This window comes from Cannabis sativa, chromosome 1 (assembly GCF_029168945.1).
Source record: "Cannabis sativa cultivar Pink pepper isolate KNU-18-1 chromosome 1, ASM2916894v1, whole genome shotgun sequence".
Taxonomy (NCBI): Eukaryota; Viridiplantae; Streptophyta; class Magnoliopsida; order Rosales; family Cannabaceae; genus Cannabis; species Cannabis sativa.
In genome coordinates this window covers 61,866,869-61,938,957 of record NC_083601.1, presented here as the reverse complement: position 1 = coordinate 61,938,957, position 72,089 = coordinate 61,866,869, and the positions used below count along the sequence as shown (strand labels likewise).

The 72,089-nt window shown below is 47.6% G+C and overlaps 3 protein-coding genes across 3 annotated transcripts; 2 read left to right on the top strand and 1 right to left on the bottom strand.

The window, feature by feature from the left end:
- Positions 1-8,187: 8,187 nt before the first annotated feature.
- Positions 8,188-8,499, bottom strand: LOC133035463 (uncharacterized). Its single transcript, XM_061111316.1, has one exon. It carries the CDS (start codon positions 8,497-8,499, stop codon positions 8,188-8,190), a length of 312 nt encoding a protein of 103 aa, XP_060967299.1.
- A 16,277-nt stretch (positions 8,500-24,776) lies between these two features.
- On the top strand, positions 24,777-26,621 carry LOC133035459 (uncharacterized). The gene has a single exon (XM_061111312.1). The coding sequence runs from the start codon at positions 24,777-24,779 to the stop codon at positions 26,619-26,621; it is 1,845 nt and encodes a 614-aa protein (XP_060967295.1).
- Positions 26,622-50,584: 23,963 nt separating this feature from the next.
- Positions 50,585-52,120, top strand: LOC133035451 (uncharacterized). Its single transcript, XM_061111307.1, has one exon. The coding sequence runs from the start codon at positions 50,585-50,587 to the stop codon at positions 52,118-52,120; it is 1,536 nt and encodes a 511-aa protein (XP_060967290.1).
- Positions 52,121-72,089: the final 19,969 nt, after the last annotated feature.

Sequence of the window (72,089 nt, the reverse complement as noted above, 5' to 3'; positions counted from 1 at the left end):
AGTCCCGAGTTCGAGTTCGGGTTCAGGTTTGAGTCTCAATCCTAGTCTAAGTCTGGGACCGGGTCTGGGACTAGGTCCGAGCCCGAGTTCCGGGGGTGGGTTCTGGTCTAGTTCCGGGTCCCTGTCCAGGTCTAGGTTCTGGTCACGGTCCTAGTCCTGTTCTAGGGTCTTGGTCACGTTCTGGTTCATGTTTCGGTTTCGGGTCCCAGGTCTTGGTCTGGGTCTGGTTCCAGGTCCTGGTCCAGCTCTGGGTGCTTCTCTGAGTCCCTGATCAAGACACTGACTATGGGTGTTGTCCAAGCCCGTGTTCCCGAATCTCAGGACAAGATCTGGATCCCAATCACGGGTCCCAGTTTGGTTTAGGTTCATGTACCATGTCCCGGTCTTGGTTTCGGTCTAGGTCTGGGACCGAGAAATGGGTGCAGTTCTGGGTCTCGATCCTAATTTTGGGTCCGAGTACTGTTCCATGTTCTGGTCTGAGTTCAGGTCTTGGTTCAGGTCCTGAGTCCCGGTTCGGGTTTGGATTCAGGTTTGGGAACCAATCCCAAGGTGGGTCCATGTTCGAGTTCGGAACCTGGTCTGGTTACAGTTTTGGTCTGGGTCTAGGTCATGGTCGTGGTCCTGTTCTTAGGTGTAGATCAGCTTCTAGTTTTGGTTCCAGTTTCAAGTCACGGGGTACGGGTTCGGGTCGAGTTTGGGTCTGAGTTTGGGTTCGGGTCCTAATTTTTTTTCCATGGCGAGGTTTAGGTCCGGGTTTCGGTCTCATTTAGGGTTCGAGGTTGGGTCCGATTCCGAGTTTGGGTCCGAGTCCAGGTCCCGGTCTCGTTCTAAGATCCCAGTCCGGTTCCAGTTCAAGTTTCAGTTTTTTTCCCGAGTTTGGGTTCGGGTCTAGGTATGTATCTGGGTCCTGATTTGAGTTTGAGTTTGGGTTTGGGTTCTGGTCTAAGTCCCAAATCCAGACACCGACTACTGGTTCAATCCAAGCCTGGGTCCAGATCCGGATCTCGATCTCGGGTCCTGGTCTTATTCCATTTTGGGTGCCAGGTGACGAGCTAGGTCCTAGGTTCAAGTCCGAGTCTGGGGTCGGGTACTAGGTCCCAGTCCTAGTTTTGTTGCCTAGGTCCCTATCCCGTTTCTAGGTCCAGGTCCTGGTTCTTGTCTAGGTATGGATCCCAATCTAGGTTCGAGTTTGAGTCATTTTCTTTGTTCGGGTCTAGGTCTCAGTCTTGGTTTTTACCTAGCCTCGAGTTCGAGTTTAGGTCCTTGTCCTGGTCCTACTCCAAGTCCGGTTCCAGGTCCAGTTGTGATTCCGAATTCGAGTTTGGGTTCGATTTCGGGTCGGTGTTCGAGTCTTGGTCCGAGTTTGGGTTCAAGCTCGGATTTCGGTCTAGGTCGAGATCAAGCTCTGAGTTTGGGTTAGGGTCCTGGGTCTGGGTCTAGATGCGGGTCCGAGTCCCATGTTTCGATCCCGATCAGAGTCCGAGTTTAGTTCCGGGTCTGAGTCCTGGGTTTCGATCCCGATCTGGGTTTGAGTTCTTGTCTGGGTCCAAGTCTAGGCTTGGGTCTAATGGGTATGGGTTTTTCGAATCCCGGGCTGGGTCCAAGTCTGCGTTCGGGTAAAAGGTTCAGGTCTGGGTCTGCGTCTGGGTCTGAGTCCTCGTCTCGTGTTTCGATCCCAATCTAGGTCTGGGTCAGTATTTAGTTTCGGGTCTGGGTCCGAATCCTAGTCTCAGTCAAGGGCTTGGTCTGGGTCCAGGATCGAGTTCTGGATTTGGGTTTGGGTTCGAGTTCGTGTCTCAGTCCTAGTGTGGGTCCAGGATCGCGTTCGAGACTTGGTCCGAGCTCGAGTTTTTAGGCTTGGTTATGGTCTAGTTTTGGGTGGCGGTCTAGGTCCAGGTCCTTGTCACGGTCTCGGTCCTATTCCAGGGTCCTGGTCACGGTCTCAGTCCTAGTCCAGGGTCCTGGTCACTATCTGGTTCAAGTTTCAGTTTCGGGTCCCATGTCTGGGTCTGGGTACAGGTCTTGGTCCAGCTTCGGGTCCTTGTCCGACTCCTAGATCAAGACACGGACTACGGGTCTTTTCGGAGCCCCAGTTCCCGAATCCCAGAACAAGATCTGGATCCCAATCACGGGTCCTAGTCTTGTCTCGGTTCATGTCCCAGGTCCCGGTTTGGGTCTCGACCTAGGTCCAAGACCGACACTAGGGTGCAGTTCTGGGTCTCGATCCCTATTCTAGGTCCCGAGTCCAATTCCATGTTCGGGTGTGAGTTTAGGTGTTAGTTCGGGTCCCGAGTCACGATTCGGGTTGGGATTCAAGTTTGGGTCCCAATCCCAGGGTGGGTTTGTTTCTGAGTCCGAGCCCTGGTCCAGTTACAGTTTTGGGTTTAGGTCGAGGTCCTAGTTCGGGGTCCCGATCCGCTTCTGGTTCTGGTTCCAGTTTCAAGTCACGGGGTACGGGTTCTTGTTAAGTTTGGGTCCGAGTCTGGCTTCGGGTCCGAGGCGAGGTTCAGGTCCGAGTTCCGGGTTCAGGTTTGGGTCCAGGTCCCGGTCCCGTTCCAAGATCCAGGTCCAGTTTCATTTCAAGTTTCTGTTTTGGTTCCCGATTGTGGGTCTGGGTCTGGGTATGTATCCGGGTCCTGGTTTGAGTTCGAGTTTGGGTTCGCGTTCTAGTCTAAGTCCTAGATCTAGACACCGACTATAGGTCAGGTCCAAGTATCGACTCCCAGATCCTAGGTCCCGTGGTGGGTCGTAAGTCCAAGTTTGGGTCTAGCTCAGGTCCCGAATACCGATAAAAGTTCCAAGGCCCAAGTTCTTGTCCTTGTTTAGGGGCCCGACTCTCGGGTCTGGGTGCCCCATTTATGTTCAGATCCTAGCACCCGGCCTGGATCCAAGTTCATGTTTTGGTTCGGTTTCGGGTTCGGGTCTCGAGTCCCAATCTGAGTCCAAGTCCCAGTTTGGGTTCAGCTCCGAGTTTAGGTCCCAGTCCCAGTGTGGGTCCAAGTCTCGGGTCTCAGGTCCGAGTCTGGTTCTTAGGTCCTGGGTCCGGCCCCAGTTTTTGGGTCTGGGTCCAGGTCCTGGTCTTGGTTTAGGACACAAGTCAAAGGTCCCGGTCCGGGTCCAAGTCCCGGTATGGTCTGAGTTTGGGTTTAGGTTTGGGTCCCTTTACTGTCCCAGGTCTGGGTTCTAGTCCCAGACCTGGTTTGATTCTGATTCAGGGTCTGGATCCCAGTCTGGGTCCGGTTCCAGGTCTGGGTACGCATCCGGGTCCTGGTCCTGGATTCAAACACTGACTACCGGTCAGGTCGAAGCCTTAGGTCCAGATTCAGATCTCGGTCTTGTTCCAGTTCGGGTCCCGGGTCTTGGGTTGGGTCCTAAGTTTGGGCTTGGGTCCGGGTTCGGGGTTGTGTCCCGCTAGTTAGGTCCTCGGTTTTAGGTCCAGGGTCGGGTCCCGTGTCTCGAGTCTGGAGTTGAGTTTTGGGTCTCGGTCCCAAATCTGGGGCTTAGTTTCGGGTCCAAGTCCCCCATATAGGTCTGCATCCTTGGTCCAGGTCTGGGTTTAGGTTTTGGTTTGGGGCCCAGGTCCCCCATCTAGGTCTGGATCCTCGGTCCCAGTCTAAGTCCAAGTTTAGGTTTGGGTTTGGATCCCGAGTTTGGGTCCGAGTTTAGGTCCCAGTACGGGTTCAGGTTTGAGTCTGGATTCTGGTCCCAGTCTTAGTCCAGGTCCTTGTGTTGGGTCTGGGTTGGGGTCACGATTCGGGTCCTAGTCAAGGTCTAGGTCCCGGACGAGGTTCTGGTCTGGGTTTGGGTCCGAGTTCAGGTCCCGAGTTTGGGTCTAGGTCCTGGGTTCCGATCTCGGTATCGGTATGGGCTGGGCCCGTGTCAAGGTTAGGGTATAGGGTTTAGGGTTTTGGGTTTATTGTTTAGGGATTTAGGGTTTAGGGTTTAGAGGTAAGTGTGAAGAGTTTAGGATTTAGGGTTTCAGGTTTAGGGTTTAGGGTTTATGGGTCTGCTTCCAGTTCCAGTTTCAATTTTGGGTCACAAGGTACGATTTAAACTCGGTCCGTGTCTGGATTTGGGTTCGCGTCCCAAGTCCCATTCTGAGTTTTGATTCGGGTTCACATCCCGGTCTTGGTCGGGGTCTGGTTCCTTGTCAGATTCCAGTTTCGGAACTGAGATCGGGTTTTAGTCCCCTGGTCTTGTTCTCAGGTCCCAGTCTGCTTCCGGTTCTGCTTCAAGTTTTGGGTCTGGGTCAGGGTTTGGGTCTGAGTTTGGGTCTCAGTTTGAGTCCAGGTATGGGTCCCAAACATCGACAATGGGTCAGGTCCAAGCCCCGAGTATAGCTCAAGATCCTAGTCTCGGGTCCCAGTCTAGTTCCACTTTGGGTCCCAGGTCCTGGTCTGTGTCCAAGTTCAGGTCTGGGTCTCGGGTCAGGTCCTGGGTCTCGGTATCAATTCCGAAGCTCGGGTCCCGGGTCTAGGTCCTCCATCCTGGTCTGGGTCCTAGGTCCTGGTCCAAGTCTAGGACCTGGTTGGGGTTCAAGTCCTAGTCCGAGTTCGGGTTCGGGTTTTTGATCCCAGTCATGGTCAAGATCTGGGTTCGAGTCTCGGGTTTGAGTCTAGATCTAGGTCCAGGTCTGAGTCTCGAATTCCGATCCAGGTCTAGGTACCGAGGCCCGGGTCCAGGTCCCCCATCCAGGTTCGGGTCCTAGGTCCCAGTCTGAGTCCATGTTTGGGTTCGGGTCCTAGTCCCAGTTCTGATTTCGATTCTGTGTCCGTGTTCTTGTCCAGGTCTGGGTCGGGGTTTGAGTCCTAGTCCGAGTCCAGGGTTGGGTATGGGTTTTTGTCCAAGCCCGAGTCCAAGTCTTGGGTACAGGTCCAGGTTTGGGTCTGGGTCTCGGTCCGGATCCAGGTCCTAAGTTTCGATCCCGGTCTTGGTATGGGTCCGGGTCTTGGTTCGAGTCCAGGTTCTTATCCAAATCCATGTCTAGGTTTGAGTCTAGGTTTGGGATCGGGTCCCACATTCAGGTCCGACCCGATCCCAGACCCAGAACTGGAATCAGACTAGGACTGAGACTAGAACCCAGACATGGGACTATAACAGGACCCAAACCTAAACCCAAACTCAGACCAGAACCCATACCGGGACTTGGACCCAGACCGAGACCTGTGACCTGGGACCTAAACCAAGACCGGGACCTGGACCCAGATCGGGACCCGGACCCAGACTCAGACCCAAAAATTGGGGGCGAACCCAGGACTCAAGAACCAGACTCGAACTTGGGACCTAAAACTCGGACACAGACTTGGACTGGGACCCAAACTCGGACCTGAACCCAAACTGGGACCTAGGACCCGAACATAGATGGGGGACCCAGACCTACGAATTGGGGCCCCGAACTAGGACTAGAACTTGGATCGGGATATGGGACCCGACCCCAAATCCAAACCTCGACCTAGGACCCACCTCTAGACCTGAGATCCGGGACTTGATGCTTGGAACCGACCCGTAGTCGGTGTCTGGATCTAGGACTTAGACCTGAACCAGAACCAAAACTCGAACTCAAACTAAGACCCGGACACATACCAAGACCCAGACCCACACTCGGGAACCAAAACCGAAACTTGAACTGGAATTCGACCGGGATCTTTGAATGGGACCGGGACTTTGACCTAGACCAAAGCCGGAACCGGACCCACCCTCGAACCCTAACCGAGACCGAAACCCAGACTTGAACCTCTCCCCAAACCCAAATCAAGATTCGAACCCAAACTTGGACCCAAACTCGACCCGAACTTGTACCCCGTGACTAGAAACTGGAACCGAAACTAGAAGCAGATCGGGACCCAGGAACAGGACCAGGACAAGGAATTTAAAAACCTTGTCGCTCTGATACCAAACTATAACGCCCTAAGAAATAGGCACACTACCCAAGGTTATTAAGAAACCCTAATCCCCTAAATTGGATTAATAGAAAGATAAGCGCGGGTAATTTAAAATTTAATTGAAAACAGAATAAAAATAAAAGTTGTAATAAACTTAACTTTACGATATAAAATCACATGTCTCAGGATCTCAAAAATATTTTACAAAATATTACAAGCCTTTTCACTAGCTGACCTAAGCGGCAAAATCATAGTTTCAAAAGTTCATCACTGGTAGACCCCAATCTGCTTGGTCTAATGTGGCTCGAACATGTCAATACATCGCACAACTCTCGCACTCATGGATGATCTGAGACAGACTTATCCTTTCCTGCACAATACAGCACCCGTGAGCCAAGCCCAGCAAGACAGTATAAAATATCAATAATCATAATTATCACATCACATAAACATCAATGCAATTTCACATTTGTCTGTATGAACGCATCTAAATCTCAATATTCACTTATATATAACTATGCATAACACATTCACATTAATCATCACTAGGGTAATAACCCTAGACCATTAAACCGTTCATGTTAGGGTGATAACCCTAGTCCCGGTTCCCAATTACTCACATATATCATTTTTCAATGTAAGCGCCACTGTGCATACTCTACGTGCTAAATACTATCTTACCAATTGTCCCGTAAAAGCGGACATTCCAAATCCCCCAGTGCCCCTGACCTAGTGTCGGTAATCCTAGTCACAATTACTGGGATTCACAAGTATAGGGTTAATCCCTAAATCAACTTTCACATAATATTAAATTGGCATTCAAAATATAGATAAACATATAAAGCTCCGAACGAGCTTTCCAACAATAGAAAGAACGACCCAAACAGAGTCCCGAGTCAAAAGTTATGAACAAAACAAGTTCAACATGCAATCTGTCCACGCGAGCGGGCCGCGGTGCCCAAAAGCTGGGCCGCGGCGCTTGGGTTTAAAACCCAGAAACTCCATTCTAGCAGCTCCAAAAATGCATCAAAAATCACCCAATCTCACCCCAAACATGCATATATCTCAAAATCATTTCCCACACAATATAACTAACATAACAGAGAGCTAATACACACATTTAGAGCTCAAAATCAAAGCTCGCATGCATCAAAATCAGATTTAAACAATATACAATATAGGCTCCAAACTTGAGTAAAATATCAACAAATTCAAGCTCAAACCTTGAATCTTTAAACCCAAAACACAAGCTCAAGCTCAACAATAAAATCAGAGCTGTATAAAAGAATTAAAGCACCAACTTAACCTCAAAAATTATCTAAAAAGCAAAACACAAAGCATCCTACATCAATCTTTCACACAATCAAGCATAGAGTATCAAAATTAAACTAATTCCAACACACATGCATCACAAGGATCTCTACAATAAAATCATGCTTAAATCAACTTCAATTTCAGCAACCTATTCAAATTAAGACAGTAAAAAAATTACCTCCAAATCCTCAACAACTCAAGCTTCAAAGATTCCCACAAAATAAGCTTGAAATCCAAGCAATTCTCTACAAATTCAAAGATTGGAGTAAATGAGTTTAGAGAGAGAGAGAAGGGGGCGGTTTGGGTAAAGCGAAATACAGAAAGTTCTTTTCATTAATCAACATTCACTTGTCACAAAATAGTCAAAAACCCTAAATTGCCCCTAGGGCCATATATAACACACAATTAAGCATTCAAGGGCATTTAAGTCATTTCCATTTAATATCAAATATTCAAATAATTTTCAAATTAATCACATATTAATAAAATGCCAACAAATAATCCCAAAATTGTATTTTGGCCCTGAACCCAATTCAGCCCGACATACCCAGTTGTGAATATATTATAATATAGTCCATAAGCACATCATAATATAAATTCCATAGTTTTACCCTTCTCGTGTCAAAATTGCAGAATTGCCCATGGCTCACCAACGGGGTCTTAACATATCATATATCAAATTAATTCACTTATAATAAATTTTATAATAATATAATTCTACAATAATACACATTTAACTAGTTAGGGTTTGGTAATCCATTTTCTTAGTCTTAGGGTATTACAATTACCCCCTCCTTATAGAAATTTCATCCCGAAATTTACCTAAACAACTCCGGATATTTTTTTGCATATGCGTCTCGAGTTCCCAGGTTGCCTCTTCCACTTTAATGTTTTTCCATAATACCTTCACCAGTGCAATTTTCTTGTTTCTCAAGACTTTCTCTCTTCTATCAAGTACTTGCACCGGTTGTTCCTCATATGATAAATCTAACTATAGTTCCAATGCTTCATAACTCAAGATATGGGATGAATCTGAGACATACTTCTGAAGCATCAAAACATGGAACACATCATGTACAGCTGCCAGCGCTGGGGTCTTAGCCAATCTGTACCCTACTTGCCCTATCCTCTCAAGGATTTCAAAAGGTCCAATGAACCTTTGGCTAAGCTTCCCTTTCTTACCAAAGCGTTTCATGCCTTTCATTGGCGATACCCGGAGGAATACCATATCTCTAATCTGAAAATCAATCTCCTGTCGCTTTGGATCAACATAACTCTTTTTTCTACTTTCAGCCGCGAGCATTCGCGCTCTAATTTTACCAATTACCTCACTTGTTCTCTGAACAGCCTCGGGGACTACGAACTTTATTTCACCTACTTTATCCCAGTGAATCAGTGATCTACACTTTCTTCCATATAAAATTTCATAAGGGGCCGTCCCGATTGTTCGAGGGTCCTGGTCACGGTCTTAGTCTTGTTCGAGGGTCCTGGTCTGGCTGTTCTTCTTCAATTGTTAATTTTGGGTCCCAGGTCTGGGTCAGGGTCCGGGTTTGGGTCCTAGTCTGGGTTCGGGTCCTGGCCTGAGTCCCAGATCTGGATCCTTATCACGTGTCTCGATCTGGTTCTGGTTCAGGTCCCGGGTCTGAGGTCCGAGTTTTTGTTCGGGACTGAGGGTGGGGGTGGGGTTTTAGGTCATGGCCCCAGTTCTTTGTCCCGAGTCTTGTTCCATGTTTGGGTCTAAGTTCGGGTCTAGGTTTGGGTACCGTGTCCAAGTCTTGGTTGGGATTCGGGTCTGGGTCCCAGTTCGGGTCTAGGTCTGGGTTGGAGTCTGGGTCCTAGTCTCGTTACGGTTCCAGGTCTCGGTCTAGGTCCAGTTACGGTTCTAGGTCTAGGTCCAAGTCCTGGTTCAATTCCCGTTCCCGAGTCCCCGTCTACTTCCGGTTTCGGTTCCATTTTCAAGTCATAGGGTATGGGTTCGGGTCCAGGTTTAGGTCAAGGACTGGGTTCAGGTTCGGGTCTGGGTTTGGGTCCTGGTCAGGGTTCAAGTCCGGGGCTGGGTCCCAGATCCAAACATCGAGTATGGGTTCGATCCAAGCCTCGGGTCCAGATCCACATCTCGATCTTGGGTCCTGTTCTGGTTCCATTTCAGGTGTCGGGTCACGAGCTGGGTCTAGGTTCATATCCAGGTATGGGGTCGGGTCTTGGGTCCCGGTTCTAGTTCCATTGCCCAGGTCCCTATCTTGATTCTGGGTCCAAGTCACGATTTTGGTTTTGGTTTGGGTCCCGGTCTAGGTTCGGGTTTGGGTCCTTGTCGCAGTTTGGGTTTGTGTCTCAATTTGGGTTATTATTTGGGTTTGGGTTCGGGTTCGGGTCTGGGTCCTTGTCCTGGTCCTAGTCCTAGTCTAGTTACAGTTCCAATTGCAATTCCGAGTTCGAGTTTGTGTTTGAGTTCGGGTCGGGGTTCGAGTCCTAATCTGAGTTTTGGTTTGGGTCTGGATCTCAGTCTAGGTTCGGATCTGGCTCTGAGTGCGGGTTAGGGTCCTTGGGTCTGGGTTGAGGTTCAGGTCCGAGTCCCAAGTTTTGATCTCAATCTGAGCCCTGGTTTAGTTTCGAGTCTATTTCCTCGGTTTCGATCTCGGTCTGGGTTCGAGTTTGGGTCCGGGTGCAGGCCTAGGTTTGGTCTTGTTCTGGGTATGGGCTTGAGTTCGGGTATCGGGTTTGGGTTTGATTTTGGGTTCGAGTGTGGGTTCGAGTTTTGTCCTGGTATGGCTTCGTGTCTAGGTTCCTGTCCTGGTTTGGGTCCGGGGTAGGTTTCGGGTCCGGGTCTGCGTGTGACTTCGGATTCCCGGGTCAAGGACAGGTCCTGGTTCAGGTACGAGTCCCGAATTTTGATCTAGATCTGGGTTACAGGGCTTAGGTCCCTTGTCTAGGTCCCCCATAAAAGTCCGGTTCCTAGGTCCTGGAATGGGTCCAGGTTCGGGTTCGGGTCCTGATTCTTGGTATTAGTTTAGGTCCCGGGGAAGGTTTGGGTCTAGGTCTCGGTCCCAATCTTGTTTCGAGTTAAGGTTTGGGTCCTTGTCAGGGTCTGGATCCTTGTCTGGCTCGCGAGTCTTAGGACCCGGCGAGGGTTTAGGACCAGGTCCCAGTTCGGGTCTCGGTCCAGGTTCGGGTCCCAGGTGTCAGGTCCCTGCCCTAGTCAAGCTCTCGGTCCAGGTTCTGGTCCTAGTGTTGGTTATTGTTTGGGTTCAGTTCTTGTCTCAAGTTTAGGTCCTAGTCACAGTTCTAATTCTGATTCTGGGTCCGGGTTTGGTTCCGGGTCTGGGTATGGGTCCAGGTTAGGGTCGGGGTCCAAGTCTTAGTCCGAGTTTGGGTATGGGTTTTTTTGATCCCGGTCTGGATCTAAGTCTGAGTTCGGGTCCCGATTTGGGTCTTGGGTCTGGAACCTAGGTTCGGGTTTGGGTTTGCGTCTGGGTCCAGGTCCAGGTCTCGTGTTTCGATCCTATTCTGGGTCTTGGTCGGTATTCGGGTCCAGGTCTCGGGTTCGTGTCCATGTTCAGGTCCGAATCATAGTTTAGGTTAGGGGATTTGTCTGGGTCTGGGATCGAGTCCCAAGTTTCTGTTCAGGTTCAGGTTTGAGTCTCAATCCTAGTTTCGGTGCGGGACCGGGTCTAGGACCAGGTCCGAGCCCTAGTTCCAGGGCTATGTTGTGGTCTAGTTCTAGGTCTCGGTCCAGGTCCAAGTCGTGTTCACGGTCCCAGTCCTATTCTAGGGTCCTAGTCACGTTCTGTTTCATTTTTTGGTTTCGGGTCCCAGGTCTGGGTCTGGGTCTAGGTCCTGGTCCAGCTTTTTGTCCTTCTCGAGTTCCACTTCAAGACACCGACTATGTGTCTTGTCCAAGCCCCAGTTCCGGGATCCTGGTCCTGGTCTTGGATCCGAGTCTGAGTCCAAGTCCTTGTCTGGGTTCGGGTTCGTGTCCCGAGTCCCGATCCGAGTACTGATTTGGGTCGGCATCCCACTCCGGGTCTAGGTCTGGGTCTGGGTCTTAGCTAGATTCCAGTTCCTAGACTCAAACCAAGACTCGGACTCGGACCCAGGTCTGGGGTACGGGTCTGGGTTTGGGTCAAGGTCTCGCTCTGAGTTCGAGTCTTGGTTTGAGAGTCCAGGTATGGATCCCAGATCCAAACACTGACTACGAGTCAGGTCCAAGCCCTGGGTCCAGATCTGGTTCACGATCTTGAGTCCCAGTCTAGTTGCACTTCGGGTCCCAGGTCCCAATCTGGATCCTAGGTCAAGGTCTGGGTCAAGGACCCGGTCGGGGTTCGAGTTCGGGTTTGGGTTCTGATATTGGTCTGGGTCCAGATCTAGGTTCGAGTCTAGGTCGGGTCCAAGTCCCGAGTTCCGTTCTGGGTCTTGGTTCTGAGGCTCAAGTCCACGTCCCCCATCCAGGTTCGAGTCTAAGGTCCCTATCTTGGTCCATGTTCAGGTTTGGGTCCAAGTCCCAGTTTTGATTTTGATTCAGTGTAGGGGTTCGAGTTTGGGTCTAGGTCTGGGTTCGGGTTTGATTCCTTGTCTAAGTCTAGGTTCGGGTCTGGGTCCAGGTTTGGATCTCGGTCTGGGTCTTGGTTTGGGTCTAGGTCTGAGTTCGGGTCTCGGGTCTGGGTTTGAGTCCTAGTCCGAGTTTGGGTTCGGGTCAAGATCTTGGTCTAGGTCCGGATCAGGCTCTAGGTGTGGGTTAGGGTCCTGGGTCTGGGTCCAGGTTCGGGTCTGAGTCCAAGGTTTTGATCTCGATTTGAGTCCACGTTCAGTTCTGGGTCTAAGTCTTGGGTTCCGATCCCTATCTGGGTTCGAGTTCGGGTCCGGGTGCAGGTCCATGTTTGGGTTTGATTCTGGGTCTGGGTCTAAGTTCGGGTCCCAGGTTCGAGTTTGGTTCTCACATGGGTTCGAGTCAGGTTCCTGTCGTGGTTTGGGTCCGGGGCAGGTTTCTGGTCCGAGTTTGGGTCTGAATTCGGTTTCCTAGGTCAAGGTCAGGTCCAGGTTCAGTTTTGAGTCTCGGATTTGGATCTGGGTCTGGGTTTTAGCGCCTAGCTCTTGTGTCTAGGTACCCCATCCATGTTCGATTCCTATGTCCTTGTCTGGGTCCAGGTTCGGGTTCGATTCCCGAGTCTTGCTTTTAGTCCAGGTCCCGGTCGGTGTTCAAGTCTAGGTCTCGATCCCAGTCTTGGTCCCGGTTGAGGTTCGGGTCCTTGTCAGGGTTTGGATCCTAGTTTGGGTTGCGGGTCTCAGGACTTGGTGAGGGTTTAAGACCAGGTCAGGTCCAGGTTCAGGTCCCACGTATCAGGTCCCAGTCCTAGTCAAGGTCTCGGTCTATAATCTAGTCTGAGTTTGGGTTATGGTTTGGGTTCGGTTCTGGTCTCAAGTCCGGGTCCTAGTCACAGTTCCAGTTCTAATTCTGGGTCCAGGTTTGGTTCTAGGTCCGGGTTTGGGTCCAGGTTGGGGTCGGGGTCCAAGTCTTCTTCCAAGTCTAGGTACGGGTCTTCCAGATCTCGATCTTGGTCCAGCTCTGAGTCAAGGTCCAAGTTTGGGTCCTTGGTCTAGGTCCCAGGTTCAGGTGTGGGTTTGCATTTGAGTTTGGGTCTAGGTCCCGTGTCTTGATCCCGGTTTGGGTCTGGGTCGGTATTCGGGTCCGGGTCTGGGTTCGTGTCCATGTCAAGGTCGGAATTCCAATTTAGGTCAAGGGCTCGGTCTGGGATCAAGTCTCGAGTTCGGGTTCAAATCTCAGTCCTTGTCTAGGTCCGGGATCGTGTTCGGGTCTAGGTCCGAGCTCAAGTTTCTGGGATGTGTTCGGTCTAGTTCTGAGTCCCGGTTAAGGTCCTAGTCACTGTCCCAGTCCTATTCTAGGGTCCTGGTCATGTCTTAGTTCAAGTTTCGGTTTCATGTCCCAAGTTTGGGTCTGGGTGCAGGTCCTTGTCTAGGTTTGGGTCCTTGTCGGAGTCTCAGATCAAGACATCGACTATGGGTATTGTCCAAGCCCCGGTTCTCTAATCCCGGGACAATATCTGGATCCAAATCACGGGTCCCAGACTTGTTTCAGTTCATGTCTCAGGTCCCAGACTGGGTTTGGGTCTAGGTATAGGACCGAGACTGGGGTTCAGTTCTAAGTCTCGATCCGAGTTCTGGGTCCCGAGTCATGTTCAATGTTCGTGTCTGACTTTAGGTCTGGGTTCGGGTCTCGAGTACCGGTTTGGGTTTGGATTCAGGTTTTGGACCCAATCCCAAGGTAGGTTTGTGTCCGAGTCCAGGTCCTGGTCCGGTCACAGTTTTGGGTCTGGGTCCATGTCCTAGTCCTGGTCCTTTTCGTGGGTCCCGATTTGCTTCTAGTTTCAGTTCTAGTTTCAAGTCACGAGGTATGGGTTCGCGTCGAGTTTGGGTCCGAGTCTGGGTTCGGGTCCTGATTTGGGTCAGTGGCGATGTTTAGGTTTGGGTTTCGGTCTCGGGTAGGGTTCGAGGTTTGGTCCGGTTCCGGGTTTGGGTCCGGGTCAAGGTCTCGATCCCTCTCAAAGATCCAGTCTGGTTCAAGTTATAGTTTTGGTTTTGGTTCCCGAGTGTGGTTCTGGGTCTTGGTATGTGTCCGGGTCCTGGTTTGAGTTTGAGTTTGGGTTCGGTTTTTGGTCTAAGAACTAGATCCAAACACCGACTACAGGTCGGGTCCAAGCATTGAGTCCCAGATCAAAGGTCCTGAGGTGGGTCCTACGTCCAGGTTTGGGTCTAGGGTCGAGTCCCCGATCCAGATCCAAGTTCTATGGCCCATGTTTTGGTCCTAGTTCGAGGGCTAAATTCCTAGGTCTGGGTCCCCCATCTATGTTCGGGTCCTAGGTCCCAGTCCGGGTCCAAGTTCGTGTTCTGGTTCCGGTTCGGGTCCGGTTCGAGTCCAGGTCCCAGTTTAGGTTCTTGTCCGAGTTCGGGTGCTAGTCCAAGTCTTTGTCTGGGTTTCGGACTTAGACATGGATCTAGATACAAACCTAGACTCGAACCCAGACGCAGACCCATACCCAGTTAAGGTCTAGGTTGCGGACCAGGTTCTGGTCTGGCTTAAGGTCCCGGTCTCTTGAGTTTGGTTCTAGGTTCGGGTCTTGATTCGGGTTCGGGTCTCAGTCCTAGTTCTCGGTCTGCGTTAGGGTCCTAGTCTGATTGCAGGTCTCGGTCTGTGTTTGGTACTTGTCCTTGTCTTGGGTCTTGGCCTGGTCTGGTCTTGCTCACAGTTAAGTTCTCAAGTCCTAGGTCCGAGTATCGGGTCCTGGGTCCTCGTCTCGGTCTCGGTCTCGGTCCCAATCTAGGTTCTAGTTCCAGTCCATGTTCACCTCTCGGTCCTAGTCCAGGTCTGGGTCCTAGTCTGATTGCAGGTCCCGGTCTGTGTTTGGTACTTGTCCTTGTCTTGGGTCTTGGCCTGGTCTTGGTCTTGCTCACAGTTCAGTTCTCAAGTCCTAGGTCCGAGTATTGGGTCTCGGGTCCTAGTCTCGGTCCCGGTCCCGGTCCCAATCTAGGTTCTAATTCCAGTCCATGTTCAGCTCTCGGTCCTAGTCCAGGTCTGGGTCTTAGTCCTGATCTTAGTCTGGGTTCGAGTCCCGAGTTTGAGTTCGAGTTCTGGTATGTGTCCGGGTCTGTGTCAAATTCTGGGTCTAGGTCTGGGTCTGGGTCTGGGTTTCAGTCTGTGTCTGGGTAGAGGTCTTGGTCTTGTTCTGGGTTTGGATCTGGCTTCTGGTCTAGTTGTCGTGTCACGGGTCCTGGGTTCAGGTTTTGGGTCGTAGGTCCTTGCACAAGTCTAGGTCTGGGTTCGAGTCGGGGTCCGGGTATCGATCCCGGCCTGGGTCCGGGTCCGTGTTCGGTTCTGCATCTAGATCCAGCTTTTGGTTGAGGTCCAATTCCTATTCTAGGGTCCTGATTTCGGTTCTTGTTCTAATTTTAGGTTTCGGGTCTGAGTTAGTGTTTGGGTCCTGGTTTGGAAAAAGTTCCAGGTTCGGGTCTTGCTATGATTGCATGATCTAGACACCGACAACGGGTTAGGTCAAGATCCAGATGCAAATCTTGGGTCCCAGTCTCGTTTTAATTCAGATCTTGGGTCCCAGTCCGTGTCCGTGTTCGAGTCTGGGTCTAAGACCGAGACTGGGGTCGGGTCTTGGGTCCCAGTCCTTGTCATGGGTCCCGATTCTTGTTCTAATTTTGAGTTTGGGTCCCCAATCTAGGTTTGGGTCCTAGGTCCAGATCGTAGTCTCCAATCCCGGTCTGGGTCCTGTGTTTGGGTCTGGGTCCAAGTCCGTGTTTGGGTTCAGATTCGTGTCCCGAGTCTCGATCCAACTTTTGATTCGGGTCCACGTCTCGGTCCGGGTCTGGGTTTGGGTCCTAGTTAGATTGTAGTTCCCGGATTCAAACCCAAACTCGGACTTGGAACCAAGTTAGGGGTACAGGTCTTGGTCTAGGTCAGGGTTGGGGCCAAGTCCGCGTCTGGGTTTGAGTCGGGGTCTGTGTTTGAGTCCGGGTATGGGTCCCAAATCCAAACACTGACTACGGGTCAGGTCCAAGCCCTGGGTCCAGATTTTGATCACGGTCTCGGGTCCCAGTCTAGTTTCACTTCGCTTTCCAGGTCCCGGTCTGGGTCCTATGTCAGGGTCTAGGTCCGGGGTCAGGTCTTGGGTCTCGATCCCAGTTTTAATGCCCGTGTCATGGGTCGAGGTCCGAGTCCTAGGTCCCTGTCAAAGTCCAGGACCCGGTCAGGGTTCAAGTCTTGGTCCATGTTCGGGTTCGGGTTTCGATCTCAAACTGCGTCCAGATCAAGGTTCTAGTCTAAGTCGAGGTTTTTGGTCCGAGTCTTGAGTTCCAATCTAGGTCTGGGTTCTGAGGCCCACCTCTAGGTTCCCCATCCATGTCTCAAGCCTTGGTCCCGGTCTGGGTCCATGTTCGGGTTTGGGTCCTAGTCCTAGTTTCAATTTCGATTCAGTTTCTAAATTCGGGTTTGGGTCGGGGTCTGGGTCGGGGTCTGAGTCCTGGTCGGAGTTTGGGTCCGGGTCTGGGTTCACGGTCGAACCCCAGTCTGGGTATTTGTTCGAGTCTAGCTACGAGTTCGGTCCCGGGTGCGTGTCCAAGTCAGGGTCTGGGTCAGGGTCTCGGTCCAGGTCCAGGCCCTAAGTTTCGATCCCGGTGTGGGTCTAGGTCTAGGTTCGAGTCTAGGTTCGAAGTCGGATCCCTATCTAGGTTTGAGTCTGGGTTTGCGATCGGGTCCCAAGTCTAGGTCCGGGTTTGGGTCTTGGTTTTGGGTCCGGGTCCTGGTCCGGGTAAACGACCGTGTCTGAGCCCGAGTTCCTGTCTCGATTTGGGTCTGGGGCTAGGTCCGAGTTCGGTTCTAGGGCTTGGTCTAGTTAGGCAGTTCTTGTTTAGGTTCCAGTTTCGGGTCCCGGGTCTATGTCAGGGTCTCAGTTTGGGTCTTGTTCCGGGTTCGGGTCCTGGTCTGAGTCACAGATCGGGATCCCTATCACGTGTCCCGATCTGGTTCTGGTTTAGGTCTCGGGTCCCAAGTTCAAGTTTGGGTTTGGGACCGAGATTGTGGTGCAGTTCCTGGTCACGGTCCCAATTTTGTGTCCCGAGTCTGGTTCCATGTTTAGGTCTGAGTTTGGGTCCCGAGTCCAGGTCTAGGTTGGGAGTACAGGTCCTGGTCTAGTTACGTTTTCGGGTCTAGAGTCAAGGTCTAGTTATGGTTTGAGGTCCAGGTCCAAGTCTTTGTTTCTTACCCGTTCTCGAGTCCCAGTCTACATCCGGTTTCGATTCCAATTTTAGGTCACAGGGTACGGGTTCGGGTCTAGGTTTGGGTGTGGGACTAGGTTCAGGTCCGGTTCTGGGTTCGGCTCTGGGGCTGGGTCCCACATCTAGACACCGACTGCGGGTTCAGTCCATGCCCTAGGTCCAGATCTGGATCCCTATCTCGAGTGCCGATTTGGTTCCATTTCGGGTGCTGGGTCACAAGCTGGGTCCTAGGTTCATGTCAGGGTCTAGAGTCGGGTCTTAGGTCTCGATCCTAGTTTCGTTGCCTAGGTCCTTATCCTGATTCTAGGTCTAGTTCTTAGTTCGGGTCTTAGTTTTGGTTGGGATCTAGGTTCGGGTTTAGGTCCTAGCCGCGGTTCGGGTTTGGGTCTCGCTCTTGGTTTTTATTTGGGTTTGGGTTCGGGTCTGGGTCCTTGTCGTGGTCCTGGTCCTAGTCCTAGTCTGGTTCTAGTTCCAGTCGCGATTCCGAGTTCGAGTTTGGGTTCGAGTTCGAGTCGGGGTTCAAGTCCTGGTCCGAGTTTGGGTTTGGGTTCGAATCTCGGTCTAGGTCTGGATCGGGCTTTCGGGGTGGATTAGGGTCCTGGGTTTGGGTCCAGGTTCAGGTTCGGGTCTGAGTCCTAGGTTTCGATCTCGATCTGAGTCTGGGTTTAGTTCCGGGTCTACGTCTTAGGTTCTGATCTTGGTCTAGGTCCGAGTTCGAGTCCAAGTGGAGGTTTAGGTTTAGGTCTGATTCTGGGTCTGGGTTTGAGTTCGGGTTTGATTTTGGGTTCAGGTCCGGGTTCGGGTTCGGTCCTAGTATGGGTTCGTGTCCAGGCTACTTTCCTAGTTTGGGTCCTGGGCAGGTTTCGGGTTCGGGTATAGGTTCGACTTCGGATTCCTGGGTCTAGGTTAAGTCCTCGTTTGGGTTCGAGTCCCGGATTTAGATCGGGGTTTGGGTTTCGGGACCTAGGTCCCTGGTCTAGGTCCCCCATCCAAGTCCGGTTCCTAGGTCATGGTCTGGGTCTAGGTTCGGCTTCGGATCCCGAGTCTTGGTTTTAGTCTAGGTCCCAATCGGGGTTCGGGTCAAGGTCTCGGTCCCAATCTTGGTCCAAGTTCAAGTTTGGGTCCTTGTCAGGGTCGGTAAACTGGTCTGGTTCACAGGTCTCAGGTCCCAGCGAGGGTTTAGGACCAAGTCAAGTCCAGGTCTCGGTCCAGGTCCAGGTCCTAGGTCTCAAGTCCCAGTCCTATTCAAGGTCTTGGTCCAGGTTCTTGTCTGAGTTTGGGTTGTGGTTTGGGTTTGGTTCTGGTCTCAGGTCCGACTCCTAGTCACAGTTCCAGTTCTGATTCCGGGCCCAAGTTTGGTTTCGGGTCCAGGTCAGGGTCTGGGTCCAGCTTGGGGTCGGGGTTTGATTCTTAGTCCAAGTCCGGGTACAGGTTTTTTGGATCCTGGTTTGGGTCCAGGTCTGAGTCCAGTCCTGGTTCGGGTCCTGGGTCTGGGACCCATACGCATACTCAAACCCAAACTCGGACTGAGACCTAAACCCAGACCCAGACCCGGACCTGTACCCCGTGACTCAAAACTGGAAGCGGACCGGGATCTGGGAACAAGACCAGAGGACTAGAACCCGATCTCGGTCCCGGAACTGGAATTTGTCTAGGACCCAGACCCAAACACAGACCGGGATGCGGACTCAAATCAATAATTGGATCGGGACTCGGGTCACGAACCCGAACCAAGACACGAACTTGGGTCTAGACTCGGACGCATGACCTGGACTGGGATTGGAGACTCAGACCTAGACCCAGGTCCCAGACCTCGATTGGGGACCCAAACCCAAAATTAGAACTAGAATCAGGACCCAGGACTTGGAATCGGATCCAAGACCCAACCCCGGTCTCTGTCCCAAACCCGGACACGGACATGGACAGGGACTGAGACCCAGGATCCGAATCGGAACGAGACCAGGACCCAAGATTGGGATCCGCATCTTGACCCATGACCCGGTGCTTGGACCCAACCCGTAGTCGGTGTCTGGATCTTGGAATCGTACCAAGACCCAAACTTGGAACCATTTCCAAACTAGGACCCAAAACCAAGACTCAGACCCAGGACCCGAAATCAGAGCAAGAACCGGAATCAGGACCTTGGAACATGAGTTGGACTTGGACCGAGAACTGGATCTAGACGCGGAACCGAATAAGGACCCGGACCTAGATTGGGATCAATACTCGAACCGAAACCTAAACTCAAACCTAGACTTGTGCCACGACCTGCGACCCAAAACATGGAACCCAACACCTGTGACCCAAGACCTGGATAAGAACCCATACCTGTATAAGAACCCGGACCCAAACCTAGACCCAGACCAAGACCCAAACCAAAACCTAAGACCCCGACTTGAACTAGAACTCAAACTCGTACTAGAACTCAAACTCGAACTCCGGACTCGAACTTGGACCGAGATTAGGACTATGACCTAGACCCGAACTAGGATATGGCCCTGAACCTAGACTGGGACTAGAACCCATATTGGGACTGGGACTTGGAACTTGAGACTCGGACTTGGGTCCTGAGAACCGAACTGTGACCTAAATGGGGGACCTGGGCCCCAAACCCGAACCTGGACCCAGACCTGGACCAAGGATCCGGACATAGATGGGGGACTTGGACCAAAACCTAAGCCCGAAACCTGGACTGAGACCCAAAACTTGACCCCAAACTCGAGAAACAAGACCAGACCTTGGACTCAAAACCCAGGAACTGACTACCGGGACACAACTCTGAACCCAAACCCAAACCAAAACTTAGGACTCGGCCCAAGACTCAGGGCCCAAATTGGAATTAGACCGAGATCCAAGACCGAGATCCGAATCTAGACCTAAGGCTTTATCCTGACTCGTAGTCAGTGTTTGAATCTAGGACCCAGACCCAGATCCGTACCAAGACCCGGAATTAACATCGGACATGGACGGGGATGAAAACCCAGACCTGGGACTGTAACAGGACCCAAATCTAAACCCACACTTAGACCAAAATCCATACCGGGACTTCGACCCGGACCGAGACCTGGGACCTAAACCAAGACTAGGAATTGGACCCAGACCCAGACCTAAGAATCAAGGCCAGACCCAGGACCCAAGAACCAAACTCAGACTAGGGACCCGAAACCCGGACCCAGACTAGGATTGGGACCCGAACTCGGACCCGAACCCACACTTGGACCTGAGACTCGAACCCAAACTGAAACACGAACTTGGACCAAGATCGGGACCTAGGACCAAAACATAATGGGGGACCCAGACCCAAGAATTGGGCCACCAAACTAGGACTAGAACTTGGGCCTTAGAACTTGGATCAGGATTAAAGACCTGACCCCAGATCCAAACTTGGACCTAAGACCCACCTCGGGACTTGGGATCAGGGACTCGATGCTTGGACTCGACCCGTACCGCGTCACTTGAAACTGGAACCGAAATTAGAAGCGGAGCGGGACCCAGGAACAGGACAAGGAGCAGGACCAGGACCTATACCCAAAATTGTAACCGGACTAACACCCGGACTCAAACACAGACCCACACTCGGATTCTGTGTCTGGGATCGGGTTTAGGATCGGGTTTGGGTCTGGGTCAGGGTCTCAGTCCTTGTCCAAGTCTGGGTAGGGTCTAGGTCCAAGTTAGGGTCCTTAGTCCGAGTCCAGGTTTGGGTCTGGGTCAGGATCTCAATTCAAATCTAGGTCTCGGGTTTCAATCTCGGTGTGGGTCTTTGTCTGACTTAGAGTTCGTATCTGGATCCCAATCTAGGTCTTGGTCTCGATCTCTATTCTGGGTCCCGAGTCCTGTTCCATGTTCGGGTATGAGTTCAGGCGTGGCTTGGAATCCAAAGTCCCGATTCAGGTTTGGATTCAAGTTTGGGACCCAATCCCAGGGTGGGTTTGTGTTCGAATCCAGGTTATGGTTCGGTTAAAGTTTTGGGTCTAGGTCGAGGTTCTTGTCCTGGTCCTGTTCCTGGGTCCCGATCCGCTTCTGTTTTCGATTCCAGTTTCAAGTCACGGGGTACGGGTTCGAGTGAGTCTGGGTTCAGGTCTGGATTTGGGTCTTGGGCGAGGTTCAGGTCTGGGTTTCTGTCTCGGTTAGGGTCCGAGGTTGGGTCTTGTTTCGAATTTGAGTCTAGATCCAGGTCTTAGTCCCGTTCCAAGATCACAATCCGGTTGCATTTCAAGTTTCGGTTTTGGTACCCGAGTGTGGGTCTCGGTGTGGGTATGTGATCGGGTCATGGTTTGAGTTCGAGTTTGGGTGCGGGTTCTGGTCTAAGATCCAGATCCAGACACTGACTATGGGTCAGGTGTAAGCATCGAGTCCCAGATCCTAGGTCCCGTGGTGGGTCTTAGGTCCAAATTTGGGTCTGGGGTCGGGTCTCGGATCCCGATCCAAGTTCCAAGGCCCAAGTTTTGGTCCCGGTTTGGGGGCCCAATTCCTTGGTCTGAGTTCCCCATCTATGTTTAGGTCCTAGGTCTCGGTCTAGGTCCAAGTTCGGGTTTCGATTCGAATTCGGGTCTCGAGTACCGGTTTGAGTCCAAGTCCTAGTTTGGGTTTGGGTCCGAGTTCGTGTCCCAGTCCTAGTGTGGGTCCGAGTTTTGGGTCCCTGGTCTGAGTCTGGTTCTTAGATACTGGGTCCAACCTCGGTTTTTGGGTGTGGGTTTGGGTCTGGGTCTGGGTCTGAGTCCCGGTTTGGGACCAGGTCCTGGTCTTGGTTTAGGTCCCAAGTCACCGATCCCAGTCTGGGTCCAAGTCTTGGTATGGGTTCTGGTATGAGTTGGGGTTAAGTTTTGGGTCCTGTTACTATCTCGGGTTTGGGTTCTAGTCCTAGACCTGGTCCGATTCTGATTCTGGGTCCGGGATCTGAGCTGGATCCTAGTCTGGGTCCAGGTCAAGGTCTGGGTACGAATTCGGTTCCGGGTCCTGGATTCAAACACTAACTACGAGTCAGGTCAAAGCCTCAAGTCCAGATTCAGATCTCAGTCTTGTTCAAGTTTGGGTCTCGGGTCTTGGGTCGAGTCCAATGTTTGAGTTTGGGTATGGGTTCGGGGTTTTGTACCGGTAGCCAGGTCTTGGGTTCTAGGTCCTGGGTCGGGTCCTGTGTCTCGTGTCTGGAGTCGAGTTTTGGGTCGCGGTCCCGATTCTGGGGCATAGTTTCGGGTCCAAGTCCCCCATCTAGGTCTGCATCGTTTGTGCAGGTCTGGGTCTAAGTTTGGGTTTGGGGCCCAGGTCCCCCATCTAGGTCCGGATCCTAGGTCTCAGTTAGGTTCAAGTTTAGGTTCGGGTTTGGATCCCGAGTTTGGGTCCTAGTCTAGGTCCTAGTATGGGTTCAGGTTTGAGTCTGGCTCTGAGTTCCAGTTTGAGTCCAGGCCCCTATTCGGGTCTGGGTCGGGGTCACGATCTGGGTCCCAGTCAAGGTCTAGGTCCCCGACGAGGTTCTTGTCTAGATTTTGGTTCGGGTTCAGGTCCTGGGTCTGGGTCTAGGTTCGGGTCTAGATTCGGGTCCAGGTCTGGGTCCTAGGTTCCGATCTCAGTATGGATATGAGTCTAGGCCCGTGTCATGGATAGGGTTTAAGGTTTAGGGTTTTGGGTTTAGTATTTAGGGATTTAGGGTTTAGGGTTTAGGGCTTAGGGTTTAGGGGTAAGTGTAAAGAGTTTAGGGTTGAGGGTTTAGGGTTTAAGGGTCCGCTTATAGTTCTGGTTCCAACTTGGGGTCACAGGGTACGATTTAAGGTTCGGGTGTGGGTTTGGGTTCGACTCCTGGTATAGGTCTAGGTCCGTGTTTGGGTTCAGGTCCGATTCGGATCTTGGGTCTTGGTCCGTGTCCGCGTCTGGGTCCGGGTCTTGGACCGAGACCGGTTTCGAGTTTGGGTCCCCAATCTAGGTCAAGGACCTGGGTCTAGGTTTGAGTCTCCAATCCCGGTCTGGGACATGCGTTCGGGTCTGGGTCCAAGTCCGTGTCTGGGTTTGGGTTAGTGTCCTGAGTCCCGATCCGAGTTTTGATTTGGGTTGGCATCTCGGTCCGGGTCTGGGTCTGGTTCCTAGTTAGATTCCAGTTCCGAGACCGAGATCGGGTCCTAGTCCCCTGGTCTCGTTCCCAGGTCCCGGTTCTTTTCTCGTTCCGCTTCCAGTTTGGGGTCACGAAGTACAGGTTATGGTCTGTGTCCAGGTTTGGGTCCGAGTCCAGGTCTCGGTTTGAGTTTGGGTATGGGTCCTGATGAGGACATCAAGGACCAAGTATCAAGTCCAATTCCAGTGGGTCCAGTGACTAGGGCACGAGCTAAGAGATTCAAGGAAGAGCTTAACAGCCTAGTACACAAAGTCTTAAATCAAGAAGAGACCGTGGTCAACACGGAAGGAGAACAAAGATTGGTCATACTCATCAAAGTGGACTGAATTTTGAAGCTTCATTATATGTGTCACGTTTTATTTAATTTTATGTGTCACGTTTTTATCATATGGTCATAGTTGTCACATTTATATGTATCAAGTTCTTTTGTGTGGGAGTTACAAGAGTGGAGGCAAAAGGTCTTCATTATGGAGCTTTCATTATGAAGACCTAGAGTCTTATTTAGTATGCTTTTATTGGAAAGACCAAAGGTCTTAGGTGTGTTAATGTTGAAGTCCAAAGGTCTTGTAGGTGTCATTTTCGTCCTATAAAAGGGACTACCTTTCCATTGTAAAAACCAGATTATGATATATGCAAATTGTGAGTTTTATCTTCTAGAGTTCTTGAAGAAACTTGTGAACTTATCAAGGAGGTATCCTTGTGGCGTTCAACTTGACTTATCAAACGGATTTCCATCCCCGTTTGTGGCGTCTTCCTTATACCAAGGTTCGTGCTTCGCTAAGCATTGGGTCGAGGTTCCATTCCAACATCGTTTGTTCTTGGTGGCTGTTCCATATTTGGTGTCGGGTTTCATCACAAGTTGGTGTGGTTCATATCAGTTGGTATCAGAGCAAAGGTTCATCCGGTTTGGCTTATCCTTTTTATTCTTTTAGTGTCTCAATATTTCAAAAAAAAAAAAACTCTATTCGTGTTCTTTATTATTTTTTTTGTTGTTAGTCTTGTTCTTGTTCTCTTTCTTAAAATCCGTAACCATTGTTGTTAATTTCTTTGTCACACTCGTTTCCTTGTTCAATCTTTTCCTTATTTCTTTTTTTTCTTGTCCTTGTGAAATTCCTTGAAATTCGAATCTGTTTGATATTGCTAAGTCCTAATCTATCTTCATTTCAACTCATTTGTTTTCCCTTGTTCCCATTGTTTACTCTAGTGTCAAAGAGTTTTGGAAGCATTGTTATTGAAGCGTTTTGGTATTAATTCGTACTTGAATTCAGGTTGGCTTTTGGTTTTCAAAAAAAAAAAAAGAGTCTGAAACCCATCTTAAATTTTTTTTGTTATATTCTTGTTCCTTATAGTCTAAAGGCCCTTTTGCCTAAACCCCACTCTAGTGTTCCAAAATCACCAAAAAAAAAAAAATCACCACTTTTCGCCACTTTTTCATCGGTTTTCGTTTGCTTTATTGGGTAGAATTGACTGCTTGAACCTCCATTTCACTAGTTTTCAAAGAGCTTAAAGAAGATAAATAGTGGAAAAAGGCAGAGGTGTGAGCTTATTTGAGGGTAAAAGCCATCATTGAGTGAAACACGAGTGACTTTGAGTGACCACTTTTCTTTGAGTGGAACACGTGAGGGAGTGTAGTGAGGTCCTTTCTATACTTGTCTAACTTTATTGTTTTGCAGAATGTTTTAATCATGTCACAAAACACGGGTGATAACAATCCACAACCTACAGTTCCAAATCTACAACTTCAAGCCATTATGGGGGAGATGAGGAGATTGTTGAGGGAGGAGTGTGAGCAAATACATGAGCGGTTGAATAGGGTGGAAGAAGGAGCACAACGGAGACCAAGGGGGAGAAGAGTACACCAAAGGGGGAATGAAAATGAAGGAGATTTCGAAGGAGTAGTTTCTGATGAAGAGGTTGATAGGATGTCGACGGGTACCAATAGGAGGTATGGTGGGAATAGAGAAGATAGGAACCAAGTAGACAATTATTTGGGGAATATAAAGATGAGAATCCGAGCCTTTCAAGGGAAGAGTGATCCTGAAGCATACCTAGAGTGGGAGAAGAAAATGGAGTTAGTCTTTGATTGTCACAACTATTCAGATATGAAGAAGGTAAAACTTGCTGCCATTGAGTTTACTGATTATGTTATTGTTTGGTGGGATCAGTTGTGCACTAACAGGAGACGGAGTGGAGATCGCCCTATTGAAACATGGGAGGCAATGAAGAGGGTAATGAGGCGACGGTTTGTACCACCTCATTATTATCGTGATCTCTATCTTAAGTTACAAGGCCTTCGTCAAGGCTACAGAAGTGTTGATGAGTATTACAAGGAGATGGAGATGGCTATGATTAGAGCCAATGTTGAAGAGGATCGGGAGGCAACAATGGCGAGGTTTTTAAATGGGTTGAACCGAGAGATTGCTGACCCAATCGAGCTACACCATTATGTGGAGTTAGAAGATTTGGTTCACATGGCAATCAAAGTTGAGAGACAGCTCAAGAAGGGTAGTTCAAGTTCGAGATCAAGGCCGAGCACACACAAGCCAAGTACAACACCTTGGAGGTCGAACTATCCAAAGAAGGATGACCAACCCAGTTCATCATCTACACCAAAACCATCCACTACAGCCACGCCACCTCAAGGTAAAACAACTCAAACTAAGTCTCATTCTAGTGAGATAAGGTGTTTCAAATGCCAGGGGCGGGGACATATAGCCAACCAGTGTCCAAACCAAAGAGTTATGGTGATTCGGGAAAGTGGAGAAATAGATTCTAAAGATGAAGATGATCTTGCTGACATGCCACCATTGGAAGATGCTTCTGACAATGAATATGGCCCAGAATCTAGAGAGATGCTTGCACTAGTTACAAGGCGAGTCCTGAATTTGCAAGCAAAAGAAGAGGCAGAAGAAGTGCAGCGGGAGAACATCTTTCACACTCGATGTCATGTGAGGGACAAGGTATGTAGTGTCATTATTGATGGAGGTAGTTGTACTAACGTTGCAAGTGCTTCTATGGTTAACAAGCTTGGGCTTACAACGCTTAAGCATCCTTGTCCATACAAGTTGCAATGGTTGAATGATAGTGGTGAAGTGAAGGTTACAAAACAAGTACTTGTTTCATTTCGCATTGGCAAGTATGAAGATGAGGTGCTGTGTGACGTCGTTCTAATGCAAGCTGGACACCTCCTTCTAGGAAGGCCTTGGCAATTTGATCGACGAGTACAACATGATGGCTTCACCAACAAGTACTCATTTACTTTCCGTCAGCGGGCAATCACTCTAGCGCCTTTGACACCAAAACAAGTGTATGAAGATCAAGCGAGGTTGCAAAAATTGAGTGACAAAAAGAAACTGAGTGAGCAAAAAGAGAGTGGAAAGATGAGTGAGAGGAAACAGAATGAGAGCAAAAGAGAGAAAAGTGTGGAATCAAGTGAGAGAAAACAACACTTTTATGCAAACAAAAGTGAGATTAAGAGAGCGTTGTGCACAAAACAGCCCATGATTTTACTAGTGTATAAGGAGGCCTAAAAACTTGGATCGGGATTCGGGACCTAACCTCAAACCCAAACCTGGACCTAGGACACACCTCGAGACCTGGGATTCGAGAATCGATGCTTAGACTGGACTCGTAGTCGGTGTCAGGATCTAGGACTTAGACTAGAACCCAAACCCAAACTCGATCTCAAACCAGGTCTCAGACACATACCAAGACCCAGACACACACTTGGGAACTAAAACCGAAACTTAAACTGGAAGCAGACTAGGATCATAGAACGGAACTCGGACCTGGACCCTGACCCGAACCCGGTACCGGACCCACCCTCGGACCCTAACCGAGATCGAACCCCAGACCTGAACCTCATCCCAGACCCAAATCAGGACCCGAACCCAGACTCGGACCCAAACTCGACCCGAACCCGTACCCCGTGACATGAAACTAGAACCGAAACTAGAAGCAGATTGGGACCCAGGAACAGAACCAGGACTAGGACCTGGACCCAGACCCAAAACTATAACCGGACCAGGACCCAAACTCGGACACGATCCCACCCTGGGATTGGGGTCCAAAACCTGAATCCAAACCCGAACCGAGACTCGGGACCCAAACTTGGACCTGAATTCAAAGCAGAGCATTGAGCATGACTTGGGACCTAGAATGGGATCGAGACCTAGAACTAGTCCCTAGTCTCGGTCCCGAACCTAGACCCAGACCCAGACTGGGACCTAGGACCTGGGACATAAGACGAAACTAGACTGGGACCCGTGATTGGGATCCAAATCTTGTCCCAGGATCTGAGAATTGGGGCTTGGACAAGACCCATAGTCAATTTCTTTATTTGGGACTCGGACAAGGTCATAAAGCTGGACCAGGACCTAGACGCAGATCCAGACTTGGGACCCGATACTGAAACTTGAACAAGAACATGACCAGGACCTTAGAACAGGACCGCGATCGTGACCAAGACCTGGACTTGGACCGGGACCCGGAACTAGACCAAAACCCAGGCTCGGAACTCGGGCTCAGACCTAGTCCCGGACCCAGACTAGGATTGAGACTCGAACCTGAACCTGAAATCGAACTCGGGACTCAATCCCAAACCCAGACCAAGTCCCTCAACTAAACTGGGATTTAGACCTAGACATGGACACGAACCCAGACCTAGACCCGAAAACTAACCTAGACCCAAACTGGGATAGAAACAAGAGACCTAGACCCGGACCCGGATGCAGACCCAAACCCGGATGCAGACCCAGACCCGAACTTGGGACCCAGACCTAGACCCGAACCTGGACCCGGACTCAGACTGGGATCCGAAAAACCTGTACCCAAAATCAGAATTGGAACTATGACTAGGACCCAGACCTAAGACCAGAACTTAACCCAAACCATAACTGACTAAGACCAGAACCTAGACCGACACCTTGACTAGGGCTGGGACCTGAGACGTGGGACCCGAACCTCGATCGGGACCCGGACTAGGACCTGGACCTGACCTGGTCCTAAACCCTCACCGGGTTCTGAGACCTACGACCCAGACCAGAATCCAGACCCTGACAAGGACCGAAACCTAAACCCAGACCAAGACGTGGATAGAGACCTGGACCCAAACCCAGACCGGGACCTGACTAAAACCAAGACTCAGGACCCAAACTTGAACCTAGACCCAGACCAGGTCCTAGGAAGCGAACATGGATGGGACACCTAGACAAGGGACTTAGGCCCAAGAACCCAGACCACCCCAACCAGGACCTGACTTGGACTCGTGAATCTGAAGTCGGACCTAGACCCGGACCCAAAACCTGCCCCGAACAAAAACAAGGCTAGGAATCTGGACACGAACCCATACAATGATTAAACATGAACCCAGACCCGAACCAAAAATCGAACTCAAACCCAGGACCCGAACTCAGACCCTGTCCCAAAATAAGACCCAAAACTAGATCTACACCCGGACCCGCACTCGCACCCACACCGGGATCGAAACCCAGGACTTAGACCCGGAACTAAACCTAGACTCAGATCAAGATCGAAACTTGGGACTCAGACCAAAACCTGGACTCAGACCAAGGACCCTAACCCACACCCGAAGCTCGATCCGAACCTAGACCAAGATTTGGACACGAACCCAAACTCGGACCAAGACTCGAACCCCAATCGAAACTCGAACCCAAACTCGAACTCGGAATCGCAATTGGAATTGGAACTAGACTAGGACTAGGACCAGGACCCAGACCCAAACCCAAACCCAAACCTAAATAAAAACGTAAACCGATACCCTAACCCGAATCGTGACTAGGACCAAAACCCGAACCTAGACCGCGACCCAAACACAAAATAGAACTGGAAACTTGGCACATAATCGGGATAGGGACCCTGGCAGGAGCTAGAATCGGGACCCATGACCCGACCCCTGACCTGGACTTAAACCTAGGACCCAGCTCGTGACCTGGCACATGAAAAGTAACCAAACCGCGACCCGAGATCGGGATCAGGATCTGTAACCGGGGCTTGGATCGAACCCGTAGTCAGTGTCTAGATCTTGGACCCAGCCCCAGACGCGAAACCAAACCAGGACCCGAACCAGAATCTAGACCCGGACCCAAACCCAATCCCAGACTAAAACTTGGACCCGAACCCGTACCCTGTGACTTGAAATTGGGACCGAATCGGATGTAGACTGGGACACAGGAACGGGACCGGAACCAGGACTTAGACCTGGACCTAGAACCGTAACCGGAATTGGACCTAGACCAAAAAAACGTAACCAGACCAGGACCCGGACTCCAACCTAGACCGAGACCTGAACTGGGATCTAGACCCGGATCCCAACCCAAACCAGGACTCAGTGCCGAACTTGGACCTGAACTCAGACCAAAACATGGAACCATCCTTGGGACAAAAAACTGGGGGCTGCGACCTAGAACTGCACCCCAGTCTCAGTCCCGAACCCAAACTCGGACCTTGGACCGAAGACCTGAACCAGAACTAGACCAGGACACGTGACAGGGATCCAAATCTAGGACTTAGACCAGGACCCGAACAGGACCGCCAGAACAAGACCCTTAAACAAGAGTACAATCGTGACCAGAACCCGGACGCAGACCTAGAACTAAACTCAAACCTAGATCCAGACACAAACCGAGACCGGAACTCGGGCCCAAACATGGTCGTGTACCTAGACTGGAATCAAGACCCGGACCCGAACCCGGACTGGACCTAGACCAGGGACTTGATCCCAGACATAGACTCGAACCTAGATAGGGATCAAGACTAGGATCCCAGACTAGGATCGAAACTGGGGACCTAGATCTAGACCGAGACCCTGACCAAGACCAAAACATGGACCCGCACCCGGGACCTGTACTCAGACCTGGACCAAAACCCAGACCCAGACCGGAATCCAGACCTTGACCCTGACCCAAACCCAAAGTCGGACAAGGACTCAGACCCCAACCTAGACCCAGACCCAAACCAAAACCCAAACACTGAATCGAAATTGAAACTTGGACTAGGACCCAAACTCAAACATGGACCCAGACCTAGACCGAGATCAAAACTCGGGACTCGGACCCGAACCAGGACCTAGGCTCGAACTCAGATCTCCAGACCGAGATCAAAACCCAAACCTGGACTCGGACCAAGACTTGAACCCCTACCGGGTCCTAGACTCAGATAGGGACCTAGGACTCAAACCTAGATGGGGGACCTGGACCCGGGACATTGGCATCAGAACTGGGACCGAGACCTAAGACCTTATTACCCCAGGCCCGGACCCTGACCTAGGACCCGGACCGAGACCTGGGACCTGAAGTGGAACTAGATTGGGACCCGAGACCGTGATCCAGATCTAGACCCAGGGCTTAGACCTGACCCGTAGTCAGTGTTTCGACGTGGGACCCATACCCAGACTCAAATCTAGACCCAGACTCGGACCTAGACCCAGACCCAGACCCAGACCCGTACCCGAGACCTGGGTTTGAGTGCAAGTCTGGGTTTGGGTCCGGGAACTAGAATCTGACTAGGACCCAGACCTAGACAAAAACCCGAATCAAAACTCGGATCGAGACTAGGGACACGAACCTGAACCCAGACACGGACGTGGATCCAGACTCGGACCCAGGACCCGGACAAGGATTGGAGACTCAAACCTGGACCCAGGACCCAAACCTAGATTAGGGACCGAAACTCAAAATTAGAACCAGATTTGGGACCTAGGACTTGGACTAGGACCCAAGACCCGTCCCCGATCTAGGTCCTAGACCCGGACCCGGACACGAACACGGACTAAGACCCAGGATCCGAATCAAAACAAGACCAAGATCAAAGATTGGGATTTCGATCTTGACCCACGACCCGGAGCTTGGACCCAACTCGTATTCGGTGTCTAGATCTTTGAATCATACCAAGACCCAAACCTGGAACCATTTCAAGACTAGGACAAGAACCCATACTCGAACCCGACCAGAAATCCGAACAAGAACCGGAATTAGGACCCTGGCATAGGAATTGGACCAGGACCCAAAACCGGATCTAGACGTGGAACTGAACATGGACTGGGACCCAGATCGGGATCGATACCCAGACCCAGAGTCGAACCCGGACCTAAACTTGCACCAGGACCTACGACCCAAGACCAGTGACCCGTGACCTGGACAAAAACCTACACCCGTACCAAGACTCGGACCCAAACCCAGACCCAAACCAAGACCCAAACCCAGACACGGACTGAAACCCAAACCCAGACCCAAACCCGGACCTTGGCCCAAACTTGAACCTAGGACTCGAACCCGGATCGAGATTAGGACTGGGACCCAGACCTGGACTAGGATTGAGACCTTAACCTGGACTAGGACTAGAACCTGAACTGGGACTGGGACTAGGACTCGATACTCATACCTGGTACCTGAGAACCGAATCGTGACTTAGACCCAAACCAGGCCAAGACCAGAGACAAAGACCAATATCCAACACGAACCGGGACCTGCACTCACACTGGGACGCAAGGACCCTGACCTGAATCGGGGACCCAGACCCATGAGTCAGGACCCAAGACCCAAACCTTGACTAGAGACCCGAACTAGGACCCAAGACACGAGCTAGAACTAGACTAGGATCTGGATTTGGACCCGGGACCCAGGACCCAAGACCCGAGGCTTAGACCCGACCCATAGTCAGTGTCTAAATTAGGGAATTGGACCTGGACCCGGACCTACACCAGACTAGAACCCGAACCCGTACCAGAACTCGTGCTTGACTCCACATGTGGTTTGTGTTTGGATTTGGGACTAATACTCAGACCTGAACCAAAACATGGACCTAGACATAGACCAGGACTCAGACCCATACGCACATACGAACCTTAAATCGTACCCTATGACTCGAAATTAGAAGCGGACCCTTAAACCCTAAACCCTAAACCTTAAACCCTAAATCCTAAAAAACCTAAGCCCTAAACCCTAAACCGTAAATCCCTAAACACGAAAGCCAAAACCCTAAACCTTAAACCCTAAATCCTAAAAAACCTAAGCCCTAAACCCTAAACCGTAAATCCCTAAACACGAAAGCCAAAACCCTAAACCCTAACCTGGACACGGGCCATGACCCATACACATACCGAGATCGGAACCCAGATCCAAACCTGATCCAAGGCCCAGACTCAGGACCTGAACCCACACCCAAATCCAGTCCAGAACTTCGATCAGGACCTAGACCTTGACTGGGACTCAGATCGGGACCTTGACTCAGACCCGAACAGGGACCTGGACTCAGACCGAGACCCAGACCCAAACTCAAACCTGAACCCATACTGGGACCTAGACTCGGACCTAAACTCAAACCTAAACCCGTACTGGGACCTAGACTTGGACCCAAACTCGGGATCCAAACCCGAACCTGAACATGGACCTAGACCAGGACCTAGGATCTAGACCTAAATGGGCACCTGGGCCCCAAACCCGAACCTAGACCTAGACCTAGACCAAGGATCCGGACCTAGATGGGGGACTTGGACCCGAACTGGGTCCCAAAACGCGACCCCATACTCGAGACACGGGACCCGACCCTGGACCCAGAACCCAGGACCTGACTACCGGTACACAACCCCAAACTCGAACCCAAACCCAAACTTAGGACTCGGCCCAAGACTCGGGACCTGAACTAGAACAAGTCTGAGATCCAAGACCGAGATCCGAATCTGGACCTGATGCTTTGACCTGCTGCTGCTGCAACTAATGATGGACTTTCAGAAACAACAACCTCTGTAGTTAACATTGCAGGAATGGTGTGTTTTTAATTATTATATTTTCACTTCTAATCTATGTGTAAACCTGTTTTGCATTTTGTTTCTCATGGAGAAGTAGAATTTTTCTAGTTACATATTTAATCGTTACATATTATATATATGCCAGAATGGGGATTCCCGTAGCATGGGAGATGTGAAACCTAGAATAACTAAAGAACATGACAAATCAAAGATTTGGAAGCTCCCTGAAATCACTGAACCATCTCAGTGTAGGTCTTTAAGGCTCCAACAAAACATGAGTGTAACCAAAGTATATTTTAGTATTTAAAATCTGTGCTAATATGATGCTGTCAGATACACTCGTGAATCTTGACATCCACTTTCACCTTTGTCCTGCCATCTGTTTCTGATAATGTTCCTTGTTGTCACAGATATCAAGGTTAATTTATACAAATTCTGGTAATGCTGTTTTAGCGTTAGGATCAAATGTTATTCATTTTCTATGGAAATGGCAGTGAAGTGATCGTTATACTAGTGGCAGAGTAAGTAGATGCAGGGCTCCTTGGATTGAAACATAGATTTGGCATTTTGAAGAATTTTATAGTTACCTTACTATTTTTGTTTTTATTTTCTTTTATTATTTCAAAAGACAACCAATGTATCACCTCAACTGTGGCAACCAACAAGTGGTATTTTTATGACCAATGATGTCGCTGACACTAATCTTGAAGAGGTTGTTCCTTGCTTTTAGTTGTGAGCATAAAATTCAAAAAACTAAAAAAAATCGTTAAAACTTTCCTACCGAACACCGTTGGGACCGAACTCGATGAAACCGAAAACTGAAAAAACCTCTAACAGTTAAAATCGCCATTGAACGATTGATTTTTTTTCGGTAATTAACCGACCAAAAAAACTGAAACCGAGCGTTATACATATATATATATTTATTTATTAAGTTTTTTTTTGCATGTATTATAGTTACTAATAATATATAAAAATATTATATTTTTTTAATTAATATTAAAGTTAAAAGAATACGATAATTAGTTTTTGAACAATTAATTTGTTTGTTTGTAGTTGTAAAATGTAGAATAATGTATTTACAGAATAAATTGGATTATTTTTTTTTTTTAAAAAAAAGTTCAGTTTAGGCAGTTTAAACTGATCAAACCAAGGTTTAAAACGGCCGGTTTTAAGATAGGTTTTGGATTGGTTGGTCGGTTTTTGGATTGCACCAATCCAGACCGAAAACTAAATTTTGGAATTTTATATAGAAAAAAACTGACAAAATCGACCGATGCTCAACTCTACTTGCTTTCCTCTGTCCAAGAATGAATCCTATGTAATGTTAGCATCTGGTGGGAAGATATCCCTTTTCAATATGATGATGTTTCATGTAACGTTTGACCCATAGTCGATGTCTTGATCATGGACTCGGACAAGGACCTAAAGCTACACCAGGACCTGGACCCAGACCAAGACCTGGGACCCGAAACCGAAACTTGAACCAGACTGTGACCAGACCCTAGAATTGGGCCCCCAAACTGGGACAAGAACTTGGGCCTCGGAACTTGGATTGAGATCCCGGACCCGACCCCAGACCCAAACTTTGACCTAGGACCCACATCGGGAACTGGGATATAAGACTCGATGCTTGGACCCGACCCGTAGTCGGTATCTGGATCTGGGACTTAGATTAGAACCCGAACCCAAACTCAAACTCAAACTAGGATCCAGACACATACCCAGACAAAGACCCACACTCGGGAACAGAAACTGAAACTTGAACAAGAACCAGACTAGGATCTTAGAACAGGACCAGAACCTAATCAATCCCAGACATTGACTCGGACCTAGATAGGGATCCAGATACGAACTTGGACTCGACACTAGACCCAGACCGGGATCAAAACTCAAGACCATGATCCAGACCCAGATCTTTACCCAGAACAAATCTTGGACCGCACCTGAGACCCAAACTCGAACCTGGACCCGAACCCAGACCCAGACTGGGATCCAGACCTGGATCCAAACTCGGACCAGGACTCAGACCCCAACCCAGACCTAGACTCGATCCCGAACCCTAACCCAGAATCTGCGTGTGGGTCTGTGTTCGAGTCCAGGTCCTGGTCCTAGTTCGGTTACAGTTTTGGGTCTGGGTCCAGGTCCTGGTCTTGGTCGTGTTCTTGGGTCCCGATATGCTTCTGGTTTCTATTCTAGTTTCAAGTCATGGGTTACGAGTCCAGTCCAAGCATCGAGTCCCAGATCCCAAGTCCCGAGGTGGGTCCTAGGTCCAGGTTTTTGTCTAGGGTCGGGTCGTGGATCTCTATCCAAGTTCTGAGACCCAAGTTTGTGTCCCGGTTTGGGGCCTAATTCCTAGGTATGGGTCTGCCATCTATGTTTGGGTCCTAGGTCCCAGTTTGAGTCCAAGTTCGTGTTCTAGTTCGGGTTCAGGTCTCGGGTCCCAGTTCGAGTCCAGGTCTCGGTTTGGGTTCGAGTCCGAGTTCGAGTCCCAGTCCCGCTTAGGTCGGGTTTTTGGTTCGGGTCCCGTGCGGGTCCGTGTCTTGGTCTTTGGGTCTGGGTCTGGCCCCATTTTTTGGGTCTGAATCTGGGTCCGGGTCCCGATCTGGGTCAAGGTCCGAGTCTTGGTTTAGGTCCCAGGTCACAGGTCTTGGTCTGGGTCCATGTCCTGGTATGGGTTATGGTTTGAGTTTGGGTCCTGTTACAGTCCCAGGTCTAGGTTCTCGTCCCATTCCTGGTCCGATTCCAATTCCGGGTTTGGGATCGGGTTTGGATCCCGGTTCGGGTCCGGTTCAGGGTACGGATTTGAGTCTGGGTTCTGGATTAAAACACTGACTACGGGTCAGGTTGAATAATCAGGTCAAGATTTGGATCTCGGTCTTGATCAAGTTTGGGTCACGCGTCCTTAGCCGAGTCCCAAGTTTGAGTTTGGGGTTGTGTCCCGATAGTCAGGTCCTGGGTTCCGGGTCCAAGGTCGGGTCCTGTGTCTAGAGTCTGGGGTTAAGTTTTGGGTCTCGGTCACGAATCTAGGGCCCAATTTTGGGTCCAAGTCCCAAGTCTAGGTCCGGATCCTTGGTCGAGGTTTGGGTCCAGGTTCGAGTTTGGGGCCCATGTCCCATAACTAGGTCACGGTTTGCTTCTTAGGTCCCAGGTCTAAGTCTCGGGTCCCGGGTCCCAGTCGCAATCCGTGTTCTCATCCCAGTCCAGGTTAAGGGCTCGGTCCCAATCTAGATCTGGGTCCCAGTCCCAATCCGGGTTCTTGTCCCAGTCCAGGTTAAGGGCTCGGTCCCAATCTAGGCTTGGGTCCCAGTCTTGATCTCGGTCTGGGTCCGAGTCCCCGATTTGAGTCAAAGTCCCAAGTGTGAGTTCGAGTTCTGGTACGAGTCCAGCTCTACGTCCGGGTCTGGATCTTGGTTTGGGTTTGGGTCTGGTCTGGGTTTCGATCTGGGTCTGGGTCCGAGTGTTGGTCTGGGTCTGGGTTTGGGTCTAGGTCCAATTCTGGAAAAGGTCTGGGTTCTGGTCTAGGTTCCGGTCACGGTCCTGGGTTCCAGGTTATGGGTCACAGGTCCTAGCGCAAGTCTGAGTGTGGGTTCGGGTACGGGTCACGGTATCGATCCCGGTTGGGTCCGGGTCCGTGTTCGGTTGCATCTAGATCCGTATCTAGGTCCAGGTCTAATTCTGTTCCAATGTCACGATCCATGTTCTTGTTCGATTTCGGGTCCCGGGTTGGAGTTTAAATTTGCGTCCTAGTCTAGAAATGGTTCCAGGTTCGGGTCTTGGTACGATTCCAAGATGTAGACATCGACTATGGGTCAGGTCCAAGCCCGAGTCATGGGTCAAGATCCAAATCCCAATCTTGGGTCCCAGTCCCAGTCCTGGGTGCCGATTCTCGTTCTAATTTAAGGTTTGGGTCCCAATCCGAGTTTTGATTCGGGTCCGCGTCCCGGTCCGGGTCTAGGTCTGGGTCCTAGTCAAATTCTAGTTCTCGGACCGAGACCGGTTCCTAGTCCCCTAGTCTTTTTCTTGGGTCCGGTCTGCTTCTGGTTCCGCTTCTAGTTTCGGGTTACGGGGTACGGGACTGGGTCCGGGTTTGGGTCTGAGTCCGGTCTCGGGTTCGAGTCCGGGTATGGGTCCCAAATCCAAAAATCGACTATGGGTCGTGTCCAAGCCCCGGGTCCAGATCAGGATCCTGGTCTTGGGTCCCAAACTAGTTCCACTTTGGGTCCTAGGTCCTGGTACGAGTCCTTGTTCAAGGTCGGGGTCCGAGGTCATGTCCTAGGTCTCGGTGCCAGATCCACAGATCGGGTCCCGGGTCCAAATCCCCTATCCAGGTTATTGTCCTTGGTCCCGATCCGAGTCTAGGACCCCATCAGGGTTCAAGTCCTAGTCCGAGTTTAGGTTCGGGTTTCTAATCCTGGCTCGGGTCCAGATCTGGGTTCGAGTCCTGAGTTCGAGTGTAGATCTAAGTTCTGGTCTGAATCTCGGGTTCCAATCTGGGTCTGGTTTCTGCGGTCCGAGTCCAAGTCCCCTATCAATGTCTTGGTCCTAGGTCGCAGTCCGGGTCCATGTTTTGGTTAGGGTTCTTGTCCAAGTTTCGATTTCAATTCCGTGTCCGGGTTCGGGTGCGGGTTCGTTTCTAGGTCAAGGCCTTAGTCCAAGTCTGAGTCCAGGGTTAGGATTGGATCTATGTCCGGATCCCGGTTTGGGTATGGGTTTGGGTCCAGGTCTGACTCCAAGTCTTGGGTACGTGTCCAGGTTTGGGTTTGGGTCTTTGTCCGGATCAAAGTCCCAAGTTTCGATCTGGGTCTGGGTATGGATTTGGGTCTGGGTACGAGTCAAGGTTCGTATCCAAATCCATGTCTTGGTTCGAGTTTGGGTCTAGGATTGGGTCCCTGGTTTAGGTCTGACCCGATCTCTTACTAGAATTGGAATCAGACCAGCATTAGGACTAGAACCCAGACATGGGTCTGAAACAGGACCCAAACCCGAACCCGGACCAGGACTTGGACCCACACTGGGACGTGTTTCCTGGGACTTAAACCAAGATCGGGACCTAGACCCGAACCCGGACCAGGACAAAAACTCGGACCCTAACCCCGGACCCGGGACTTGAAACTCGAACCCGAACTAAAATCGCCGAGACCGGGACCCAAAACCGAACCACGACCTGCACGGACCCAAACCTAGAACCAAACTCGGACCTAGCCCCAGATCCAAACAAATACCGAAACTCGAGCCCAAACACGGTCGTGCACCAAGACCAGGGCTGAGACTCGGACCCGATCCCGAACCCAAACTCGGACCTAGATAGGGATCCGGATACGAACCTGGACTCGAAGCCAGACAGGGAACCAGACTGAGATCAAAATATTGGACTTAGATCCTGATCGAGACCCTAACCCAGACCCAGACTTGGAACCGCACCCGGGACTCGAACTCGAACCTGGACCCGAACCCAGACCCGGACTGGGATTTGGACCTAGACCCAGACCTGGACTAAGACTCGGACCAGGAATCAGACCCCAACCTAGACCGGACCCAAACTCGAACCCAGACACTAAATAAAAATCGAAACTAGGACTTCGACCCAAACCCGAACATGCAGCCAGACTAGGACCTAGGACCTGGACCTGGATGGGGCACCTGGACCTAGTCCTTCGAACCCAGACCCTGATGGGAACTCGGGACTCAGACTCGAACCTGGACCTAGACTCGAACAAAGATCTTGAGCCAGACGAAGATCAAAACCCGAACCTAGACTCAGACCCGGACTTGAACCCCGACCGAGTCCTCGACTCGGACCGGGACCTAGGACTCATACTTGCATGGGAGACCAGTACCTGAGACACGTGCATCAAAACTAGGACCGAGACCCAGGACCCGACCCAGGACCTAGACCTTGACCAAGGACCTGGACCGGGACTTGGGACCCGAAGTGGAACAAGACTGGGACCCAAGGCCGATCCATATCTGGACCTAGGGCTTAAACTTGACCCGTAGTAAATGTTTGGATCTGGGACCCATACCCGGACCCAAACCCAGACTCGGACTCGAACCCAGACCCAAACTTAGACCTAGACCCGTACACCAGATCTAGGTCTGAGTCCGAGTTTGGGTTTAAGTCTGGGAACTAGAATCTGACAAGGACCCAAACTTAGACCCGGATAGGGACGAGGACCCGAATCAAATTTTGGATGGGGACTCGGGACACAAACCCAAACCCAGACACGGACTTGGACCAAAACCCGGACCCAAGACCCAGACCGGGATTGGAGATTCAGACTTGGAACCAGGACCAAGACCTAGATTTGGGACCCAAACTCAAAATTAGAACAAGAATCGGGACCCAGGACTGGGATTGGGACCCAAGACCCGATCCCTGTCTCGGTCCCACACTCAGACCCAGACACGGACACAGACACGGATCGGGACCCAGGATCTGAATCAAAACGAGACCGGGACCCAAGATTGGGATCCAAATCTTGACCCATGACCCGGGGCTTGGACCCAACCCGAAGTCGGTAACTAGATATTGGAATCGTACCTAGACCCCAACCTGGAACCATTTCCAGACCAGGACTCAAACCCGAGACCCGAAATCGGAACGAGAACCGGAATTAGGACCCTAGAATATGAATTGGACCTGGACCCGAAATTGGATCTAGATGCGGAACCGAACACGAACCCAGACCTAGACTAGGATAGATACTTGGACCCAGACCCGAACTTGGACCCAGACTTGCGCCAGGACGTGCGACCCAAGACCCGTGACAAGGGACTTGGACAAGAACCCAGACCCGTACCAAAACCCGGATCTAGACCCAGACCCAAACCCATACCAGGACCCGGACCCAAACACGGACTGAAACCCAGACCCAAACCCAAACCCATACCCAAACTCAGACCCACACCCAGACTCGTACTAGAACTAAGACTCGAACCCATGACTCGGACCCAGACTGCGATTAGGAGTGGGACCCAGACTCGGACTAGGACCGAGACCTAAACGTGGACTGGGAATAGAACCTGGACTGGGACCCGGGACCCGATACTCATACATGGGACCTGAGAACCAAACCGAACCATGACCCAAACCCACACCAGGCCAAGACCCGAGACAAGTACTAGTACCGAACACGGACCGAGACCTACACTCGGACTGAGACCCTAATCCAGACTGGGTCCTAGGACCTTAACTTAAATCGGGGACTCGGACCCATGACTCAGGACCCAAGACCTAAACCTAGACCTTAGACCCGAACCAAGACCCAATACATGAGATAGAACTGGACCATGATCTTGATTTGGACCCAGGACCCAGGACCCAAGGCTCGAGGCTTGGACCCGATCCATAGTCGGTGTCTAAATCTAGGAATTAGACCTGGACCCGGACCCAGACCTAGACCAGAACCTGAACTCGTACCAGAACTCAAAATAGACTCGACATGTGGTTGGTGTTTTGATTTGGGACCAAGACTCGGACCTGAACCCAAACACAGACCTTGACCCAGACCAGGACTCGGACCCAAACCCACACCCGAACCTTAAATCATACCTTGTGACCCGAAATTGGAACCAGAACTGGAAGTGGTTCTTAAACCCTAAACCCTAAACCTTAAACCCTAAATCCTAAACTCTTTACACTTACCCCTAAATCCTAAGCCATAAACCATAAATCTTGAAACATTAAACACAAAACCCTAAACCAAAAAACCCTAACCTGCACATGGGGCCAGACCCATACCCATACTGAGATCGGAACCCAGCACCTAGACCTTGACTAGGATCCAGACCTGAACCTAGACCAAGACTCAAGACCTTACCCCAGACCCAAACCCATACCCATACTGAGATCGGAACCCAACACCCAGACCCTGACTAGGATCCAGACCTGAACCTAGACCAAGACTCAAGACCTTACCCCAGACCCAAACCCAGACCAGAACCTGGTGTGGGACCTAGACGTTGGCTGGGACCCAGATCGGGACCCTGACTCGGACCCGAACAGGGACCTGGACTCAAACCGGGACCCAGACCAAGACTCAAACCTGAACCCGTACTAGGACCTAGACTTAGACCCAATCTTGGGATCCAAACCCAAACTTAAAATTGGACCTAGACCGGGACCTAGGATCTGGACCTTGATGGGGGACCTGGGCCCCAAACCCGAACCTAGACCCAGACCTGGACCAAATATTCGGACCTAGATGGGGGACTTGGACCCCAAACTAGACCCCAAAACCGGGACCGAGACCCAAACTCAACCCCTGACTCAAGAAACGGGAACCAACCCTGGACCTGAAACCCAAGACTTGACTACCGCGACACAACCCCAAACCCTGACCCAAACCAAACTGGAACAAGACCGAGATCTGAATCTTGATCTGAGGCTTCAACCTGACCCGTAGTCAATGTTTGAATCCAGGACCCGGACCTTGATCTGTACCCAGACCTAGTTCTAAACCCAGACCGGGATCAAGACCCGATCCTAGACCTGAAATCGAAAGCGGACCAAGTTTGGGACGAGAACCCGCACTGGGACAAAAAACAGGACCCAAACCTAAACCCAAACTTAGACCAGATACCATACAGGGACTTGGCCCCAAACTGGGACCTGTGACTTAGGACTTAAACCAAGACCGGCACCTGGACACAGACCGGAACACGGACCCAGACCCATACCCAGACCCAAAAATCGAGGCCAGACCGAGGACCTAAGAACCAGACTCAGACCGAGGACCCAAAACTCGGACCCACAGTGAGACATAGACTCGAACTCAGACCGGAACCCAAACCGGGAAAGAGACTCAGACCGGGACATGAGACCTGAACCGAAAACGGAGCACGAACTTAGACACGGACCGGGACCTAAGACCTGAACATAGATGGGGGACCCAGACTTGAAAATTGGGCTACCAAATCGGGACAAGAACTTGGGCCTCAGAACTTGGATCGAGATCCGGGACCCGACCAAAGACCCAAACCTAACTTAGGACCCACCTCGGGACCTGGGATTTGAGACTTGATGCTTGGACCCAATTCGTAGTGAGTGTGTGGATCTGGGACTTAGACAAGAGCCCAAACCCAAACTTGAACTCAAACCAGGACCCGGACACATACCCCGACCAAGACCCACACTAGGGAACCAAAACCGAAACTTGAACTAAAACTAAACTAGGATCTTGGAATAGGATCGGGACCTAGACCCAGACCCGAACCCGAACCTAAAACTGGACCAAACCTCAGATCCTAAACAAGACAAAAACCCAGACTTGAACCTCGCCCCGGACCAAAATGAGGACCCGAACCTAGACTTGGATCCAAACTCGACCCGAACCCGTAACCCATGACTTGAAACTAGAGCCAAAACCAGAAGCTGATCGAGACAAAGGACCAGGACCTAAACCCAGCCCCAAAACTGTAACCGGACCAGGACCCGGACTCTAATAGAAACCCACCCTGGGATTGGATCCCAAACCTGAATCCAAACCCGAACCGGGACTCGGGATCCGAACCCAGACCTGAACTCAGACCAAAACATGGAACAAGACTCGAGACCCAGAATTGGATCGAGACCCAGACTTGCACACAAGTCTCGGTCCCGGACCTAAACCGAGACCCAAACCGGGACCTGGGACATGAACCGAAACCAGACTGAGACCCGTGATTGGGATTCAGATCTTGTCCCGAAATCCGAGAACCGGGGCGTGGACAAGACCCATAGTCGGTGTCTTGATCTGGGACTCGGAGAAGGACCCAAAGCTGGACCATAACTTGGACCCAGACCCAGACCTGGGACCTGAAACTTGAACCAGAATGTGACCAGGACACTGGAACAAGACTGGGACCCTTACTAGGACCTGGACCTTGACCGGGACCCGTAACTAGACCAGCAGCCAGCCCCAGAACTCGGGCTCGGACCTAGTCCTGAACCAGCTCCCAAACCCAGACTAGGACTAAGACTCAAACCTAAACCGAAACCCAAACTCGGGACTCGATCCCGGACCCAGACCAAGCCCCTGACTTAAACTGGGTTTGGGACCTGGACATGGACTTGAACCCAGACTCGGACCCGAATACATACCTAGACAAGGACCGAGATGGAAACATTGGATTTAGACCTGAACCCAGACTCGAACCTGGGACCCAGACCCAGGACCCGAACCTGGACCTGGACTCAAACCTAGACCCAGACCAGGATCCAAAAAACCTGTACCTAGACTCGAACTAAGACTCCAACCCCGACCCAAACTTTGACCGAGACCTTGACCCGGAACCAAACCCAGACCCAAAATAGAATTGAAATTGTGACTAGGACCCGAACCTGAGACCAGAAGCAAACCCAAAGCATAACCCAAACTCAGACCAGAACATGGACCAAGACCTCAACTAGGATTGAGACCTGAGACTTGGTACCCGATCTTGGACTTGGACCCAGACCGGGACCTTGACTTGACCTGGTCCTACACCCTCGCCAAGACCTGAGACTCGCGACCCAGACAAGGATCCAGACTTTGACAAGGACCCGAACCAAGATTAGGACCGTGACTTGGACCCTTATCCGGACCGGGACCTGGACTAAAACAAAGACTCGAGACCCAAACCCGCATCTAGACCCAGACCACGACCTAGGAACCGAACTTGGATAGGGGACATAGGCCCTGGAACCCAGACCCAAATCTAAAGTTGGGACTCGAACCTGAACCAGGACCTGAATTGGACCTGGGAATCCAAAGTCAAACCCGGACCTTGACCCAAAACCTGCCCCAATCCCAAACTAGGACAGGAACTTGGACACGAACCCATACCCGGACCAAACTTGAGCCCAAAATCAAACCCAAACCCGGGACCCAAACTAAGACCCAAACCCAGAATCAGACCCACACCTAAACCTACACCCAGACCCGAACTCGAACCCTGACAAGGATCGAAACCCAGGACTTAGCCCTGGAACTAAACCCGGACTCAGATCGAGATCAAAACCTGGGACTCGAACCCAAACCTGGACCCAGACCCAGGACCCTTACCGACACATGGAGCCTGATTTAGACCTAGACCGAGATCCGGACCAGAACTGAGACTTGGACCCAGAATCGGGATAGGGTTCTGGGAACCAGAACTAGGACTGGGACCCAAGACTTAACCGCAGACCAGGACTTGAACCTAGGACCCAGCTCGTGACTCGGCACCCGAAATGGAACCAGACTGGGACCCAAGATCAAGATTCAGATCTGGACCCGGGCCTTGGACCGAACCCGTAGTCGGTGTCTGGATTTGGGACCCATCCCCGAAACCAAATCAAGACCAAGACCCGAACCAAGACTTGGACTCGAACCCTGTCCCAGACCGAAATCTGGACCCGAACTCGTACGTTGTGACCTGAAATTAGAACTGAAACCAAAAGTAGACCTCGACCCGGGAATGGGACCAGAACCAGGACTTGGACCTAGACACGGAACTCAAACCGGACTGGACCTAGACCGAACCGTAACCAGATAAGGACCGAGACTCTAACCCAGACCTAGACCCGAATTGGGACCCGAACCTGGATCCCAACCTAGACCAAGTCTCAGGACCCAAACCATGACCCAATCTAAGACCCAAACATGGAACCAGAGTCGGGACACAAAACTAAGCCGCAACATAGAACCGTACCCGAGTGTCAGTCTCGAACCCAAACTCAAACCTGGGACCCGAGACCTGAACCAGAACTAGATCAGGACACGTGACAGGGATCCAGATCTAAAACTCAAACTAGGACCCGAACCCAGACCAGGACCAAAACCTAAACCCTGACCCAGACACGGGACCCAAAACTAGAACCTGAACAAGAAGCGCCAAACAAGGACCCTCAAACAAGACTACGATCCTGACCAGGACCCGAACCCAGACCTAGAACTGAACACGGACCTAGCCCCATACCCAAATTGAGACCGGAACTCGGGCCCAAACACGTTCGTGTACCCAGACCGGGACTGAGACTCGAACGCGAACCAAGACTTTGACCTAGACAAGGGACCCAATCCAAGACCCAGACTCGAAGCTAGAGAGGGATCCAGATACGAACCTGGACTAGAACCCAAACTTGGACCCAGACCGGGATCGAAACTCGGTGCCTAGATCTCGACCGAGACCCTGACACAGACCTGGACCCGCACCCGGGCCCCAAACTCAGACCTGGACCCAAACCTAGACCCAGATCGTGATCCAGACCCGAACCCAGACCTAGACCCAAACTCGGACCAGGAGTCAAACCCTGACCCAAACCCGAACCCAAACACTGAATCGAAATCAAAACTGGGACTAGGACCCAAACCCGAACATGGACCCAGACTCGGACCTAGGACCCATACCTGGATTGGGGACCTTGACCTGGGCCTCGGAAAGTAGACCCAGATCAAAACTCGGTACTCAGACCCGAACTAGACAAAAACCAATCCCCAAAACTAAAGCTCGGCCCCAGTCCCGGACCTGGTCCTTGACCTGGACTCGGACTAAGACTCAGACCCCAACCCCAACCTGGACCCAAACCCTGACCGAGAACCAAACCCTGACCAAGAATCAAACCTAGAACTGTGAGTAGAACCTAGACCTAAGACCAGAACCGAACCCAAACCATAACCCAAACTCCGACCAAAACTTTGACCGGGACCTAGACTAGGACTGGATCCTTAAACCTGGGACCCAAACCCAAACTTGGACCAAGACTTTAACCGAGACCTGGACCCAAACCTGAATCTTGACCCAAACCAGACCTAGGAACCGGACTTCGATGGGGGGTCTAGACTAGGGACCTAGGCCCTGAATCCTAGACCCATATCAAAATCATGGACTCGAACCCGAACCAGGACCTGACCTGGACCTAGGAATCTAAAGTCGGACCCAGACCTGGACTCGAAACTTGCCCCGGACCCAAACAAGGACAGGAACATGGACACAGACCAGGACCAAACCCAAACTCGGACCCGAACCTCGGACCCAAACTCAGACCCAGATCTAAATTTAGACCCAAACCTAGACATAGACTCAACCCGAACTCGAACCCAGACCGGGATCGGAACCCAAAACTTACACCTAGACCTGAACCCGGACTCAGATCGGGATTGGAACTTGGAACTCAGACCCAGACTTGGGCCCAGACCCAGGACCCAAACCCACACCCGGAGTCTGATCCGAAGCTACACCAAAATCTAGTCCCGAACACAAACTTAGACCAGGACTCGAACCCGACCCGAACTCAAACCCAAACTCTAACTCGAAATCGCAACTTGAACTGGAATTGGACTAGGACTAGGACAAGGACCAGGACCTAAACCTGAACCCGAACACAAATTAAAACACAGATCGGGACCCAAACCTGACCCAAGACTAGGACTCAAACTCGAACTTAGACCGGGATCCACACCCAGACCAAAACTAATATCTGGACCTAGAATCGGGATAGGGACCTGGGCAACAGAACTAGGATCGGGACCTAGAACCCGACCCCAGACCCGGACTTAAACCTATGACCCAGCTCGTGACCCGGCACCGGAAATGGAACCAGACCGGGACCCGCGATCAAGATCTGGATCTAAACTCAGGGCTTGGACTGAACACGTAGTCAGTGTTTGGATCAAGGACCCAGCCCCGGACTCGGACCCAGACCAAGACCCGAACGCAGACCTGGACCTGAACCTTGTCCTAAACCCTATGACCCGAAATTGGAACCGAAATCGGAGGTAGACTGGGACTCAGGAACGAGACCAGAACAAGGACTTGGACCTAGAACCGTAACCAAACCTAGACCTAGACCCGGAACCGTAACCGGTCCAGGACCCAAACTTCAACTCAAACCTAGACCCGAACTGGGACCCGGACTAGGATCCCAACCCAGACTTTGACTCGGGACCCGAACTCAAACCCAAACATGGAATAGGGCCGGGACCTAGTACCGCACCCTAGTCTCGATCCCAAACCCAAACTCAGACCTAGGACTCAAGACCTGAATAAGAACCAGACCGTGACCCGTGAAAGGGATCCAAATCTTGACTCAGGATATGGGAAACGGGGGTTGGAATAGACCCATAGACAATGCCTTGATTTGGTAGACAGACTAGGGCCTCAACCCAGACCAAGACGCAAACCTGGACCCAGACCTAGACTCGGGACCCGAAACTAGAACCTATACAAGAATTGTCGGACCAGGACCCTGGAACAAGACTGCAATCGTGACCAGGACTCGAACCTAGACCTAGAACTGAACTCGGACCTAGCCCTACACCCAAAGCGAGACCAGAACTTTGGCCCAGACACGGTCGGGTACCCAGACAAGGACCGAGACCCAGACCCGGACCTAGATAGGGATCCGGTAACGTACTTAAACTCGAACTTAGACCCATATTAGGATCAAAACCCGAGACCTAGATCCAGATCTAGATCCTAACCTAGACCCAAACCCAGACCCAGACAAGGATCCAGACTTGGACCCACACCTGGACACAGACTTAGACCCAAACTCGAACCTTGACCCAGACTCGGATCTAAACCCGAACCCAGACATTGAATTCGAGTGTGGGTCTGTGTTCGAGTGTGGGTCCTAGTCTGATTACTGTTTTGAGTCTAGGTCCAGGTCTTGGTCTTCGTCCTATTCTTGGGTCCTGATCCACTTCTGGTTTCGGTCCAGTTTCAAGTCATCGAGTCCCGGATCCCAAACTGGGACCTTGACTGAAACCAAGACTGGGACCCAAACCCAAACCAGGACAAGAACGTGGACACAGACAAGACCAAACTCGAACCCTGACCCGAACCAAAAATCAGACCCGAACTTGGGAACAGAATTGTGCACAAAACAACACTTTTATGCAAACAAAAGTGAGATTAAGAGAGCATTGTGCACAAAACAGCCCATGATTTTACTAGTGTATAAGGAGGCTCTTTTAAATGCTAACCAACTTGATTCTTCGCTACCAAGTACCATTGTGTCTCTTTTGCAGGAATTCGATGATGTATTTCCTGAGCAGGTACCACATGGGTTACCACCTATTAGAGTAATAGAACATCAAATTGATTTTGTTCCAGGTGCTTCCATCCCAAACCGACCAGCCTACAGAAGCAATCCTGATGAAACAAAGGAATTGCAAAGGCAAATTGAAGAATTGATGGAGAAAGGACATGTGAGAGAAAGCATGAGTCCTTGCGCTGTTCCAGTGATTCTAGTTCCAAAGAAGGATGGAACATGGAGGATGTGTGTTGACTGTCGAGCCATCAACAATATAACGATAAAGTATCGACATCCCATTCCTCGTTTAGATGACATGCTAGATGAATTGCATGGTTCTTGTGTGTTTTCAAAAATTGATCTCAAAAGTGGGTATCATCAGATACGTATGAAAGAAGGGGATTGGGTCAGCAATCTCTCGGTTGGGTCAGCAATCTCTCGGTTCAACCCATTTAAAAACCTCGCCATTGTTGCCTCCCGATCCTCTTCAACATTGGCTCTAATCATAGCCATCTCCATCTCCTTGTAATACTCATCAACACTTCTGTAGCCTTGACGAAGGCCTTGCAACTTAAGATAGAGATCACGATAATAATGAGGTGGTACAAATCGTCGCCTCATTACCCTCTTCATTGCCTCCCATGTTTCAATAGGGCGATCTCCACTCCGTCTCCTGTTAGTGCACAACTGATCCCACCAAACAATAACATAATCAGTAAACTCAATGGCAGCAAGTTTTACCTTCTTCATATCTGAATAGTTGTGACAATCAAAGACTAACTCCATTTTCTTCTCCCACTCTAGGTATGCTTCAGGATCACTCTTCCCTTGAAAGGCTCGGATTCTCATCTTTATATTCCCCAAATAATTGTCTACTTGGTTCCTATCTTTTTGAGTCTCCAATCCCGGTCTGGGACATGCGTTCGGGTCTGGGTCCAAGTCCGTGTCTGGGTTTGGGTTAGTGTCCTGAGTCCCGATCCCAGTTTTGATTTGGGTTGGCATCTCGGTCCGGGTCTGGGTCTGGTTCCTAGTTAGATTCCAGTTCCGAGACCGAGATCGGGTCCTAGTCCCCTGGTCTCGTTCCCAGGTCCCGGTTCTTTTCTCGTTCCGCTTCCAGTTTGGGGTCACGGAGTAAAGGTTATGGTCTGTGTCCAGGTTTGGGTCCGAGTCCAGGTCTCGGTTTGAGTTTGGGTATGGGTCCTGATGAGGACATCAAGGACCAAGTATCAAGTCCAATTCCAGTGGGTCCAGTGACTAGGGCACGAGCTAAGAGATTCAAGGAAGAGCTTAACAGCCTAGTACACAAAGTCTTAAATCAAGAAGAGACCGTGGTCAACACGGAAGGAGAACAAAGATTGGTCATACTCATCAAAGTGGACTGAATTTTGAAGCTTCATTATATGTGTCACGTTTTATTTAATTTTATGTGTCACGTTTTTATCATATGGTCATAGTTGTCACATTTATATGTATCAAGTTCTTTTGTGTGGGAGTTACAAGAGTGGAGGCAAAAGGTCTTCATTATGGAGCTTTCATTATGAAGACCAAGAGTCTTATTTAGTATGCTTTTATTGGAAAGACCAAAGGTCTTAGGTGTGTTAATGTTGAAGTCCAAAGGTCTTGTAGGTGTCATTTTTCGTCCTATAAAAGGGACTACCTTTCCATTGTAAAAACCAGATTATGATATATGCAAATTGTGAGTTTTATCTTCTAGAGTTCTTGAAGAAACTTGTGAACTTATCAAGGAGGTATCCTTGTGGCGTTCAACTTGACTTATCAAACGGATTTCCATCCCCGTTTGTGGCGTCTTCCTTATACCAAGGTTCGTGCTTCGCTAAGCATTGGGTCGAGGTTCCATTCCAACATCGTTTGTTCTTGGTGGCTGTTCCATATTTGGTGTCGGGTTTCATCACAAGTTGGTGTGGTTCATATCAGTTGGTATCAGAGCAAAGGTTCATCCGGTTTGGCTTATCCTTTTTATTCTTTTAGTGTCTCAATATTTCAAAAAAAAAAAAAAAACTCTATTCGTGTTCTTTATTATTTTTTTTGTTGTTAGTCTTGTTCTTGTTCTCTTTCTTAAAATCTGTAACCATTGTTGTTAATTTCTTTGTCACACTCGTTTCCTTGTTCAATCTTTTCCTTATTTCTTTTTTTTCTTGTCCTTGTGAAATTCCTTGAAATTCGAATCTGTTTGATATTGCTAAGTCCTAATCTGTCTTCATTTCAACTCATTTGTTTTCCCTTGTTCCCATTGTTTACTCTAGTGTCAAAGAGTTTTGGAAGCATTGTTATTGAAGCGTTTTGGTATTAATTCGTACTTGAATTCAGGTTGGCTTTTGGTTTTCAAAAAAAAAAAAAAAAGAGTCTGGAAACCCATCTTAAATTTTTTTTGTTATATTCTTGTTCCTTATAGTCTAAAGGCCCTTTTGCCTAAACCCCACTCTAGTGTTCCAAAATCACCAAAAAAAAAAAATACCACTTTTCGCCCCTTTTTCATCGGTTTTCGTTTGCTTTATTGGGTAGAATTGACTGCTTGAACCTCCATTTCACTAGTTTTCAAAGAGCTTAAAGAAGATAAAGAGTGGAAAAAGGCAGAGGTGTGAGCTTATTTGAGGGTAAAAGCCATCATTGAGTGAAACACGAGTGACTTTGAGTGACCACTTTTCTTTGAGTGGAACACGTGAGGGAGTGTAGTGAGGTCCTTTCTATACTTGTCTAACTTTATTGTTTTGCAGAATTTTTTAATCATGTCACAAAACACGGGTGATAACAATCCACAACCTACAGTTCCAAATCTACAACTTCAAGCCATTATGGGGGAGATGAGGAGATTGTTGAGGGAGGAGTGTGAGCAAATACATGAGCGGTTGAATAGGGTGGAAGAAGGAGCACAACGGAGACCAAGGGGGAGAAGAGTACACCAAAGGGGGAATGAAAATGAAGGAGATTTCGAAGGAGTAGTTTCTGATGAAGAGGTTGATAGGATGTCGACGGGTACCAATAGGAGGTATGGTGGGAATAGAGAAGATAGGAACCAAGTAGACAATTATTTGGGGAATATAAAGATGAGAATCCGAGCCTTTCAAGGGAAGAGTGATCCTGAAGCATACCTAGAGTGGGAGAAGAAAATGGAGTTAGTCTTTGATTGTCACAACTATTCAGATATGAAGAAGGTAAAACTTGCTGCCATTGAGTTTACTGATTATGTTATTGTTTGGTGGGATCAGTTGTGCACTAACAGGAGACGGAGTGGAGATCGCCCTATTGAAACATGGGAGGCAATGAAGAGGGTAATGAGGCGACGGTTTGTACCACCTCATTATTATCGTGATCTCTATCTTAAGTTACAAGGCCTTCGTCAAGGCTACAGAAGTGTTGATGAGTATTACAAGGAGATGGAGATGGCTATGATTAGAGCCAATGTTGAAGAGGATCGGGAGGCAACAATGGCGAGGTTTTTAAATGGGTTGAACCGAGAGATTGCTGACCCAATCGAGCTACACCATTATGTGGAGTTAGAAGATTTGGTTCACATGGCAATCAAAGTTGAGAGACAGCTCAAGAAGGGTAGTTCAAGTTCGAGATCAAGGCCGAGCACACACAAGCCAAGTACAACACCTTGGAGGTCGAACTATCCAAAGAAGGATGACCAACCCAGTTCATCATCTACACCAAAACCATCCACTACAGCCACGCCACCTCAAGGTAAAACAACTCAAACTAAGTCTCATTCTAGTGAGATAAGGTGTTTCAAATGCCAGGGGCAGGGACATATAGCCAGCCAGTGTCCAAACCAAAGAGTTATGGTGATTCGGGAAAGTGGAGAAATAGATTCTGAAGATGAAGATGATCTTGCTGACATGCCACCATTGGAAGATGCTTCTGACAATGAATATGGCCCAGAATCTAGAGAGATGCTTGCACTAGTTACAAGGCGAGTCCTGAATTTGCAAGCAAAAGAAGAGGCAGAAGAAGTGCAGCGGGAGAACATCTTTCACACTCGATGTCATGTGAGGGACAAGGTATGTAGTGTCATTATTGATGGAGGTAGTTGTACTAACGTTGCAAGTGCTTCTATGGTTAACAAGCTTGGGCTTACAACGCTTAAGCATCCTTGTCCATACAAGTTGCAATGGTTGAATGATAGTGGTGAAGTGAAGGTTACAAAACAAGTACTTGTTTCATTTCGCATTGGCAAGTATGAAGATGAGGTGCTGTGTGACGTCGTTCCAATGCAAGCTGGACACCTCCTTCTAGGAAGGCCTTGGCAATTTGATCGATGAGTACAACATGATGGCTTCACCAAAAAGTACTCATTTACTTTCCGTCAGCGGGCAATCACTCTAGCGCCTTTGACACCAAAACAAGTGTATGAAGATCAAGCGAGGTTGCAAAAATTGAGTGACAAAAAGAAACTAAGTGAGCAAAAAGAGAGTGGAAAGATGAGTGAGAGGAAACAGAATGAGAGCAAAAGAGAGAAAAGTGTGGAATCAAGTGAGAGAAAACAACACTTTTATGCAAACAAAAGTGAGATTAAGAGAGCATTGTGCACAAAACAGCCCATGATTTTACTAGTGTATAAGGAGGCTCTTTTAAATGCTAACCAACTTGATTCTTCGCTACCAAGTACCATTGTGTCTCTTTTGCAGGAATTCGATGATGTATTTCCTGAGCAGGTACCACATGGGTTACCACCTATTAGAGTAATAGAACATCAAATTGATTTTGTTCCAGGTGCTTCCATCCCAAACCGACCAGCCTACAGAAGCAATCCTGATGAAACAAAGGAATTGCAAAGGCAAATTGAAGAATTGATGGAGAAAGGACATGTGAGAGAAAGCATGAGTCCTTGCGCTGTTCCAGTGATTCTAGTTCCAAAGAAGGATGGAACATGGAGGATGTGTGTTGACTGTCGAGCCATCAACAATATAACGGTAAAGTATCGACATCCCATTCCTCGTTTAGATGACATGCTAGATGAATTGCATGGTTCTTGTGTGTTTTCAAAAATTGATCTCAAAAGTGGGTATCATCAGATACGTATGAAAGAAGGGGATTGGGTCAGCAATCTCTCGGTTGGGTCAGCAATCTCTCGGTTCAACCCATTTAAAAACCTCGCCATTGTTGCCTCCCGATCCTCTTCAACATTGGCTCTAATCATAGCCATCTCCATCTCCTTGTAATACTCATCAACACTTCTGTAGCCTTGACGAAGGCCTTGCAACTTAAGATAGAGATCACGATAATAATGAGGTGGTACAAATCGTCGCCTCATTACCCTCTTCATTGCCTCCCATGTTTCAATAGGGCGATCTCCACTCCGTCTCCTGTTAGTGCACAACTGATCCCACCAAACAATAACATAATCAGTAAACTCAATGGCAGCAAGTTTTACCTTCTTCATATCTGAATAGTTGTGACAATCAAAGACTAACTCCATTTTCTTCTCCCACTCTAGGTATGCTTCAGGATCACTCTTCCCTTGAAAGGCTCGGATTCTCATCTTTATATTCCCCAAATAATTGTCTACTTGGTTCCTATCTTCTCTATTCCCACCATACCTCCTATTGGTACCCGTCGACATCCTATCAACCTCTTCATCAGAAACTACTCCTTCGAAATCTCCTTCATTTTCATTCCCCCTTTGGTGTACTCTTCTCCCCCTTGGTCTCCGTTGTGCTCCTTCTTCCACCCTATTCAACCGCTCATGTATTTGCTCACACTCCTCCCTCAACAATCTCCTCATCTCCCCCATAATGGCTTGAAGTTGTAGATTTGGAACTGTAGGTTGTGGATTGTTATCACCCGTGTTTTGTGACATGATTAAAACATTCTGCAAAACAATAAAGTTAGACAAGTATAGAAAGGACCTCACTACACTCCCTCACGTGTTCCACTCAAAGAAAAGTGGTCACTCAAAGTCACTCGTGTTTCACTCAATGATGGCTTTTACCCTCAAATAAGCTCACACCTCTGCCTTTTTCCACTCTTTATCTTCTTTAAGCTCTTTGAAAACTAGTGAAATGGAGGTTCAAGCAGTCAATTCTACCCAATAAAGCAAACGAAAACCGATGAAAAAGTGGCGAAAAGTGGTGATTTTTTTTTTTTTGGTGATTTTGGAACACTAGAGTGGGGTTTAGGCAAAAGGGCCTTTAGACTATAAGGAACAAGAATATAACAAAAAAAAATTAAGATGGGTTTCCAGACTCTTTTTTTTTTTTTTTGAAAACCAAAAGCCAACCTGAATTCAAGTACGAATTAATACCAAAACGCTTCAATAACAATGCTTCCAAAACTCTTTGACACTAGAGTAAACAATGGGAACAAGAGAAAACAAATGAGTTGAAATGAAGACAGATTAGGACTTAGCAATATCAAACAGATTCGAATTTCAAGGAATTTCTCAAGGACAAGAAAAAAAAAATAAGGAAAAGATTGAACAAGGAAACGAGTGTGACAAAGAAATTAACAACAATGGTTACGGATTTTAAGAAAGAGAACAAGAACAAGACTAACAACAAAAAAAATAATAAAGAACACGAATAGAGTTTTTTTTTTTTTTTTGAAATATTGAGACACTAAAAGAATAAAAAGGATAAGCCAAACCGGATGAACCTTTGCTCTGATACCAACTGATATGAACCACACCAACTTGTGATGAAACCCGACACCAAATATGGAACAGCCACCAAGAACAAACGATGTTGGAATGGAACCTCGACCCAATGCTTAGCGAAGCACGAACCTTGGTATAAGGTAGACGCCACAAACGGGGACGGAAATCCGTTTGATAAGTCAAGTCGAACGCCACAAGGATACCTCCTTGATAAGTTCACAAGTTTCTTCAAGAACTCTAGAAGATAAAACTCACAATTTGCATATATGATAATCTGGTTTTTACAATGGAAAGGTAGTCCCTTTTATAGGACGAAAATGACACCTACAAGACCTTTGGACTTCAACATTAACACACCTAAGACCTTTGGTCTTTCCAATAAAAGCATACTAAATAAGACTCTTGGTCTTCATAATGAAAGCTCCATAATGAAGACCTTTTGACTCCACTCTTGTAACTCCCACACAAAAGAACTTGTAACTTCCACTCTTGTAACTCCCACACAAAAGAACTTGACACATATAAATGAAGCTTCAAAATTCAGTCCACTTTGATGAGTATGACCAATCTTTGTTCTCCTTCCGTGTTGACCACGGTCTCTTCTTGATTTAAGACTTTGTGTACTAGGCTGTTAAGCTCTTCCTTGAATCTCTTAGCTCGTGCCCTAGTCACTGGACCCACTGGAATTGGACTTGATACTTGGTCCTTGATGTCTTCATCAGTAATTCTATCTTGGACCACCACTACTAATACAAACTCTAAGTCAGATTTGCCCATACAAGTAGGAGATTTCTAAGATTGAGGATTTATATCAATTGGGAATAGAATTTCGGGATTATAATCATATGCGTCATTTAATTTCTTAAGAGAAAATATACAATGACATGAAATGATTTATAGACCATTCATCCAATGATATGTTATTGAGCTAATTCGAAATGAATAAGCTAAGAGGAATTAGGATAATTTCGTTTAAAATAAGAATCCAACGATGCTTCTTGTTTCATATCGTAAAAATACTAGTCTAAGGTATACAATATTTATCTTTCGAGATCTAACACTATTATGTATGTCTAATGGTGAAAATCCACTAGGGATTTATCTCATTAGATAAACAAGCCAAGTTAGACCAACAATGAAGATTCGAAATTAAACTACAATTGAATAACAAAAAATAACATGGTTCAATATAAATTCATACACAATTAAGAAATTATAAATGCAACGCCCTAATGCTAACGCACGCTACAATGCTTTTTAAATTATTGTGCAATCTTTGCTAATCAAAGAAATTTCTCGAAAAACGTGTTAAATTAAAACTTTTGCTTTAAATATTAAACTTTGTAATATAATATAATATTTACAAATTTCGGGATCCCGATTTCAAACTTTGTAAAATTTACTGTTTAAACTTTACATTTTAAAATACATAATTTTTAGGTCGCACAGCGGCTTTCAAAATATATCTTCCAGATGTCCCGAGACCGAACACTCCAGGTCGCGCTGCTTGACATGTAGAATCTCACCCGAGCTCAGGTTCACTCCTGTTCAGCCTTCGCCTTTCCTTTACCTACACATAGAAGCAGAAACTGTGAGTCATCAGACTCAGTAAGAAATGCATATAACCTACCATATAATTTTTGACCTGTAAATAGGCGCCCATACAGCTATTTACAGAGCTTAACAGATGAGTATGAACGTTCAATACCAGGGTACAACCACTATACCACATACACATCGTACCTCACTGTACGAGTGTTGGTAGGGTTTAACCCGATTACTGAGTAACACTGAGTGATGTACCACACACCTTAGCATTTTCCCATGCTTGTGTTGGTATCACTGTATCGTACTCACAATCACAATAATCACTATACCAATACACTTTATAACTTATTCATACAAGTGTTGGGAGTGCTTAACATAATTCAAGCATGCATATATAAACACATATACACACATTTAGATAATCACATCATACATTATACACAGTTCTTACCTCTTTTCCGAATTCAAGTGTGCTGGCCGACCTGAACGGAATTCACGTGCTAGATGGATGCCCTAATCACAATAATTGCAACACAGATGAGTGACTCGCTAAATCACTTTCCGGGACTTAAACTTGAAACTAAAAGTTTCCCTATCGATAAACCTCATGGCAATACCCTAAATATCTCAAAATTGGCCAAAACTAGGGTTCTGGAAATTCCCCCAACAGGCAGACCGGTTCCCAACCGGCAATCCGGTTCTGGGTCACCAACCGGTCGACCGGTTGGTACTGGTCTCCCAGAACCGGAATTCCGGTTCTGCTGCTGGGAACCAAAAATCATCCCCCTTAATTCAAATCAAGCCCAAACCTTACCAAACTCTCCAGTATACCTATACAATGCATACACAATAATTTCCAACCAACAATTCACAGAACAAACCAACAATACTCAACTTGCCATTAAAGACCAAAGCTTTGAATTCAAAGCTCAAGGTTGCACAAAGCTCAACCCAATCAACAATAACAGCTGCTAGGAACTTAAATTAACTCAAACTAACCCCAGAAATTGAACCCCAAACATTTTAAAACCTAACAGCTCCAAACACCAAGAATCACATATTCAACCTAACTAAAAGCTTAAAAAAAACAACAATCAAAGGTCTAGGGTTTTACCTCACTTAAGACTGCCTTGAATCCTTGCTTAATCCCAAAGAAAAGAGAAGAAAATTCTGGTTTTGGTCCTTGGTTTGTTCCAGCCGAAGCAAGAGAGAGAGAGAGTTCAAGAGGGTTTGACTTTCTTTATTTTTCCTTTATTTTTCAAATGAAAATGAGTTAATCAACTTAACTCTTTTTAACTTAAAATGCTAGGTGTCAACTAAAGGGACAGCCACCTATTCCATTTATTAGCAAATGACTAAAATGCCCCTTATCTTAAAACTAGAGTATTTTCTAAAGCTAGGGGTAAAATGGTCAATTTCCATAACCCCGCTCAATCCCGATAAATTATTTTCTCTAAAATATTTCCTACTATGAAATAGGGTTCTAAACTTACTCATGTAATCAATCTAGCCATCCATCGCATTTTCCGTTGTCGCAAAGCAAAAATTACAAAATTAACATATTTCACATATAAGCTAAATAATACCCCTAGAGTTTAATAAAATCTCCGGAATTGAGAAATTATAACTCTAATATTTATTTCTAAATATTGGGGTCCACATTAAAATTAATTCACAAATAATAATAAAATAATAAAAAAATTAGTGCTAATTGCCTTTACTAATCCACATTACTAGAGCGGTCATTACAATTATCCCCCCGTTAATAGGATTTCGTCCCCGAAATCTAACCTGAATAGCTCTGGATGTTGAGTCCTCATATCTGACTCCAATTCCCAGGTGGCTTCTTCCACCTTACTGTTTCTCCAGAGCACTTTAACCAGTGTAATAGTCTTGTTGCGAAGAACTTTTTCCTTTTTATCCAAAATCTGAACAGGTTGCTCTTCATAGGATAAGTCTGGTTGTAGTTCAAGGGCTTCATAACTCAAGACATGAGTCGGGTCTGACATGTATTTCCTTAACATAGAGATGTGAAATACGTCATGAACAGCTGATAAAGCTGGTGGTAAGGCTAGCCGATACGCTACCTGCCCGACCTTCTCGAGTATCTGAAATGGTCCAATGAACCTAGGGCTTAACTTACCCTTCTTCCCGAAGCGCCTAATACCCTTCATTGGTGAAACTCGCAGGAAAACATGTTCCCCTGCCTGAAATGTAACATCTTTGCGCTTCGGATCAGCATAACTTTTCTGCCGCTTTGAGAAGCAAGCATCCGAGCCTTGATCTTATCAATAGCTTCATTGGTCCTCTGCACTAACTCTGGACCTAGGTACTTCCTTTCTCCTGTCTCATCCCAATGAATAGGAGAACGACATTTTCTACCATATAACATCTCATAGGGAGCCATCCCTATTGTACTTTGGTAGCTGTTGTTGTAGGAGAATTCAATTAAAGGCAAGTACTTACTCCATGAACCCTCAAAGTCCATGACACAGGCTCGCAGTAGGTCTTCTAAAATCTAGATAGTTCTTTCTGACTGACCATTAGTCTGAGGGTGAAAGGCTGTACTAAACTTTAACTTGGTACCCATAGCCTTCTGAAGACTCACCCAAAATTTCGATGTGAACTTTGGATCCCTATCTGACACAATAGATTTAGGGGCTCCGTGGAGACGAACTATCTCCTTCACATACAATTCAACATACTAATCCACTGAATAGGTAACTTTCACTGGTAGGAAGTGAGCTGACTTTGTGAATCTGTCCACGATGACCCATACTGAATCATACATCCCTGAAGTTCTAGGTAAACCAGTTACAAAGTCCATTGCGATGTCCTCCCACTTCCATTCTGGAAGGACTAAAGGTTGCAATAACCCCGCCGCCTCTCGATGTTCGGCCTTAATCTGTGGCGGAGTTAAACACTTGGACACATAGTCCACCACATCTCTTTTCATCCCATACCACCAGAAGTAGGGTTTCAAATCCTGATACATCTTGGTGGTTCCCGGATGCAACGAATAAGGCGTGGTGTGAGCTTCATCCAGTATTTCTTTCTTAAGCTCATCAACACTAGGAACACAAACTCGAGCTTTATATAACAACATTCCACTGCTCGAGACTGAAAAGCCTTTAGGCCGACCAGCCACTACTTCGTCTCGAACTTTAACTAGTTCGGGATCTTCCAATTGTGCCTTTCTGATTCTCTCCAACAGATCAGATTGGAGTGTTAAATTATGTAATTTCCCGACCACGAATTCAATTCCTGCACTAACCATTTCCGAGGCTAGTTGAGGAGCTATCATAATCGTAGTATAAACTTGCCCGGGACCCTTTCTGCTTAAAGCATCGGCCACAACATTGGCTTTCCCAGGGTGATACAGTATTTCACAATCGTAGTCCTTAACCAACTCCAACCACCTTCTCTGCCTCATATTCAGATCTTTCTGGGTGAAAAAGTATTTAAGACTCTTATGATCAGTATAAATCTCACACTTTTCACCGTAAAGATAATGTCGCCAAATCTTTAAAGCAAAAACCAAAGCAGCGAGCTCTAAATCATGAGTTGGGTAACGCTGCTCATAATCCTTCAGTTGACGAGAGGCATAGGCTATGACTCTGTCAGCTTGCATCAGAACACATCCCAGACCCTGTCTGGATGCATCACAATAAACAACGAATTTCTCTTGATCTGATGGCAAAGCTAACACCGGAGCTGTTATCAAACGTTGCTTCAACTCCTGAAAGCTTGACTCATACTTATCTGACCACACAAATCTCTGATTTTTCTTGGTCAATTCGGTTAGGGGCATAGAAAGTTTAGAAAATCCTTCGACGAAACGTCGATAATACCCTGCTAACCCGAGAAAACTTCGAACTTCCGTCACAGACTTGGGCCTCGGCCAATTCTTCACTGATTCTATCTTATTTGGATCTACCATAATTCCATTCTTTCCAACAATATGTCCCAGAAAGGACACTTCAGACAACCAGAATTCGCACTTTTTCAACTTGGCATACAGCTTGTGATCCCTAAGTCGCTGTAACACCATTCGAAGATGATGCTCGTGCTCCTCTTCTGACTGAGAGTATACAAGAATGTCATCGATAAACACTATAACGCAGTTATCGAGGAAATTCTTGAATACCCTATTCATGAGATCCATAAAGGCCGCAGGAGCGTTAGTCAATCCGAATGACATTACCAGAAACTCATAGTGCCCATATCTGGTTCTAAAAGCAGTCTTTGGTATGTCCTCCTCCCGAATTCTAAGTTGATGATAACCAGTCCGTAAATTAATCTTCGAAAACACTGTCTTTCCCTGAAGTTGATCGAACAAATCATCGATCCTGGGCAACGGGTACTTGTTCTTAATCGTCAACTTATTTAGTTCCCGATAATCAATACACATTCTGAGGGAACCATCTTTCTTTTTCACAAAAAGAACCGGAGCTCCCCAGGGCGATACACTGGGTCGAATAAACCCAATGTCAAGCATCCCCTGAAGTTTAACTTAAGCTCCTTGAGTTCTGCTGGAGCCATCCTATATGGAGCTTTAGAAACAGGTTCGACTCCAGGTGCCAAATCAATTACAAAGTCAATCTCTCGCTGTGGCGGCAATCCCGGCAACTCCGCGGGAAACACATCAAGAAAATCTTTCACCACCCGGACTACCTCAGGCCCAAATGTTTCAGGTCTGCTGGAGTCAAATACCACCGCTAGAAATCCTACACAACCATTGCATAGTAAATCCCTACCCCTCAGCACAGAAATAACCGGGATCCGAGACCCCTGAACTGATCCAACATAAACAAATGGATCTTCACCTTCCGGATGAAAAGTCACCATTTTACGCCAACAATCTATACTGGCTGAATACTTGGATAAGAAATCCATTCCCAGTATGATATCAAACTCCGTTAATTTCAATTCTATAAGGTCAATACTCAATTCCCTATCTTCAATCCTAATTGGCATAGACCTAATGCGCCTATTAGAGATAACCAATTCCCCGCTAGGCATTAGGGTTCCAAACCCTCTTTCTAAAATATCACAAGGCCTACCCAAAAGGTCAATCACTCTTGTAGCTACATATGAACGTGTAGCTCCCGAGTCAAATAATACTGTAAATAACAACTTGTTGACGGGAAGCTGACCTGTCACAACAGAAGGACTGGCTGCAGCATCAGCTTGGGTAATGGCAAACACACGAGCATGAACCGGTTTCACCTCAGCTTTCGGCTCCTCTTTCTTTGCCTGGGGGCAATCTTTCTTGAAATGCCCCACCATGCCACACAGGAAACATGCCTTCCGGTTACACTCTCCCGGATGATGTTTCTTGCACCGTGGACACTCAGGGTAGGAGTAACCCTGGCGTCCTCCTCTGCCTTGGTTCCCACGGAACCGCTTGCTTTGCCCCAAGCCACCAAAAGCTGGAACAACTTTTCTTTTCTGCTCAGTGGTGGAGTCACCACCATCCCTACCATAAACAGGAGTAGGAACAGTGGGGGTTCCACCAACACTCGGAGTCACCCGGGGCTCCTGAAGAAATTTCACTGCACCCTCGGCTCTCAAAGCCTTCTCAACCATTTCTGCATACGTGGTTGCTTCAGTAGTAGTAATAACCAGATCATGCCGGATCTTTGCACTCAAACCCGCTAAATATTTTTCTTTCTTACTGAAGTCAGTTGGCACAATTCCTGCTGCCAACTTGGCCAATCGATCAAACTTCGTCGTGTATACAGTGACTGACATTCCCTCAGTCTGAACTAGATCAGTGAACTCTTTCCGCTTTGCACTGCGGACTGCTTCGTTGTAATATTTGGAGTTAAATAACTCCTTAAATTCTTCCCAGGTCATCAGCGTGACGTCCCGAGTGAGGGTTATCAACTCCCACCACACGAGAGCATCTTCCTGAAACTGGAAAGTGGCGCAGGTCACCCGGTCATTTCCAACTACTCCCATAAAATTAAGGATCCGTTCAATCACTGAAAGCCACTGCTCGGCCTTCATCACATCAGGGCCTCCCAGAAACACTGGAGGTGCCTGTTTCCGGAATCTTTCATACAACGGCTCCATACGGTTGCCAACAACAGGTTGTTCTGCTAGCACCGCAGGAACTGCAACAGCCTGAACCACTTGAGGAGGCATGGCAGGAAGACCCTGCTGCCTCAACCTTTGGATCTCTTCATCTTGCTGGCGGATTCTATCTTGCATCTCAGCAAATCTTTGCTCCCAATCAGGAGGAGCTTGAGGTGGATTTACAGGGCGACCACCCTGAGCTCTGCCACGGCCACGGCCGCGACCATGTGGATTTTGAGGATTCCCCTGACCGCCTCCGGTCTCAACCATGCCACCCTGACTTCTTGTATTTCGCGGGGCGTCCATTTAATAGGACTTAGCCTGCGAATCCATAAGCCAGGCAGGTTAGACAGCGATCAAAATTAACACCGCTCTTAATAACTTAAAGGCAACACACTTTCTTTTCTTTTTAAAGAAATATATTTAATTTAAATCTAATATGCATCCTAACATGCTTTCACATTCATATTTATTTAAAATACTAAACAAGTACGGGCTTACTGAATCGTGAACCGAGCTTTCTCTGATGAAGATTGTACATGTCATAGCGAGCTTCGGTAGACAAACCTGGTGGCTCTGATACCAAAATTGTAACGCCCTAATGCTAACGCACGCTACAGTGCTTTTTAAATTATTGTGCAATCTTTGCTAATCAAAGAAATTTCTCGAAAAACGTGTTAAATTAAAACTTTTGCTTTAAATATTAAACTTTGTAATATAATATAATATTTACAAATTTCGGGATCCCGATTTCAAACTTTGTAAAATTTACTGTTTAAACTTTACATTTTAAAATACATAATTTTTAGGTCGCACAGCGGCTTTCAAAATATATCTTCCAGATGTCCCGAGACCGAACACTCCAGGTCGCGCTGCTTGACATGTAGAATCTCACCCGAGCTCAGGTTCACTCCTGTTCAGCCTTCACCTTTCCTTTACCTACACATAGAAGCAGAAACTGTGAGTCATCAGACTCAGTAAGAAATGCATATAACCTACCATATAATTTTTGACCTGTAAATAGGCGCCCATACAGCTATTTACAGAGCTTAACAGATGAGTATGAACGTTCAATACCAGGGTACAACCACTATACCACATACACATCGTACCTCACTGTACGAGTGTTGGTAGGGTTTAACCCGATTACTGAGTAACACTGAGTGATGTACCACGCACCTTAGCATTTTCCCATGCTTGTGTTGGTATCACTGTATCGTACTCACAATCACAATAATCACTATACCAATACACTTTATAACTTATTCATACAAGTGTTGGGAGTGCTTAACATAATTCAAGCATGCATATATAAACACATATACACACATTTAGATAATCACATCATACATTATACACAGTTCTTACCTCTTTTCCGAATTCAAGTGTGCTGGCCGACCTGAACGGAATTCACGTGCTAGATGGATGCCCTAATCACAATAATTGCAACACAGATGAGTGACTCGCTAAATCACTTTCCGGGACTTAAACTTGAAACTAAAAGTTTCCCTATCGATAAACCTCATGGCAATACCCTAAATATCTCAAAATTGGCCAAAACTAGGGTTCTGGAAATTCCCCCAACAGGCAGACCGGTTCCCAACCGGCAATCCGGATACAGGGTCACCAACCGGTCGGCCAGGTTGGTGCGGTCTCCCGTAACCGAATTCGGCTCTTCTTGTGGGAACCAAAAATCATCCCCCTTAATTCAAATCAAGCCCAAACCTTACCAAACTCTCCAATATACCTATACAATGCATACACAATAATTTCCAACCAACAATTCACAGAACAAACCAACAATACTCAACTTGCCATTAAAGACCAAAGCTTTGAATTCAAAGCTCAAGGTTGCACAAAGCTCAACCCAATCAACAATAACAGCTGCTAGGAACTTAAATTAACTCAAACTAACCCCAGAAATTGAACCCCAAACATTTTAAAACCTAACAGCTCCAAACACCAAGAATCACATATTCAACCTAACTAAAAGCTTAAAAAAAACAACAATCAAAGGTCTAGGGTTTTACCTCACTTAAGACTGCCTTGAATCCTTGCTTAATCCCAAAGAAAAGAGAAGAAAATTCTGGTTTTGGTCCTTGGTTTGTTCCAGCCGAAGCAAGAGAGAGAGAGTTCAAGAGGGTTTGACTTTCTTTATTTTTCCTTTATTTTTCAAATGAAAATGAGTTAATCAACTTAACTCTTTTTAACTTAAAATGCTAGGTGTCAACTAAAGGGACAGCCACCTATTCCATTTATTAGCAAATGACTAAAATGCCCCTTATCTTAAAACTAGAGTATTTCTAAAGCTAGGGGTAAAATGGTCAATTTCCATAACCCCGCTCAATCCCGATAAATTATTTTCTCTAAAATATTTCCTACTATGAAATAGGGTTCTAAACTTACTCATGTAATCAATCTAGCCATCCATCGCATTTTCCGTTGTCGCAAAGCAAAAATTACAAAATTAACATATTTCACATATAAGCTAAATAATACCCCTAGAGTTTAATAAAATCTCCGGAATTGAGAAATTATAACTCTAATATTTATTTCTAAATATTGGGGTCCACATTAAAATTAATTCACAAATAATAATAAAATAATAAAAAAATTAGTGCTAATTGCCTTTACTAATCCACATTACTAGAGCGGTCATTACAATTATCCCCCCGTTAATAGGATTTCGTCCCCGAAATCTAACCTGAATAGCTCTGGATGTTGAGTCCTCATATCTGACTCCAATTCCCAGGTGGCTTCTTCCACCTTACTGTTTCTCCAGAGCACTTTAACCAGTGTAATAGTCTTGTTGCGAAGAACTTTTTCCTTTTTATCCAAAATCTGAACAGGTTGCTCTTCATAGGATAAGTCTGGTTGTAGTTCAAGGGCTTCATAACTCAAGACATGAGTCGGGTCTGACATGTATTTCCTTAACATAGAGATGTGAAATACGTCATGAACAGCTGATAAAGCTGGTGGTAAGGCTAGCCGATACGCTACCTGCCCGACCTTCTCGAGTATCTGAAATGGTCCAATGAACCTAGGGCTTAACTTACCCTTCTTCCCGAAGCGCCTAATACCCTTCATTGGTGAAACTCGCAGGAAAACATGTTCCCCTGCCTGAAATGTAACATCTTTGCGCTTCGGATCAGCATAACTTTTCTGCCGCTTTGAGAAGCAAGCATCCGAGCCTTGATCTTATCAATAGCTTCATTGGTCCTCTGCACTAACTCTGGACCTAGGTACTTCCTTTCTCCTGTCTCATCCCAATGAATAGGAGAACGACATTTTCTACCATATAACATCTCATAGGGAGCCATCCCTATTGTACTTTGGTAGCTGTTGTTGTAGGAGAATTCAATTAAAGGCAAGTACTTACTCCATGAACCCTCAAAGTCCATGACACAGGCTCGCAGTAGGTCTTCTAAAATCTGGATAGTTCTTTCTGACTGACCATTAGTCTGAGGGTGAAAGGCTGTACTAAACTTTAACTTGGTACCCATAGCCTTCTGAAGACTCACCCAAAATTTCGATGTGAACTTTGGATCCCTATCTGACACAATAGATTTAGGGGCTCCGTGGAGACGAACTATCTCCTTCACATACAATTCAACATACTAATCCACTGAATAGGTAACTTTCACTGGTAGGAAGTGAGCTGACTTTGTGAATCTGTCCACGATGACCCATACTGAATCATACATCCCTGAAGTTCTAGGTAAACCAGTTACAAAGTCCATTGCGATGTCCTCCCACTTCCATTCTGGAAGGACTAAAGGTTGCAATAACCCTGCCGGCCTCTGATGTTCAGCCTTAATCTGCTGGCAGGTTAAACACTTGGACACATAGTCCACCACATCTCTTTTCATCCCATACCACCAGAAGTAGGGTTTCAAATCCTGATACATCTTGGTGGTTCCCGGATGCAACGAATAAGGCGTGGTGTGAGCTTCATCCAGTATTTCTTTCTTAAGCTCATCAACACTAGGAACACAAACTCGAGCTTTATATAACAACATTCCACTGCTCGAGACTGAAAAGCCTTTAGGCCGACCAGCCACTACTTCGTCTCGAACTTTAACTAGTTCGGGATCTTCCAATTGTGCCTTTCTGATTCTCTCCAACAGATCAGATTGGAGTGTTAAATTATGTAATTTCCCGACCACGAATTCAATTCCTGCACTAACCATTTCCGAGGCTAGTTGAGGAGCTATCATAATCGTAGTATAAACTTGCCCGGGACCCTTTCTGCTTAAAGCATCGGCCACAACATTGGCTTTCCCAGGGTGATACAGTATTTCACAATCGTAGTCCTTAACCAACTCCAACCACCTTCTCTGCCTCATATTCAGATCTTTCTGGGTGAAAAAGTATTTAAGACTCTTATGATCAGTATAAATCTCACACTTTTCACCGTAAAGATAATGTCGCCAAATCTTTAAAGCAAAAACCAAAGCAGCGAGCTCTAAATCATGAGTTGGGTAACGCTGCTCATAATCCTTCAGTTGACGAGAGGCATAGGCTATGACTCTGTCAGCTTGCATCAGAACACATCCCAGACCCTGTCTGGATGCATCACAATAAAGAACGAATTTCTCTTGATCTGATGGCAAAGCTAACACCGGAGCTGTTATCAAACGTTGCTTCAACTCCTGAAAGCTTGACTCATACTTATCTGACCACACAAATCTCTGATTTTTCTTGGTCAATTCGGTTAGGGGCATAGAAAGTTTAGAAAATCCTTCGACGAAACGTCGATAATACCCTGCTAACCCGAGAAAACTTCGAACTTCCGTCACAGACTTGGGCCTCGGCCAATTCTTCACTGATTCTATCTTATTTGGATCTACCATAATTCCATTCTTTCCAACAATATGTCCCAGAAAGGACACTTCAGACAACCAGAATTCGCACTTTTTCAACTTGGCATACAGCTTGTGATCCCTAAGTCGCTGTAACACCATTCGAAGATGATGCTCGTGCTCCTCTTCTGACTGAGAGTATACAAGAATGTCATCGATAAACACTATAACGCAGTTATCGAGGAAATTCTTGAATACCCTATTCATGAGATCCATAAAGGCCGCAGGAGCGTTAGTCAATCCGAATGACATTACCAGAAACTCATAGTGCCCATATCTGGTTCTAAAAGCAGTCTTTGGTATGTCCTCCTCCCGAATTCTAAGTTGATGATAACCAGTCCGTAAATTAATCTTCGAAAACACTGTCTTTCCCTGAAGTTGATCGAACAAATCATCGATCCTGGGCAACGGGTACTTGTTCTTAATCGTCAACTTATTTAGTTCCCGATAATCAATACACATTCTGAGGGAACCATCTTTCTTTTTCACAAAAAGAACCGGAGCTCCCCAGGGCGATACACTGGGTCGAATAAACCCAATGTCAAGCATCCCCTGAAGTTTAACTTAAGCTCCTTGAGTTCTGCTGGAGCCATCCTATATGGAGCTTTAGAAACAGGTTCGACTCCAGGTGCCAAATCAATTACAAAGTCAATCTCTCGCTGTGGCGGCAATCCCGGCAACTCCGCGGGAAACACATCAAGAAAATCTTTCACCACCCGGACTACCTCAGGCCCAAATGTTTCAGGTCTGCTGGAGTCAAATACCACCGCTAGAAATCCTACACAACCATTGCATAGTAAATCCCTACCCCTCAGCACAGAAATAACCGGGATCCGAGACCCACAGGCGATCCAACATAAACAAATGGATCTTCACCTTCCGGATGAAAAGTCACCATTTTACGCCTACAATCTATACTGGCTGAATACTTGGATAAGAAATCCATTCCCAGTATGATATCAAACTCCGTTAATTTCAATTCTATAAGGTCAATACTCAATTCCCTATCTTCAATCCTAATTGGCATAGACCTAATGCGCCTATTAGAGATAACCAATTCCCCGCTAGGCATTAGGGTTCCAAACCCTCTTTCTAAAATATCACAAGGCCTACCCAAAAGGTCAATCACTCTTGTAGCTACATATGAACGTGTAGCTCCCGAGTCAAATAATACTGTAAATAACAACTTGTTGACGGGAAGCTGACCTGTCACAACAGAAGGACTGGCTGCAGCATCAGCTTGGGTAATGGCAAACACACGAGCAGGAACCGGTTTCACCTCAGCTTTCGGCTCCTCTTTCTTTGCCTGGGGGCAATCTTTCTTGAAATGCCCCACCATGCCACACAGGAAACATGTCTTCCGGTTACACTCTCCCGGATGATGTTTCTTGCACCGTGGACACTCAGGGTAGGAGTAACCCTGGCGTCCTCCTCTGCCTTGGTTCCCACGGAACCGCTTGCTTTGCCCCAAGCCACCAAAAGCTGGAACAACTTTTCTTTTCTGCTCAGTGGTGGAGTCACCACCATCCCTACCATAAACAGGAGTAGGAACAGTGGGGGTTCCACCAACACTCGGAGTCACCCGGGGCTCCTGAAGAAATTTCACTGCACCCTCGGCTCTCAAAGCCTTCTCAACCATTTCTGCATACGTGGTTGCTTCAGTAGTAGTAATAACCAGATCATGCCGGATCTTTGCACTCAAACCCGCTAAATATTTTTCTTTCTTACTGAAGTCAGTTGGCACAATTCCTGCTGCCAACTTGGCCAATCGATCAAACTTCGTCGTGTATACAGTGACTGACATTCCCTCAGTCTGAACTAGATCAGTGAACTCTTTCCGCTTTGCCTTTGCGGATCGCTTCGTTGTAATATTTGGAGTTAAATAACTCCTTAAATTCTTCCCAGGTCATCAGCGTGACGTCCCGAGTGAGGGTTATCAACTCCCACCACACGAGAGCATCTTCCTGAAACTGGAAAGTGGCGCAGGTCACCCGGTCATTTCCAACTACTCCCATAAAATTAAGGATCCGTTCAATCACTGAAAGCCACTGCTCGGCCTTCATCACATCAGGGCCTCCCAGAAACACTGGAGGTGCCTGTTTTCGGAATCTTTCATACAATGGCTCCATACGGTTGCCAACAACAGGTTGTTCTGCTAGCACCGCAGGAACTGCAACAGCCTGAACCACTTGAGGAGGCATGGCAGGAAGACCCTGCTGCCTCAACCTTTGGATCTCTTCATCTTGCTGGCGGATTCTATCTTGCATCTCAGCAAATCTTTGCTCCCAATCAGGAGGAGCTTGAGGTGGATTTACAGGGCGACCACCCTGAGCTCTGCCACGGCCACGGCCGCGACCATGTGGATTTTGAGGATTCCCCTGACCGCCTCCGGTCTCAACCATGCCACCCTGACTTCTTGTATTTCGCGGGGCGTCCATTTAATAGGACTTAGCCTGCGAATCCATAAGCCAGGCAGGTTAGACAGCGATCAAAATTAACACCGCTCTTAATAACTTAAAGGCAACACACTTTCTTTTCTTTTTAAAGAAATATATTTAATTTAAATCTAATATGCTTCCTAACATGCTTTCACATTCATATTTATTTAAAATACTAAACAAGTACGGGCTTACTGAATCGTGAACCGAGCTTTCTCTGATGAAGATTGTACATGTCATAGCGAGCTTCGGTAGACAAACCTGGCGGCTCTGATACCAAAATTGTAACGCCCTAATGCTAACGCACGCTACAGTGCTTTTTAAATTATTGTGCAATCTTTGCTAATCAAAGAAATTTCTCGAAAAACGTGTTAAATTAAAACTTTTGCTTTAAATATTAAACTTTGTAATACAATATAATATTTACAAATTTCGGGATCCCGATTTCAAACTTTGTAAAATTTACTGTTTAAACTTTACATTTTAAAATATATAATTTTTAGGTCGCACAGCGGCTTTCAAAATATATCTTCCAGATGTCCCGAGACCGAACACTCCAGGTCGCGCTGCTTGACATGTAGAATCTCACCCGAGCTCAGGTTCACTCCTGTTCAGCCTTCGCCTTTCCTTTACCTACACATAGAAGCAGAAACTGTGAGTCATCAGACTCAGTAAGAAATGCATATAACCTACCATATAATTTCTGACCTGTAAATAGGCGCCCATACAGCTATTTACAGAGCTTAACAGATGAGTATGAACGTTCAATACCAGGGTACAACCACTATACCACATACACATCGTACCTCACTGTACGAGTGTTGGTAGGGTTTAACCCGATTACTGAGTAACACTGAGTGATGTACCACACACCTTAGCATTTTCCCATGCTTGTGTTGGTATCACTGTATCGTACTCACAATCACAATAATCACTATACCAATACACTTTATAACTTATTCATACAAGTGTTGGGAGTGCTTAACATAATTCAAGCATGCATATATAAACACATATACACACATTTAGATAATCACATCATACATTATACACAGTTCTTACCTCTTTTCCGAATTCAAGTGTGCTGGCCGACCTGAACGGAATTCACGTGCTAGATGGATGCCCTAATCACAATAATTGCAACACAGATGAGTGACTCGCTAAATCACTTTCCGGGACTTAAACTTGAAACTGAAAGTTTCCCTATCGATAAACCTCATGGCAATACCCTAAATATCTCAAAATTGGCCAAAACTAGGGTTCTGGAAATTCCCCCAACAGACAGACCGGTTCCCAACCGGCAATCCGGTTCTGGGTCACCAACCGGTCGACCGGTTGGTACTGGTCTCCCGAAGCCGAATTCGGTTACTGCGGGAACCAAAAATCATCCCCCTTAATTCAAATCAAGCCCAAACCTTACCAAACTCTCCAGTATACCTATACAATGCATACACAATAATTTCCAACCAACAATTCACAGAACAAACCAACAATACTCAACTTGCCATTAAAGACCAAAGCTTTGAATTCAAAGCTCAAGGTTGCACAAAGCTCAACCAAATCAACAATAACAGTTGCTAGGAACTTAAATTAACTCAAACTAACCCCAGAAATTGAACCCCAAACATTTTAAAACCTAACAGCTCCAAACACCAAGAATCACGTATTCAACCTAACTAAAAGCTTAAAAAAAACAACAATCAAAGGTCTAGGGTTTTACCTCACTTAAGACTGCCTTGAATCCTTGCTTAATCCCAAAGAAAAGAGAAGAAAATTCTGGTTTTGGTCCTTGGTTTGTTCCAGCCGAAGCAAGAGAGAGAGAGAGTTCAAGAGGCTTTGACTTTCTTTATTTTTCCTTTATTTTTCAAATGAAAATGAGTTAATCAACTTAACTCTTTTTAACTTAAAATGCTAGGTGTCAACTAAAGGGACAGTCACCTATTCCATTTATTAGCAAATGACTAAAATGCCCCTTATCTTAAAACTAGAGTATTTCTAAAGCTAGGGGTAAAATGGTCAATTTCCATAACCCCGCTCAATCCCGATAAATTATTTTCTCTAAAATATTTCCCACTATGAAATAGGGTTCTAAACTTACTCATGTGATCAATCTAGCCATCCATCGCATTTTCCGTTGTCGCCAAGCAAAAATTACAAAATTAACATATTTCACATATAAGCTAAATAATACCCCTAGAGTTTAATAAAATCTCCGGAACTGAGAAATTATAACTCTAATATTTATTTCTAAATATTGGGGTCCACATTAAAATTAATTCACAAATAATAATAAAATAATAAAAAAATTAGTGCTAATTGCCTTTACTAATCCACATTACTAGAGCGGTCATTACAATAAACATATAGCAAGTAGGAATGACAAGTGAAAATACTAAAACTTACAATCCTAAATAATTTCCAAGGTTTTTATACAAACTGATACAGTGTCCTGTTTAGGCGAGAGTCAAAGCATCATCCATTGAATAGAGTTGTCAGCTCATCTAAAATGATAAACATTATAGCAACCTTTTATTCGATCAAGATTGGAATTCAGCGTTGTCCCGTTTAGGCGAGAGTCAAGGCAATTCTATCTTATGAGCTTCTACCATTGTTTCATAATTTGCAAGTCAAGTATGGTCGCCACCATTAGGGTGATCTATACCCTACAAAACACTTACAAACTACTTATCATTCGAGATTAAACGGT

Coding starts and splice junctions, on each gene's coding strand:
- LOC133035463 (XM_061111316.1), bottom strand. CDS start 8,499: ATGCTCGCGGCTGAAAGTAGAAAAAAGAGTTATGTTGATCCAAAGCGA.
- LOC133035459 (XM_061111312.1), top strand. CDS start 24,777: ATGTCACAAAACACGGGTGATAACAATCCACAACCTACAGTTCCAAAT.
- LOC133035451 (XM_061111307.1), top strand. CDS start 50,585: ATGTCACAAAACACGGGTGATAACAATCCACAACCTACAGTTCCAAAT.